This window comes from Cervus elaphus, chromosome 4, assembly GCF_910594005.1.
Source record: "Cervus elaphus chromosome 4, mCerEla1.1, whole genome shotgun sequence".
Classification (NCBI taxonomy): Eukaryota; Metazoa; Chordata; class Mammalia; order Artiodactyla; family Cervidae; genus Cervus; species Cervus elaphus.
In genome coordinates this window covers 47,611,456-47,674,204 of record NC_057818.1, presented here as the reverse complement: position 1 = coordinate 47,674,204, position 62,749 = coordinate 47,611,456, and the positions used below count along the sequence as shown (strand labels likewise).

At 37.5% G+C, this 62,749-nt stretch overlaps 2 protein-coding genes and 2 non-coding genes across 11 annotated transcripts; 1 reads left to right on the top strand and 3 right to left on the bottom strand.

Moving 5' to 3' along the window:
- Positions 1-4,832: 4,832 nt before the first annotated feature.
- Positions 4,833-26,431, bottom strand: ZNF570 (zinc finger protein 570). Of its 2 annotated transcripts, none has more exons than XM_043893103.1 (5): positions 26,142-26,431; positions 25,106-25,180; positions 19,444-19,570; positions 19,030-19,125; positions 4,833-7,245 (listed from the first exon to the last, which is right to left on the bottom strand). In XM_043893103.1, the coding sequence occupies exons 2-5, from the start codon at positions 25,136-25,138 to the stop codon at positions 5,891-5,893; spliced, it is 1,611 nt and encodes a 536-aa protein (XP_043749038.1). In that variant the 5' UTR covers positions 25,139-25,180; positions 26,142-26,431; the 3' UTR covers positions 4,833-5,890. The 2 variants fall into 2 exon arrangements, with proteins under 2 accessions (XP_043749038.1, XP_043749045.1); XM_043893110.1 differs by having other exon boundaries at positions 26,058-26,148.
- Positions 26,432-29,929: 3,498 nt separating this feature from the next.
- On the bottom strand, positions 29,930-30,036 carry LOC122693041. Its single transcript, XR_006340839.1, has one exon. It is a non-coding gene; the product is annotated as a U6 spliceosomal RNA (small nuclear RNA).
- Positions 30,037-33,682: 3,646 nt separating this feature from the next.
- On the top strand, positions 33,683-60,224 carry ZNF569 (zinc finger protein 569). 7 transcript variants are annotated; one of them, XM_043892351.1, is made up of 6 exons: positions 33,683-34,974; positions 36,877-36,898; positions 39,911-39,968; positions 49,423-49,507; positions 49,823-49,918; positions 56,993-60,224. In XM_043892351.1, the coding sequence occupies exons 3-6, from the start codon at positions 39,954-39,956 to the stop codon at positions 58,810-58,812; spliced, it is 2,016 nt and encodes a 671-aa protein (XP_043748286.1). In that variant the 5' UTR covers positions 33,683-34,974; positions 36,877-36,898; positions 39,911-39,953; the 3' UTR covers positions 58,813-60,224. The 7 variants fall into 7 exon arrangements, with proteins under 7 accessions (XP_043748286.1, XP_043748268.1, XP_043748247.1 ...); XM_043892333.1 differs by having other exon boundaries at positions 33,685-34,974; positions 36,890-36,898; positions 49,381-49,507; XM_043892312.1 differs by having other exon boundaries at positions 33,685-34,974; positions 36,890-37,048; positions 49,381-49,507.
- On the bottom strand, positions 40,383-40,454 carry TRNAK-CUU. Its single transcript has one exon. It is a non-coding gene; the product is annotated as a tRNA-Lys (tRNA).
- Positions 60,225-62,749: the final 2,525 nt, after the last annotated feature.

The window sequence follows — 62,749 nt, the reverse complement described above, 5'->3', positions numbered from 1 at the left end:
TCAAAACAGTACTGGCAATAATAATATGCTAATGAATTCATCAAGCTACTGAAAGGATTAACATTGTGGCCAAGTGGCATTTATCCAGGTCCTGTGAGGGTGTTTCAACATAGGAAACCAATGTAATGTACTACATTTATAAAATAAAGAAGAAAAATCTAAATAATCATATCAACTGATGCAGAAATATGTCTGAATTAGAACTATAAAACTCTTAGGACAAAATATAGGTGTAAATATTTGTGACCTTGGATTAATGGTTTCTTAGATACTATTCCAAAGGAAAGAAATAGACAATTTGGAATTCATCAAAATTAAACACTGTTTTGCTTCAAAGGGCACTGCCAAGAAAGTAAAGACAGAACCTACAAAAATGGAGTAATATGTTTATAAATAACATATCTGATAAGTGACTTGTCTGAGTCCTTTTGCTATAAGGAATACCATAGCTGAGTGGCTTATCCACAACAGAAATATGTCACAGTTCTTGAGGCTGGAAAGTTCAAGATGAAGGTGCTGGCAGATTCCATGTCTGGTGAGGGTCTACTTTCTGTTTCATAGGTGGCTAGCTTTTCACTGTGTGCTAACATGGCAGAAGGAGCAAGTGAGCTCTTGGGGCTCTTTTACAAGCGCACTACTCCCATTTGTGAGGGCTCTGCTCTTATGACATAATTGTCCTCTGAATGCCCCGCCTCCAAATACCTTTACATTTGTTATTAGGGTTTGACACGTGGATTTTTATTTGTGGGGGTGGGGGGACACAAACATTCAGACCATAGCAGAACTTGTATGTAGAGTACATGAAGCACTCTGATAGTTCAGCAATAAAAAGAACCACATTGTTAGGGACCAAGTATCCATATGTTGAAATCCTAACCCACAACTGGAAGGTGCAGCCTTTGGGAGGTAATCATTTCATAGTGTTTAAATATACCAAGTGGGCTTCTCTGGTGGTTCAGAGGGTAAAGCGTCTGCCTGCAATGCGGGAGACCTGGGTTCGAGTCCTGGGTCGGAAAGATCCCCTGGAGAAGGAAATAGCAACCCACTCCAGTACCCTTGCCTGGAAAATCCCATAGATGGAGAAGCCTGGTAGGCTACAGTCCATGGGGTTGCAGAGTCGGACACGACTGAGCGACTTCAGTTTCTCTTTTTTCTTTCTAAATATAGCAAAACATTACATTGTACATTTTAAGTATATATAATTTTAATTTGTCAATCATACCTCAGTAAAGCTGGGGGGGGGGGGCGGAAATGTGTAGTAAGTAGGCTATAAAACTCCCAGCATAAAAATACAGTCATGCTCAAAACACTGATCCCTAGAGGAAAAGTCACCAGATTAACAGTGATTGCATTTGGAAGTCGATTGTGTACAAACTTCTTTCTGAAGAAAATGGTGACTATGAGTTGAATAAATGGTGAATATGGCATGTCTGAGGTACAGTGAAGAAATAACTGACAAAAGCAAAATTAAATTTTTTAATTATGAAATTGTTTAAATATACAGAAAGATACAGAGAATAAAACCCACAACCAGCTTTATTATTTTAGAAGAATTGGCCATGATTGCTTATTTTTTCAACAAATGATTTCTCCTTTTTCTCCCTCTCCAGAGGTCATCACAACTTGATGATTATTTCCATGAATGTTATTACACAACTTTCATATGGTATTCAGCCATGAAAAAATACATAATTTTGATTTGCATGTTTTCAAACTTTATATAAATAAGTGGAACCATATCATACAAAATACCCCCTAGTTCAGTTTCAGTATTGTTTCTCAGATGTATCCATGTTGATAGAAATATCTCTAGTTCCTTCATTTCAACTTCAAGTCTAACATTTAAACCCCAATGATTTTTTTGATTGCCTAAAACTTTTCATTTCTACAAACACTGAAATGGGTCTTCATGTACATCTCCCTGAACACGAGAGGCTCTGTAGAGGTTTAAGTTGAATTTCTGGGTCAAAGAGTATCCATATCTTCAACTTTACTAGATATTGACAAATTCTTTTTTAAAAAAACTACAGTAAGTCCCCTACACAGGAATGAGTTCTGTTCCAAGAGAATGTTTGTAAGTCCAATTTTTCCAAGTCCGACTAAGTTAGCCTGGGTACCCAACTGACACAATTGGCTATATAGAACTCTACTGTAATAGCTTTCCCTGGAGAAGGGAATGAATGGCAACCCACTCCAGTATTCCTGCCTCGAGAATTCTGTGGACTTTTCACACAAATAATACATAAAAAGCAAAAAATAAGCACATTTTTAATCTTATAGTGCAGTACCTTGAAAAGTACAGTAGTACAGTAAAACAGCGGGCATACAGGGGCTGGCATCAAGGGAACAGGCAAGAATTACTGACTGGAGGAGGGAAATAGGATATGGTAGAGCTAAAGGATTGTCAGCAATAGAAGAGATCAGCTACATCACTGCCTGCTTTTGTGCTTGCTTCTGGACATCCTGGACTTGAAATAAAGACACTGTACTACTGCGCTCTATACTGTGAAGTACACAAAAGCACAGCTACTTATAGAGGGTGGACGCATGTCACAAGGTACGCCAGACATGTAAACTAACTTACATGACTAGACATGTGAATGCACATACACATCTTTGAAAGCTTGCAACTTGGTTTGTATGTAGTGGACTTACTGTATTTTCAACTGCATTATATCATTATTTCTATTGCTCCATATCTTTCCAGTAATTAGTACTGTGATGCTTTTGAAATAGTTCATTGTGATTTTGTTTCTCTCACTGCCATGATGTATACTGTCAGTTCGTTTACTACTCCCAAATCCATTCTTTCTCTACTGGTATTTAAATCATCTTTATCATATGCAAATTTTCTACAAATAGATTAGATTCAATAATTTTATTGGTGTTCTTTAGAATTCACACTTCATAGATTAAAAGTTTTAAGATTTGGTGTGAAATTAAAGGGCAAAAAGGCCTATTGAGGAATTTTGTTGGAATTGCAGTGAATTTGTTAATCAGAAATAATGGATCTTTATTATCTTGAGTCTCTCCAGCCTAGGTTACAAAATACCCTTTGATTTATTTTTCTTCAGTTTTCTGGACCTAGAAAATCTATTGTTTTAACTCCTTGAGGATCTGGTCTTTGTATCGATCATGTTGTCTCCTCCTGTCTAAATCAGTGTGTGGCAAACAGCAGCTACTCAACATTCACTGAATGAATGAAACTGTGTATATATATGTGTGTGTGTGTGTAGTTTGTAATTTTCTTCTCTCAATCCCCTTTTGATTTCAGTTTTATAATCACCTGATAAAATTTATAAACTTTGTATTTTTTTCTGTAGTATGAAACAATTTAGATAAAATCACCTAGATTAACCCATACTATTACTTGGGACTGATCTTTTTATGCTGTAGTATGAATTTCTTAAGGTTTTGGAGTTAACTGCAATACTCTCTGTGCTTGGTCTAAATAGAAGTTCTGTATTTTTCTCAGTGAACCTTCATTTTCTTTAATTAATCTAATTCTTTCTCTTTAGAAACCTCCTAAAACCAGCTGTGTTATATAGTTCTACTTCTATTACTTGCCTATAGTAAAAACACTCCTACATATATTCTAAAGTTTTTAGGTTGTCCCAGCTGTGACCTGCTGCTTTTCATGGATGTTCTTCTTTATCTACTAAGGAATCTTGTTTTAGTTGTAAGGATTAAATGAGTTAATATATGTTGAGTATGTAGAATAGTGCCTGGTGCATAGTAGGCATGTGATAATGTTAGCTATTATTATTTAATTGAAGATCTGCTATATTTGATACACTAGGTGAAATACTTTGCATGCAAATTTCTTACTTAATATGCACCAATCTACAACAATTTCATTTAATACTCACATTTCTACACTACAGTATCCTTTATTATCTGTATTTTAAGAATTAAAGAAAACCCTGAGTTGCAGATAAGTCAAGCAAATTACTCAAATTCACACGAAGCCAGAATAGTAGGAGAGCTATGATTTTCCAGAATCTAAGCTCTTAGTCCTGGTAAGTGCCTAGATCTGAGAGAGAAACAAATAAAATAAGGCTGAAAGGTATATAGGAACTAGGTAATGAAGCTCCTCATAGACAGTTTTAAAGACTGTAGATGTTAAAGAACAACAGCAAGGCAGTGATGTATTATTAAACTTGAAAATGATCATTTTGCGTGCATGTTGGGAAATGAATTTAAGGGGACCAAAAGTTAATACAGGAAGATCTGTTAGAAAGCTATAGAGTGGTCCTCATGATTGGTCAACAGAAACTAATAGAATTCTATAGCTGAAACTACCATTTAGTAATCACTTTTGAAAATCCAGATGCACATTAGAAATATCTTGGAAATTTTTAAAAAACACAAATGCCCAGGTATTACTTTTTTCCCCAAAACTCCAGATGTGATTCTAATGAGCAGCCATGTTTAAGAACAACTGGACTATATGATGATCTTTTATATCTAGTTTTACTGTTTCTATTTCATATTCAGTTCTCCCATTTCATTTACTTGGTTTTCCAATCTTGTCTCATTTTTTGTTGTTCTTTCTCAAGCCTTTATCAAGTGTAGTAGAAAAGCTTTTGTAAACATACATACATATATATATATATATGTATAATATATATTTTAGAAAATATGAATTTTTGCTTAGCTAAAAAATTTATGACATTTTGGCTCCACTTGTTTGACTAAGTATGAACAGAATGCTAGATTTCTAATTTATATTCACTCAAAACTTTGATATAGTCCCATTTATTCTGGCATCTAGTATTACTGCTAAAAGTCTAGAAAGCTTATTATTTTAGTGATTTTTTTAATAGTTTTTTGAATGCTTGAAACTCTGAGAATATAAAGAAATACTATGTTGTTAAAAAAAACAAACAACCAAAAAGAAATTAACATGTGATACAGTAACTATAGATTTGGTTCAAATTTCACAAAATTTTATGCTAGAGTCCATTATTAGTCTTCATATCTTACTCAAGATTCCACATTGTATTTAGTTGCATTGAGCATGAAACAAATTCTGATAAATTCTTTTCATTTTTATTGTTACAAATATTTTCTAATTTTCCTTATTATGGTTTCTTAGATACACCCATCATTTAAAAGTCATCATTTAATTTCCAAATACATGGGTTTTTTAAAGTATCCTTGATATTAATTTCTAATTTTGATATTCTCATTTACATGCTTTCTTCTCTGCAATCACCCTCTGTGTTTTTCTAATCTTTTAACTTCATTGAGGCTTTTGATGGCTAAGTCAAAGATCTCTCTTTGTAAATATCACATTACACTTGAAAATGTATAGGTTATTTTTTCTTTTTTGTGTAGGTTATTTTCAAATATCTTCTGATATTGATTCCTAACATAATTCCACAGTGATAAGAGAACAGACTCTGTATGATTTCAAAACTTTTAGACCACGAAACTTTTGCACCTCATTTTACATCCCTGGATATGTTACAGAGTCTCTTGGTTTATAGTCTATGGGAACTTCAATAGAACTTGTATCCTACTGTTGTGTGAAAATTATATGAATCTTAATTATGTTGAATTGGTTCACAGTGCTTTTCTATTCTACTATATCCTTCTACTTTTCTGCCTATTCACTCTATTAATTTTTGAGAGTTTGATATTGAAACTCCAACTAAAAATCTTAATTTATCTACTTAAAAAAATAATTGTAATATATAGTGGGACTATATAACTTTGTTTTGTATTTTCCAAGTCTCCTGTAAATGTGTTATCATACTTTCATAATTTAAAAAATTAAAAAAAAAAGAGAGAGCTATAGAGTGATCCATATGAGACGAGTCTTAAACTAGGATGGCAATATTAGAGATGGAGAGAGTATAAATTCCAAAAGTATTTATGAAATAGTCTACAGGACTTGGTGATTGACTGGATTGGGTGGTGAGAGTGACTCCCCAAGATGGATTCTCTGATGATGAGCAAGATGTGCATGCTGCCTGAAAGTTTTCTTGCACTCCTTACATTCATAGGGTCTCTCTCCAGTATGAATTCTCTGGTGTTGGGCAAGGGATCCACAGTAACTAAAAGCCTTTCCACAAACATTACATTCATAAGGCTTCTCTCCAGTATGAACTCTCTGATGTTGAGTAAGGGATGAATCATTGCTAAAAGCCTTCCCACATTTAATACATTCGTAGGGTTTCTCTCCAGTATGAACTCTCTGATGTTGAGCAAGGTAGGCAATCTGGCTGAATGCTTTCCTACATTGCTGACATTTATAAGGTTTTTCTCCAGTATGAATTCTCTGATGTTGAGCAAGGTGTGAATTCTGGCTGAAAGCCTTCCCACATTCCTTACATTCATAGGGTCTCTCTCCAGTATGTATTCTCTGATGTACAGTAAGGTATGCACGAAGGCTAAATGCTTTCCCGCAGACATTACATTCATAAGGTTTCTCACCAGTATGAACTCTCTGGTGTTGAGCAATAGATGATCTATTGCTAAATGCTTTCCCACATTCAATACATTCATAGGGTTTCTCTCCAGTATGGACTCTCTGATGTTGAGCAAGGTAAGCAAACTGGCTGAAGGCTTTCCTACACACTTTGCATTCATAAGGTTTTTCTCCAGTATGAACTCTCAGGTGTTGAACGAGGTGTGCATTCTGACTGAAGGCTTTCCTACATTCCTTACACTCATAAGGTTTTTCTCCAGTATGAATCCTCTGATGTTGAACAAGATTTGATCTCTGGCTGAATGCTTTCCCACATTCTACACATTTATAGGGTTTCTCTCCAGTATGAATTCTTTGATGAAGAGTAAGGGATGAGCTCTGGCTGAAAACTTTTTCACAGTCATTACATTTCAAAAGTTTCTTCTCTGTGTAGATACTCTTGGGCTTAATGCCAACTAATTTTTTTTTAAAGCTTTTATGTGTGTTATGTTTATGTATTTTCTCCTCTTTGGGGATTATCTGATGTGTATGAAATAGTGTGTTGGAATGGAAACTTCTCCAAGTTTTGTTATATTCTTGTACTTTTTCATCAACAGGGACTTCTTCATGAGTGATTGTCTCTTCCTTGAAACATGCTTTCTGATTCATTGGTTGCCCTTCAAGATGGCCCTCACATTTCCATTCTTCTTTCAAACTGGAGTACTCAAGGCCATAGCTTGTAAGTTTTTCTATTACCTTCTGAGATGATTGTGGTTCATAAATGTCCTGCTTTGGGGTTAATTCTTCAGTCTCACACATAGATTCCCAATCTGAAAAATAATAATAATAAAAAATTCTCCTCTGTTAAGTACAAGAAAGTACATTTATAAAAGTGCATCCTAAAGTATGTGAATTTAACAGCAAATAAGACCCACAAGGACACTGGTTTTTGTAGTTCTGAAGAGTGCAAAAACAATAACTGAAAGTAAGTCATGGAGTAACTGGAGGAGGAGAGTGGAGAAGACTCTTGAGAGTCCCTTGGACTGCAAAGAGGTCAAACCAGTCAGTCCTAAAGGAAATCAACCCTGAATATTCATTGAAAAGACTGATACTGAAGCTCCAATATGTTGGCCATCTGATGTGAGAGCCGACTCACTGGAAAAGACCCTGATACTGGGAAAGATTGAGGGCATGAGAAGGGGGCAACAGAGGATGAGATGGTTGGATGGCATCACTGACTCAATGGACATGAGTTTGAGCAAACTCCAGGAGATGATGAAGGACAGGGAAGTCTGATGTGCTGTTGTCCACGGTGTCACAAAGAGTTGGACACGACTGGGTGGCTGAACCACAACAACAAACTCGAGGAGGAATGATTAGAATTATAAGGAAATCAATACAGTAAATCATAGGTCAAGAAGGATTTGTGTAGGTGGTTGGAGCTGGTTATAATTTTATGCATGTATGAATAATACAGGAACTGAAATAATCTCTACTCTTACAGTTACTTCTTTCAAGAACATTCATTGATCCTTGTGCCAGGTACAAGTTTTGAAAGAAATGAAGATCCTTACCTTCATGGATCTTACATTCTTACATTCTTGGGGAGACCAGAAATAAATGCTAAATAAGTAAATTTTATTGTATGTTAGAAGGTACTAAGTGCTATGGAAAAAGAAAAGCACGATAAGAGAGATCAGGAGTGATGGTGAAGTCAAAGGAGGGGATCATTAATAAGTTAACACTGAAGCAAAGAATTGAAGGAAATGAAAGTGTTAGTCACTTAGATAGTCAGAGAAAGAACATTCTGGACAGAAGTAACAGCCTAAAAGCAAAGGCATGTTTGGTTTTTTTGAGGAATAACAAGAAGGTCAATGTGGCTAGAGAGGGCTGAGATGAAGTCAGAGGTAAAGGATAATTAGATTATTTAAGCTTTATAGGCTTCCTAAGGAACTTGGCTTTTACTCTGAGTGAGATGGAGAGCCACTGAAGTGGTATGAGTACAGAAGTGACATCTAGTTACAGTTTAATGAAATTACTGGAAGGTGGAGAGCAAGAGGAGAAGAAAAGGGACCTACTATTGTAGCAATCAATGTGAGAAATAATAATTATTTAGACCAGAGAGGAATCAATGAAGATATAAAGAGGTGGTCAGATTCTATTTAATTTTTCCTCTTGGAAAGGCCAAGAAGATATCCTGACAGATTGGATATAGAACGTAACAGAAAGAGATAAGACAAACATGCCTTCCAAGTTTATGGTTTGAACAGTGGAAGGATGGAACAGCCATCAACATTGGCCAGTGAACCCTCCCACACCGTTGACAGAGAACAAACTAGTAAGGAGAGGGACACAGGGGGAGGCAAGATAGGGGCAGAGGATTTAGAGGTACGAACTGCCTTGCATAGAACAAGCTACAAGGATATATTGTATAAAGCAGAGAATATAGACAGTATTTTATAATTACTATAAATGGAGTATAACTTATAAAACTATGTTGTATACCTTAAACTAATATAATACACTAAATCATCAACTATGAGTGCATGCTCAGTTGCAAAGTTGTGTCCAACTTTTTGCAGCTCCATGAACTGTAGCCTGCTAGGCTCCTGTGTCCATGGGATTTCCCAGGCAAGAATACTGGAGTGGGTTGCCATTTCCTTTTCCAGGGGATGTTCCCAACCCAGGGATCAAAACCGTGTCTCTTGCATTGGCAAGCAGATTCTTTATCCTGGAACCACCAGGGAAGCCCACACTAAATCAACTATACCTCAAAAAAAGAAAAAAGAAGTCGACTCGAGATTTTTAAATTGGGAGTTGCTAGCATATAGATGGTATTTAACAAGACTATATTATCAAGAGAATGAGCATATATAGAAGAAAAAGGAGCAAAGGAATAAACCCCAGAGCACTCCAACATAAAGATATTCAGGAAAAGAGGAGAAACCAAAAGATATTAAGAAGGGCAAATGTAAGCAAGAAAAAATCAGAGGTGATAACATTAATACCACATGATATTAAAGGTTATAATAAAAATCAACTTGCTCAATGATTTATACTGAAAAAGAATAAAATACACTTTCACAATAACATACACAGTTTGGAATATATTATTAAGAAATGACACAAAGGGAATACTCTGGCTGTCTAGGGGTTAGGATTCCATGCTTTCACTGTGAAGGGTCAGGTTCAATCCCTGGCCAGGGAACTACAATCTTGGAAACCACACACAGCAGATAAAAATAAGAAAGAAATGTCATGAAAATAATTAATAAAACAATGGCTAATAACAGTAACCATTAATAAGAATTATCTTTCTTTATATATAAAGTATACATTAGGACAAGCAAAACACCACATAGATAAATAAAAGGCACATAATAGAATATAGAAGCTATATGGGAAAGTATTATACTATTTATACTTCTTTTTCAAATAAGAATATTATCTTGCAATTTTAGAATCAATTTTAAAAAGCAACAGAAGAAAGCATAAGGAAAAAACTTTACAATTCTAATAAGGGACCACCCCCTAAAAACTGAATAAATGGAGAAGATGCACACCTTGCTTTTTATATATGAGAAACCAACATGGTAAAGCTACAAAATCTCATTAAATTTACTTATTATGTTCATTCAATTACAGTCAGAGCCTACTGTAATTTCTTAAAAGAACTGTGCAATAATGAATGTGGCAGGCCTTTGTCCCTGTTTCCCAAGAGGTAACCTTTAAGTCATCTGAACTCCTGGAAGGAGGTCTTTGTTATTCATGGTGAGCCTCTTGGACCGCACCTGATAGTTAACACTAACAAGGTGACTCATGATGACTCCTTAGGTAGTTCTTGCTAAGGAGATAACTCAGGCTGGAGGCAAACCATGTTGGAAAGACCAACCATATGATCAGAGGGTTGGAGCTTTGAGCCACCATATCAGTCTGACTTTTGGGAAAGGAAGAAAGGCTTGGAGATTGAGTCACCTTGGGTAATGATTCACTCAGTCATGCCTCCATACTGAAACAAAACAAAACCAACCTCCCCCTGCCACCCCACCCCCGCCAAAACACAAAACACTCTGGATACTGAAGCTCAAGAGAGTTTCCCTGGCTGGTAATATTCTTTTGAATACTGAGATGCCTGATGGGCCCTTATGACAACTGAAACCTTACATTTGCAACTCTCCCAGCCTTCCACCTTTGGTGCCTCTCCTTTTGGCTAATTCTGATCTGCAGTCTTTGTTACAGTAAAAGTGTAATCATAATAATATGCTTGAGTTCTGTGAGTCATTCTAGTGAATTATCAAACCTGAGGGTGACTGTAGGCATTCTCAAATGTGCAGCCAGCTGGTCAGAAATGAGGGTGGCCCCAAGGATGCCCCAACTTGCAGCTGGTGTCTGAAATAAGCACAGTCTTATGGAATGCTGTTCTTTCAGATTTTTACAGTTTGGCAAACTCATTGCAAGAATTTTTTTCTTTTTTTGAGGAAATTCCCTGGTGGTCCAGAGGTAGCACTTAACACTTTCTCTAACATGGGCCTAGGTTCAATCCCTGGTCGGGGAACTAAGATGCTGTGAGCCAAACAGTATGGCCAAAACAAAAATATTGTGACTTAAAAAAAAAAAATTCTTTTTAATTCTAAAGTACACCAAAAAATATACATGAATCTAGGATAGACTATATGTTAGCCCATAAAACAATCTTAATAAATTTTCAAAGATTTAAATAATACTAAGTATCTTTTTTAATCATAATGGACTGAAACTATAAATCAATAGCAACATAAAAACTGGAAAATCCACAAATACATGGAAATTAAACAGCACACATTTATACAACCAGTGGGTCAAAGAAGAAATCACAGAGGAATTTTAAAATATCTTACAACAAATGAAAATAAAAATGCAACATACCAAAATTTATGGGATGCATCAGAAATAGTTAAAGCTGTGAAATTTTACATCACAAAAGAAGAAAAATATCAAATAAATATTAACAAACTAGAAAAAGAGCAAACTAAACCAAATGTAGAAGAAGAAAAAGTAACAAAGATTCAAGCAGAGATAAACCAAACAGAAAATTTAAAAAGCAATAGAAAGAATCAATTAAACCAAGAGTTTGTTTTTCAGTAAGATCAACAAAACTGATGAACCTTTAGACTGACTAACTAAAAAGAGCAATTCAACTGAAGTCAGAAATTACTCCAGTCAGAGCAATTAGGCAAGAAAAGCAAATAAAAAGCACTGAAATTAGAAAAGAGGAAATAAAATTATTTCCGTTTGTAGACAACATGATCTTACACATAGACATTCTTAAGACTCCACAAAAGAAAAACAAACACTTTTTATAACAAACCCAGCACAGAATCAGAATACAAAGTCAACACACACTAGTCAGTTGCATTTCTATACATTAACAATGAATAATCTGAAAAGAAAATTAAGAAAACAACTCCATTTACCACAGCAACAGAAAGAATAAAATACTTCAGAATTAATCAAGGTGAAAGACTTATACAATGAAAACTATAAAACATTGGTGAAAGAAATTAAAAGGTAACTGTAAATAAATGGAGACATCCTGTGTTCATGGATTAGAAGTTAACACTGTTAAGATGTCCACACTACCCAAAGCTATCTACAGATTCAATGCAATACCTATCAAAATCCCAGTGATTTCTCCAGAAATAGAAAAATCAATCCTAAAATTCATATGTAATCTTAATGGACTCTGAATAGTCAAAAGAATCTTGAAAAAGAAAAAGGTAGTTGGAGGTGTCACACTTCTGATTTCAAAACATATTACAAAGCTACAGTACACAAAGCACTGTGATATGACATAAAGATATATAATATGTACATATATATACATACCCTAATGGAATAGCAAATAGAGAGCTCAGAAATAAATCCTTATATATAGTGTCAAATGATTTTTGATGAGTGTGCCAAGACCTTTCCATGGGGAAAAGGACAGGCTTTTCAATAAATGATGCTAGAAAAATTAAATATCCACATGCAAAACAAAGAAGTTGTTACACCACACATAAAAATTAACTCAAAATGGATAAAAGACTTAACCTAGAACTTAAAACTAAAATACTCTTAGAAGGAAACACAGGGAAAAATCTTCATGACATTATATTTAGCAATGATTTATTGGTTATGATACCAAAAGCATAGGTAATAAAAGAAAAAATAGACAAATTGAACTTCATGAAAATTAAAGACTTGCTGTGCATAAAGGACACAATTAACAGAGTGAAAGGCAACCCACAGAGATTACGGGAGAAAATATTTGCCAATTATGTATCTGAAAAGAGGTTAATATTCAGAATACATAAAGAACTGCTAAACTCAACAATAACACAATTAGATTATGAGACTGGACAAAAAAATGTTTAGCTATATACTGTTCACAAAAGAAACACATAGAAAGTAAGAGAGTAAAGGAGTGAAGAAAACTACACTAAAGAAATAGTAACAAAAGCAGGCATTTATAAAGTTCTATCAAGCTAAATAGTTAAGGGAAGAACCATCACTAAAGAGTAATAATAACAGAAGAATTCACCAAAAGATAATCTTTCTGGGATTACCAGAAAGATAATCCCCAAAACATATTATAAAACACTTTCATAATACTGCTCAAGGAGACTTTTTAAAAAAATCAGTAGACTCAGAATTGACCAGCACAATTAAATAAGCTTCATTCAATGAATATATATCAAATGCTGTACTACACAAGCAGCAGACATTTTCCAGAACACACAATTTATCAAAATTTACTCCCTAGACATAAAATAGGCTTCAAAGTACTTCAAAGCATGCATATTAAACAGACCGTATCCTCCACCTGCAATGTAGTTAAAACAAAAACTTAAATTTGGAACTCAAAGCTTCTAAATAATTCATGGTCAAGAAAAAAAAAATCAGTGAAAATTAGAAAATGCTAAGATATACCTGATAACAAAAATACTACGTATCAAAACATGTGGACTATATTCCTAACATAGTCTTAAATGCTTAGAAAAGAGAAAGCCTCAAAAACACTGAATTATCTAAATTTAAAAGCTAAAAAAAAAAAAAAAAAAAGACTTCCCTGGTAGTATAGTGGATTTGAATCTCCCTGCCAATACAGAGGACATGGGTTTGATCCCTGGTCCAGAAAGATTCCACATGCCTTGGAGCAACTAAGCCTGTGTGCCACAACTACTAAGCCAGTGCTCTAGAGCCTGTGAGCTGCAACTACCGAGCCCACAAACCACAACTACTGAAGCCAGTGCGTTCTAAGGCCCACAAGCCCCAGCACTGAGCCCACATACTCCGACTACTGAGCCTGTGTGCCTAGAGCCTGTGCTCCGCAAGAAGAGAAGCCACTACAACAAGGAGCCTATACACAAAAATGAAGAGAAGCCCCACTCACCCCAATCAGAAAAAGGCTGCACGCAGCAACAAAGGCCGAGCACAACCAAAAATAAAATAAACAAAATTTTTATAAATATTTTAAAAGAAAGAAAATAGCATAAAAATGTAGGAGGAATAAAACAGAACTACCTGACAAAAATCTAAAGATAAATTAGAGATAATCAGTGAGGTAAAAAATGTCTGAAAACATGGAGAAGGAAATGGCAACCCACTCCAGTACTCTTGCCTGGAAAATCCCATGGACCAAGGAGCCTAGTAGGCTACAGTCCATGGGGTCGCAAAGAGTCGGACACGACTGAGGAACTTCACTTCATGGCAAAATGTCTTGTGTGAAACATGTTTTTCTTAATTTCCATGAAACAACATTCTGCAGTCTAATAAAACTTTTATCTACTGTACAGAGAAAACACACACACACACACACAAAAGTCTGAAAACATTAATAAGTTTAAAGATTTGTTTCTCTCTTTTTAGAAGGAAAAATAGGTCATGATTACATATACCGCTGCTGCTGCTGCTAAGTCACTTCAGTCGTGTCTGACTTGTGCAACCCCATAGACGGCACTGGAATGGGTTGCCATTTCCTTCTCCAAGGCATGAAAGTGAAAAGTGAAAGTGAAGTAGCTCAGTCGTGTCCAACTCAGCGACCCCACGACCCCATGGACTGCAGCCTACCAGGCTCCTCCATCCATAGCATTTTCCAGGCAAGAGTACTGGAGCGGGGTGCCATTGCCTTCTCCGATGATTACATATACTACCAACTTTAGATAAGAGAAAATAATAACTTTAATAAATTTGAAAACTTACATGAGAAGTATAAATCTCTAGAAAAATACCATAACTCCACAACTATAGGAGAAATAAAAAATAGATTCTTATAACAGAAATTGAATTATTAAATTCTTTTCATACATTAAAAATACCAGGCCAACATGAACAAAGTTCTACCAGACATCCAAACACAAACATTTATTTTACCCAAAATCTTCTAAGGAAGAAAAAGATTTTATGATATTAGGACAACTTTGATTCTAAGATCTGACAAGGAGTACACAAAAGGAAAATTGAAGGCCAACCTCACTGACAAACACAGATGCAAAAAACCTAAAGAAAATATTGGTGGATAGCAACTAGCTATGAATGGAAAAGATAAAGATAGGTCTGTCTCAGGAATACAAGATGGGTTCAACATTAAAAATATAATTCACTACATAAAAAAGAAAACATCATCTAATCACCTACAGATATAGAAAAACATTTACTGAAATTCAAAAGCTTTCTATAATCAAAACTCTTAACAAATGGTAATGAAAGGGTATCTACCAGAAACCTTTAAACATCAGAATTATTAATAACAAAATATTACAGCACTTCCTAGGTGGCGCAGTGGTAAAGAACCTGTCTGCCAATGCAGGAGATGTGGGTTCAATCCCTGGGTCGGGAAGATCCCCTGGAGGACAGCATGGCAACCTACTCCAGTATTCTTGCCTGGAGAATCCCCATGGACAGAGGAGCCTCTTGGGCTTACAATTCATAAGGTCGCAAAGAGTCGGACACGACTGAAGTGACTTAGCATATACAAAGCACTTCAGTTGAGACTGGAAATTGATAAAAATACCTGCCATCACTACTTTGATTCATACTGTATTGGCGATCTAAGGATAATAGAAAAAAGAAATTAAGGATTAAGAATTTAAAGTGAAGAAACTGCCATTATTCACAGACATACCCACCCACAAAAAAAGAAAAGGAAATCTAAAAATTACTAATAGTAATGTGAGTTTTCCAATGTTGCTAGATATAAGGTCAAAATATAAAAGTCAACTTTATTTCTGTGTATGAGCAACAAACTGAAAACACAGAGAACGTTTAACATAGAAACAAAATTTAAATGTCTAGAAATTAATCTAATAGGAGATGTGTGTAGCCTTTATAGAGAAAATTATAAAACACATTGAAAGAATTTAAAAATCTAAGTAAATGGAAAAATAAACTATGTTTACAAATAGAAAAAAAAAAATCCAAAAGCAGTATGTAGAATAAATAAAATTTAAACCAAAAGCCAATAGCTTTTTGTTGTTTTCTGGTGGAAACTGACAAGCTGACCTAAACTTCAGTTAGATGTCCAAAGGGCAAATTCTGAAGAACAATAAAGAAGGTATAGGGACTTACTCTAACAAATATTCAGTTTTTACATTAAAATATTTTTTTAAGATAGTGTGGTACTTTCAAGAGAGAGGGGACATACGTATACCTGTGGCTGATTCACACTGATATATGGCAGAAACCAACACAATACTATAAAGCAATTATCCTCCAATTAAAAATAAATAAATTAAAAAAAAATAGTGTGTTACTGGCGAAAGGAAACAGAATCAATGGAATGCAACAGAGGTCAAAATCAGATTCATAAATATACTATTAGGTTGGCCAAAAAGTTCATTTGGGTTTTCTGTAGCATCTTACTAAAAATCCAAACAAAGATTTTGGCCAACCCAATATAACCTGATATATTAAGAGGTAACATTCAGGACAATAAGCAAAGAAAGCTCACTTCTTCAGTAAATGTCTAGGACACTTGATTTTCCATAAGGAGTAGAAATTAAATACTTCAATCTCAAACATCAATTTTTGGACTGTGGCACTAAATGTAAAGAAGATTCTTTAGAGGACAGTTTGAGAATACCCATATGACTTCAGAATACAAAAGGTTTCTTAAAATATCAAAAATCATAGGCTACACAAATCAAAACTACAATGAGATATCATCTCATACCTGTCAGAATGGTCATCATTAAAAAGACCAGAAATAACAAATGACGATGAGAATATGAAGAAAATGGAACCCTCCTACACTGTTGGTAGGGATGTAAATTGGTACAGCCACTATGGAAAACAGTACAGAGGTTCCTCAGAAAACTAAATGTGATCAGAAAACTACCATATGATCTAGTAATTCCATTCCTGGGTATATATCCAAAGAAAATGAAAACATTAATTCAAAAAGATACAAGCACCTCAGTGTTCATAGCAGCATTGTTTACAACAGCCTAACTGTTCATTAACAGATGAATGGATAAAGATATGACATACTGGGAGTGTAAGACTTGTGCTTTCACGACCATAGGCCCAGGTTTGAACCCTGATTAGGGAACTAAGATCCCACCAGTTGCACAGTGTGGCCAAATAAATAAATAAAAGCAACAAGGATATATTGTATAGCACAATACTGAATCACTGTGTCGTATACCTGAAATATATGTACATCAACAATACCTCATAAAAAAATATATATCTCTAAAACTGAACAAAGGACTGAGCAGGCACTTAACAGAAGAGGAAATCAAAATAGCCTTTTATAAATATAAAAACTCAATGAAAAATAGTGACTAAAATCAATATAGATGAATCGGAGAAAAATAATTTTGAGTTGAAAAAGTCAGAATTACCAGCACAATGTATTTCCATTTTCATATGAAGTTGAAAATATGCAAATATAAATATTTTGCTTAGGGATATATATGGCAAAACTACAAAGAAAAGTTAAGAAATGATAAGCAAATTTGTAGGATAATGGTTACCCTAGTGAGGGGTAGGGATGGGCCAAAGGTAGGGAGCGATACTAAGAAGGGACCCTCAAAGGCCTAAAATGGCACAGATAATCTTCTATTTCTTAAGTTAAGAAACAGTTTCATTTTTTGTTATATTATTACTTAAACTACATATTTAGGCTAATATATATTTATGTGTGTGTAATTTATATTTAATAATAATAATTAATAAAATTTAGCCATGTCTTCTTTGACACTACAGTTCCACATCAAAATTTTTTCTTAGAAATCTGAACAAGAACATAAAAGTTTGGGGAGAGGTAGTTGAGATGGGTGTGGAATGAGATGGGGAGTAGTATTGACAGAGATGTTTACAGGGACCCTAATTTTCTTCTGAACTTTAGTCTTCCATTTTACCTGAATGCATCCTAGGTCTGTATGAAAATCCTTCCTATACCACAAAGCTAAACTCTTAACCTCTTCTCTCTTAAATGTTTTCTAGCTTCTAACCTGTTTTTGTTAAAGACTATCTTCTCAATTAACCAGATTCCTCTCTCACCTCTCTGAGTTTCCTTTATATCAGCTTTCTTTTTATATATGCTGTTTACAGCTATATTGTATTTCTTCTACAAGCCTATCAATTATTTGATTTTTTACATTTTTGTATAACACCTTAGCATCTTGCAAGTACCCTGTTTAAAGTACAAATTCAATAATCTTGATTAAAAGAATGAATGAACTGACCACTAAGAGAAAAATGAGGCATTCAGAGATAAATTATGACTATTATAATACTAGTAGCTAACAGCTTTTGAGCTTATAATATGAGACAGGAACTGCTGAAAGCACTTTAAAAATATTATCCTAGTTTACAGATGAGAAAACAAAAGCACAGAGAAATTAAGTCAGTTGCTCAACTTTTCACTTCATGTAGGTGTCAGGGTTTGAACTTGTTACTTTAGTTACAGCTGTGCATAGAGCTCAAAAGGTCATCAGATTAGGAAAAGATTCTTTTTTTTTCCCTTTGGATGTTGAAAGCTTTATTTTGAAATTTCACGCAGACAGAAGATGGAGGGCCAGACACAGGGCTGAGGGAGGCTTGTGCACCTGAGCTTGGTAAAGACTGGAAGAGGGGACTTCCCTTGTGGTCCAGTGGTTAAGAATCTGCATTCCAATTCAATGGATGCAAAGATTCCATAGGCTGCGAAGCAGCTAAGCCCACACGCCACCACTACTGGGCCCCCAAGCTCTTGCGCCCAAGCTCTGAAACAAGAGAAACCCACATACCACAAGGAGAGGCCCGTGCACTGCAATAAGAGAAGCTCTTGAGCTGAAACTAGAGAAAGCATGTGTGCTGCAAAAGGACCCAGTTCAGCCAAAATTAAAACAAAACAGAACAAAAAGGCTGGAAGATGCTTATGAAACTAGAAAAGTAATGGGACTCAGAGAAGAGGGGGTAAAGTGGGCAAGGAGAGACAGTTCAGAATATCAGCTTTCGGAGAACCACCTCAAAGGACTCAAGTTTCTACTAAGACCTAGAACATTTGAGAGGAACATGCCAACAACAGAGTGAAGAGGTGCTACCTTTGAGTCAAGCTGGGCTGTACCCTGCAAAGGTTTTTGTCTGCCTATTTCCTCTTTACTCACCTGAGTACAAGTCTTTTGTCATCTCTCTCTTCGCCATCCAGGGCTCCTTCCCTTGTTCCAACAATAATATCACACTTGGTTTAGAAAAGCAAAGTCCTGCGTATATGAAAAGAAACCAAATTTGGTCATGCTGTAGATAACTGAGAACTCACATCCAATTATTTGATCACTGGGGAAGAGGGAGCTTAAAGTAAGCCAGAGAAAAATGTGATGAGGACATGCATACAATGGACAGGGAAGCTGAAACTTCCAACACAGATTAATAACAGACCCATTCACTGCCAACTCACAAATATTAACCTGTTACTTTGGCACAGGCAGCAGACATTCAACCAAGCACTACAGATGCTAACCCCCAAAATCACAATGATACCCTTATGAGTAGAAGCTCAGTTTTACAAAAGACATTCTTACCCAGTGATACCAAGATCCTGTAGTTCTCCAACATCACATTACTGTACAGATGCCTTTGAGAAGGATTTAGGCAATCCCACTCCTCTTGGGAGAAGTCTACAGCCACATCTCTGAAGGTCACCAACTCCTGAAATGAAATGAAATAACCTTATCTCTTCCCATACTCACCTCATTCATTCTGTCCCAGGCACACGGGGCCCGCAGATACACCTTCAGATGTGCAGAATGTTCCCCCCCAGGGCTTTTGTATTTCTCAGATCATTCTGTATAAAAATATCAATGTTCTTATCCCAGTTCCCTATTCCCCTAATCCTGCTTATTTTTAACCATGGTACTTAATTATTCTGTTATTTATTGTCTGCTCCCCACCTCCACTAAAATATAAAGTCCATGAGGGCAGAGTATGTTTTTGTTTTGGTCACTGCTATATCCCAGTTACAGAACAGTATCTGGCACACATGAGGCTTATTCAAATATTTGCTGAATAAACTGAATTAATGAATGAATGTTTTGCAAAAGTCAAGAAGCTATAAGAGGATTTAAAATGAGACCATAAAGTGCTTACTGTATCTCCCAAAATTGTATTATACCAAGCAAAACAAATCATCAATTCCATTAAAATGCAAATACTTTAATCCAGAATACTTAAAATTTTAAGTTGCCTGTTTTCTAATTGCATCACTTTACACACTGTTGTCTAATAATATGTGGTATTTAGAATGCCTTCTTAATTATTTTGAGCAGCCATTGCCTGCATTTTCTTAGCATCTCCTTGGTTTTCTTACATGAACTCATCTGACAGGGAAATGCAGTTTTTTTGTTTGCCCTCTCTGCATACTGGACCGTCTGAGTCAGTGTTCTAACTAATCCCTGATGGTCTCTGAGCTACTGTTCTACCAGACTCAGTAGTTATGTGCTTCAGGAATTTTTCGGTAGAATTGGTCCTATTAGGAGACTCTTGGTGTCACCTTTGTTATCTTAAAAGCTGGTCCCTTCGCTGAGGTTCTTAATTTTTTGAAAACTTGATGCTATTTCAGCTGAAAAAAATTGGCAAGACTATTTAAAAAATTGAGGGAAGCCATTTAAGAAATTGAAAAGTAATCACAAAACAACATTGGGTAGTTGTGACTTTCAGTTCTGTATCAGTTGAATTTTTGTGCTCTTTTCCCTGTGTACATGTGGTTCTATTTTTCTCCAATAAAACTTTTTATTTAAAAAAAAAGAAGAAAAGAAATGAGTCTTCCATTTATAATACTATTTTGGCCTACATGGGCTAAGTAAAGTTCTTAAAAACTTGGAGTTATGCTATGATTCAGCTGGATTCCAGGTTTCCATAATGTGACCATCTAATGAAAACTAATATACATACTGTGTTTGTGTGTGGGGATACATATACACATGTAAATTATTTTCTGGGTTTTTTTTACAAAATTAAAAGAGGTGAATCTGTCAAACCAAGAAGATTATTTTATTGGGCATTTTATTCAATTTTGTCATAGTTAAAAAAACTATCTACAAAATAAAGTTTGAACAAACGCTGGGAGATAGTGAAGGACAGAGAAGCTTGGTGTGCTGCAGCCCGTGGGGTCACAAAAAGTTGGACACAACTTAGAGACTGAGCAAGAAAATTAAGTATTCTTAAAGTGTTTTTCAACACTCAGTAACTTTTTTTAATGAAGTAGTTTGTGAATTTCTCCCTCTTTGACCTAGCAATAATATCCCTAATATATTGCAGAAATGTTCCTGTTTGGTTTGGTCATATAACATGCTTCCAAAAATGTTTTCCTTAGCTTACATAGATATGTATAATAAGCACATAAATTTTTTATATATGATATACATATTCTTCACTGAGTCCTTCATTTATACAGTCAATGAAAATAATTAGTGTCAATACAACAAGCTTAAATTCTAACCTTCAAATATCTGACCACTAACAAAGAACCTCTGAAAATATTTGACCTCTAACCAAATACTTGGTTTCAAAATCTATTCATAATTATAATCAAACCCGTCTAAAGAAACAGTTCCCTTGACCTTTTTGCCTTATAGACACATCATTCTCAGCAGAGAAGACAACTTCCCCCGAGGCCTTGTCATGTACTGACTGATTTATTTCTCACATCCCTTGTACTATAGCACGTGGAGCTGAGTTAAGTGACCCCTTAGCTCCTTATACCTGCTTTCAGACCACTGTCCACCCTCTTCCCTAAAATATACCTAGTTTTCCATCTCATGAAATCAGGCTGTAGCTGTGTATGATCCCTTCTTCTTTTAATTATCTGCCAGTTTCTGGTAGATACCAATTCTCTGTCATTCCTTGAACACTTTAGTATCCTGTCTCATTGTCACTTTCTCCAATGCTACTCCCATTACACATAATCTTTGCTCACTTCAATATTCATATAAATAACCCTTCCAACAACCTGGCCTCTCAGTTCTCTGACCCCACCTTCTCCAATAAGCTTGTCTTCCATACTTCTACAGTCACTTTCATGATCATGCCCTAGACCTTGTCATTATCAGTTAGTACCAACCCCCCATGATCTCAATTCTCCTACTCTCACTTTTACCTCCTATATTGCAATTTTTTTCCCCCTGGTACCCTAATCAGGATGGGCTTCCCAGTGGCGCTAGTGGTAAAGAACCCACCTGCCAATGCAGGAGACATAAGAGACATAGGTTCAAGCCCTGGGTTGGGAAGATCCCTTGGAGGAAGGCATGGTAATCCATTCCAGTATTCTTGCTGGGAGAATCCCATGGACAGAGTGAGAGGGTAACAGGCAGGAAGGCCAGGGGTCTCCAAATGGAGAAAATAGGCTGCAAGTGCCAGCCATTTTTATCTCTCTTAAGAGGCAGGAGGAAGCAAACTGGTGGTATTTTTTTTCCTTCTCTATACAAATTTAAAATGAGGTTTCCCTTAAAATGCTGTGTTGCCATGACACCTGGTTTCACCTGAAGCTAACTATTCTCAAACCTTGAGTTAACCAATACATTTTTTCTTATGGAAATGTTTGTCTTAAGCTATGTTAATGTACCCCAGACTCTGTCTGCAAGTTCAAATGGCTCAGAACCTACATGACAAACCTGTATGTTATACTCAGATATTGTTCCCCTAATCTATGTAAACGAAACTATTTGTGTGGTAATCTGCCCTTCTACAAGATTCAAGTCAATCGTTTTATGCCCTGGGATGAATTATCTGAGTTTTAAGACATTCCTTTCTTTTCATTAACAGACTACTAGTGACTATACAGGGATGGGGTCGCACAGAGTCGGACATGACTAAAGTGACTTAGCAGTAGCAGTAGTGACTATATAACATCCAGCTGAAGACTAGCAGGGGGGTACTCTTTCTGCCCCCTTCTGATGCCTGTGTCAGAAGCTTTCTCTATCTCCTTTATACTTTAATAAAACTTTATTACACAAAAGCTCTGAGCGATCCAGCCTCGTCTCTGGCCCTGGATTGAATTCGTCTTCTCCGGAGGCCAAGAATCCCGGCGTCTTATTGTTCAGCAACAACCTTTCAAGAGGAGCCTGGTGGGCTATAGTCTATGGGGTCGCAAAGAGTAGGACAGGACTGAAGTGACTTAGCATGCATACCCTTTGACCGCACTAGAACCTACAAATAATTAATCTTACATTTTCACTGCTCTTCATTCCCACATACCCTCACATCCTAGAACAACCATTTGTTATAATCATACCCAGGCATATACCCTCAACTTCTCTGCCCCCTTTTCACTTAACTATACTCATCTGGGCCACAGCCATCACTGAGCATACTTGGTTTCTGTACCCTGCACACCTTAATTTTTTTAGAGAAATCATTCTAATTGGTCTCATTTTAAATTCATGATCACTAACTTCAAGTGAACCACAATAATACATTTCTATCTACCTACATGATACAATTCTCTAGTCCATTCATTTCCCCCACCCTCCCAAATGACCATTTAATACTTTCTTCCCTCTCCTCACATCATCAATCCCTCCATCCTTACTCTCAGCTAAAAATCTTGCTTTGTTTCACTGGAAAAAAAACAAAAGCCATTTTAAGAGGATTTCCACAAATTCCCACAACATCTACACATTTACTTGCATGTGGGCCATATACTCTCTCTCTTTTTTAAATCTCTCTCTCTCTTTTTAATCTTTATTGCATTTGTTACAATACTACTTCTGTTTAATGTGTTGGTTTTTTGGCTGCAAGGCATGTGGGATCTTAGCTCCCCAATCAGGGATGCAATCCATACCCCCGGCATTGGAAGGTAAAGTCTTAACCACTGGACTGCCAGGGAAGTTCCTGGTCCATATACTCTAACTTGATCCTATTACTGTAAATGAACAGCCCTCTTACCTAGTAAAGGTCAACCTTCCATTTGTATCCTAGACCTCAAATTCTCTCAGCCCCTCAAGCAGTCTTCCAGCAATTCCTTCCTCTTTCCTCTTCATCTTCAATTTCCCTTTCTGCTGCATCTTTAAATCAGCCCAGACACATACCTGCCCTTAAAAAACCTTTTTGACTATAGTTTTTCCTCCAGTTACCACCTATTTCTCTTCTTTCCTTACAGCTAAACTACGTGAAAGAGTTGTCTATACTTTTCATCACTTCTCTCCCTGTCCTGAAGAGGAATGACATAATGTGATGTGTAACAGGAACACTGTGGCTGCTCTGTTGAGAACAGACTAAAGACAGCATGGGTGGAAGTAGAGGGACAAGTTAAGAGAGCACAGCAATAATCCAGGTGAGGAATGATAGTTTACATCAGAATGGAAACTGGTGGTAGTAAAAAGAGTTCAGGTTCTGGATATATTTTGAAGGTAGGACAACAATTTCCTGAGGGAAGACTTTTAGCTTGAACATCTTAGATGGGAAGTGTGTAAGAAATTTCTAATTGGTTTTCCTGTTTCTATCCTTGTCCCATTCAGTTTTTTTTCAATAGCAGCCAGAGTGATCCTATTAAATGGGAATCAGATCATGCCATTCCTATGCTCCAAAACTTCCAATGGCTCATTTCACTCAGTTTGAGAAATCTGAATTTGAGGTATCCATTCCACAATCAAATGAAGATGCTGAGTGGATAGCTGGATACATGAGTCTGGATTTCTGGAGAGAGTTCTGGGCTGTATACAGTTTGGTAGTTGTTGGCATATAGATGGTATGTAAAGCCATAAGACAGGGTGCAATCAACAAAGGAGTGAGTGCAGATAGAGCAGCAAAGAAGCCCTCTTAGTTAACAGGTACTTAGTAAAAAGTTTGTTGAATGAATGAACATCTGGATGGAGACTAGAATGAAGAAATTATTCTGTTGCTAGGGGAACAGCATTTTAGGCAGAGGGAACAGTAAGTGCAAGGCCATGAGTCCAGAATGTACTCAGTTCACTGCAAAGAAGTTAGCGTGGCTGCAACTGAGTGAAATACAGACAGAGTCAGAAAAATTATATGAGGTCACAGGGATAGCCAGGGACCAGATTATGTAGGGCCTTGTAGGTCAAGGCAAAGACTTCAGCATTTGTCCAGAATGAGGTGGGAATCCACTGGAGAGTTTTAAGAAGTGACATGATTGGTCACCCAGAAGTTTCAGCAGAAGGAAAATTAATGTCTGCCTGTTTTGAAAAAGGAGGAAAACACTTCAGGAAAGAGAAAACACCAACTCACCTGGTACATGGCTTTAAGAAGTCCAACAGCCATTCTTTAGTCCCCTTGACTCTTCTCCTGGGGAATGGCAGTGTCCTTAGATGAGTGAGATGGGGAAGAGAACATGAGAAACTAGGCTTTCCTTGCAGCATCCACAATCAGCAGCTGAGCATTTTTCTGCTTTTCATTCCTCTGTTGCACCCTTCCCTCCACTAGAAAGCATAATGGAGACCTAGGAATCTGCTTGCAAAGAATTTAACCTGTGCCCAAATCACTTCCTAATTCATTATTTTAACAAGAAATGTTCCAGATTTTACAATTAAAAACTCCAAGTGATGCAACCATTTGCATAAAGACACAGCTAATAAATAACAGTATCAAGATCAAATAAAGGTCTTTCTGACTCCACTTTCCTTCTCCTCTCCAGTAGGTAAGTGATTCTGTCTCCCCACCACTGCGCGGTTTGGGAGATCTTAGTTCCCTGACCAGGGATTGAACCCTGGCCAAGGCAGTGAAAGCATGTAGTCCTAACCACAAGACCGACAGGGAATTCCTAGGTCAGCGGGTTCTGAAACCGGGTGGCACACTGGCATCACCTGGCCAGCTTTAATAGATATTGGTGGCAGAAGAGTCTCATTCGGTCCCCCTGTTCCTAAACACACACACACACATACACTCACAGATTCTTAAAAACTACAGCGCCAACCACCATCTTGCACAGATCACAGTAGCCATGGGTACCGGCAGTTTCACCGTCACCCTCACCCATAGCCCCTAGTCGCAAATACTATGATGGTCTCACTCACACACTCCAGTCACAAAGAAGCCGAGGGCAGAGTAAAAAGAGAGGCAGAAACTATCCTTCTTCCTCAACTCAGTCTCACTCTCTGTGGCACCAACCATCGCTCACTCGCACACACATAGTCACATAGATATGATGTGTACAGGCACCGCGGGTGACAGGCTCACACACCGTAAGGTAACAACCACCGTCTCACACGAAGAGTCACACAGAAAGCCAGGGGGCCAACGTCCGGGTGACCCGCTTCCTTCCTACCTGCAGAACCGAACTGCCGGAAGACCAGGTCCCAGCCCGGAAGGCTCGCGTAACCTCTCCTCGGGCCCACCTCCCGGCCTGAATCGATGGAACCCAGCCTCCGCGGGCCCGGAAAGAGGCGACTCGGCCTCCGGAGGACACAAAGGGGCAACGGGCCCAGTGCTCGCGGGGGCCACTGGGAAATGTAGTCCTGACCAGAGGAAGCCTCGGCGCCCTGGAGTTCAACTGCCCTGGGAGTTTGTACCACCACCTCCTCTGTCCCAGCTTTTGCCAAGCGGACCTCTCCCTGGACTTGAAGGAGGAGCCTGGACGTCTCGATCGATTCCTCTCAGCTCTGAGGCTGGGTCCTCCACAGAGACTGCGTCGAGCGTCACCCTAAACGGTCGTGATTGAAGGGCGCAGGCATATGGAATCGGTCCACCTTCCTTAGCAACGCGTCAGAGAATTACAAACCGTTTGTTAGCCTCAGGGGCCGGGGCGGGGCGGGGGGAGCGAAGTGGGCGCGCTCTAGTGCACGCGCGCCTACACAAAATGCATGAGGAGTGAGTTCCTCTATTTGAGCTGGGGGACCCGAAGAAAGTGTGTATGGGGCAGTTGGGAATGGAATGCGCAGGTACGTTGTGCTTCACCCAGTCCCTCCTTCCCCAGGGCGTTCTTTCTCAGGGAATGGTTTACCTTGAAGACAGGAGGGGAGAGGTCAGGGTAGAGTGTCATCTTTTGTATATGATTCCTGAATTTGTGATTTAGTGATGGTGGATGTGAATGTGTCCCCTCTTCCTAAAACGGCTCCTCTGTCGGGTATCTTCAAAGTTTCTTTACTCCCTACTCCCTACATTCAGATACAAATGTTATCTCAAGAGGACTTACCTGATTACACTTCTTCCCACCCCATACCTGCCCCCCCGCTCCCCCCCCACCCGCCCCGACACTTCATGGCTCCTTTGTTGTTGTTGTTGTTGTTGTGTTAGTCGCTCAGTCGTGTCCCACTCTTTGAGACCCAATGGACTGTAGCCTGCCAAGTTCCTCTGTCCATGGAATTCTGGAGGCAAGAATACTGGAGTGGGTTGCCATTCCCTTCTCCAGGGGATCTTCCCAACCCAGGGGTTGAACCTGGGTCTCCTGCATTTCAGGCAGATTCTTACAGAATTGCAGTCAGAGCCACCAGGGCTCCTTAAACTGACTCTGTACCTGCTTAGAACAACAGTATTTGTATTTTAAGGTTTTTGCTTTTTTTGGTCCTTCTAGGTCTTTGCTGCAGCAAGGGCTCAGCAGCTGCAGTTCAGGGGCCCCATTGCCCTGCGGATGTGGGATCCCAGTTCCCTTCAGTTCAGTTCAGTTCAGTTGTGTCCTACTCTTTGCGACCCCATGGACTGCAGCAAGCCAGGCCTCCCTGTCCATCACCAGCTCAAACTCAAACTCATGTCTATTGCGTCGGTGATGCCATCCAACTATCTCATCCTCTGTCGTCCCCTTCTCCTCCCGCCTTCAATCTATCCCAGCATCAGGGTCTTTTCCAATGGGTTGGTTCTCCCCATCAGGTGGCCAGAGTATTGGAGTTTCAGCTTCAGCATCAGTCCTTCCAATGAATATTCAGGACTGATTTCCTTTAGGATAGACTGGCTGGATCTCCTTGAAGTCCAAGGGACTCTCAAGAGTCTTCTCCAACACCACAGTTCAAAAGCATCAATTCTTTGGCACTAATCTTTCTTTATAGTCCAACTCTCACGTCCATACATGACTACTGGAAAAACAACAGCTTTGAGTAGTCGGACCTTTGTTGGTAAAGTAATGTCTCTACTTTTTAATATGCTGTCTAGGTTGGTCAAAACGTTTCTTCCAAGGAGCAAGCGTTTTTTAATTTCATGGCTGCAGTCACCATTTGCAGTGATTTTGGAGCCCCCCAAAATAAAGTTTCTCATTGTTTCCATTGTTTCCCCATCTATTTGCCATGAAGCAATGGGACCGGATGCCATGACCTTAGTTTTCTGAATGTTGAGTTTTAAGCCAACTTGTTCACTCTCCTCTTTCACTTTCATCAAGAGGCTCTTTAGTTCTTCCCTTTCTGCCATAAGGGTGGTGTCAACTGTGTATCTGAGGTTATTGATATTTCTCCCAGCAATCTTGATTCCAGCTTGTGCTTCATCCAGCCCAGCATTTCACATGATGTACTCTGCATATAAATTAAATAAGCAGAATACAATATACAGCCTTGACATACTCCTTTCCTGATTTGGAACCAGTCTGTCGTTCCGTGTCCAGTTCTAACTGTTGCTTCTTGACCTTCATACAGATGTCTTAGGAGGCAGGTCAGGTGGTCTGGTATTCCCATCTCTTTAAGAATTTTCAACATTTTGTCGTGATCCACACAGTCAAAGGCTTTGGCATAGTCAACAAAGCAAAAATAGATGTTTTTCTGTAACTCTCTTGCTTTTTCAATGATCCAACCTGTGGCCCCTTCATTGGAAGGCAGATTCTTAACCACTGGCCCACCAGGGAAGTCCCTATATTTTAAGTTTCTGTCAACTGACTGTGACTTTGTGGGTGCACTACCCTTCTTTCTGTCATTGTGTGTGTCTGTGTGTTTCATAGTAAGAGTCAGTCAGTTCAGTCGCTCAGTTGTGTCTGACTCTTTGCGACCCCATGAACCACAGCACTCCAGGCCTCCCTGTCCATCACCAACTGCTGGAGTCTACCCAAACCCATGTCCATTGAGTCGGTGATGCCATCCTCTGTCGTCCCCTTCTCTTCCTGCCCTCAGTCTTTCCCAGCATCAGGGTCTTTTCAAATGAGTCAGCTCTTCGCATCAGGTGGCCAAAGTATTGGAGTTTCAGCTTCAACATCAGTCCTTCCAGTGAACACCCAGGACCGATCTCCTTTAGGATGGACTGGTTGGATCTCCTTGCAGTAGAAGGGACTCTCAAGAGCCTTTTCCAACACCGCAGTTCAAAAGCATCAATTCTTCAGGGCTCATCTTTCTTTATAGTCCAACTCTCACATCCATATATACTGGAAAAACTATAGCCTTGACTAGACAGACCTTTGTTGACAAAAATGCAAAACTCTGTGTGTCAGGGAGGGGGGTGAACATGGTGCATTTCTGTGACCATGTGTGTGATTGTGTTATTGTGTGTGACATTTGTGATGCTATGAGAATGTGCTATAATAGAAAGTGACTGGTGGAGAGTGGAGGAAGAGTGTGGTATGATAGTACAAGAGAAATGGTGAGGACTAGGCTAATGGATGTGGGTTTGTGCAAGGAATTCTGCTTGGTGGTATGTGATTAGAAAGCACCTACTGTGTGCCAGATGCTGTTGCTGTTTGTTGTGCTGGGATAGACCCAGAAGAAAAATTAACTTTAAAAATGGAAAATCAAAAATCAGAGTAGAAGGGCAAATTCAAGAGACCTATTATATGTGTATTTGGATAACAAAGAGATATCTGGATCAACCCAAAGCAGTGAAGAGTACCAAAGATGGAAACTACAGGGTTAACACATAATACTATTTTCTTTTTTATTATTTATTTATTTATTTAAGCTGCCCCATGTTTTTGTTGTGGCATGTGGGATCTAGTTCCCTGACCGGGAATTGAACCCTTGCCCCTGCATTGGGAGTTCAGAGCCTTAGCCACTGGACTACCAGAGAAGTCCCAGTATTTTATTATTTAATTCTTGCCAAAATACAAAGTACTATTTAAGCAAAAATAAAAACAATGTAGTCACGGTTTTATATATATATATATATATATATATTTTTTTTTTTATGGAGCAAAGGTGTTTTAATCAATATAAAAATATGGAATGCTTCAGGAATTTGCGTGTCATCCTTGCGCAGGGGCCATGCTAATCTTCTCTGTATTGTTCCAATTTTAGTATATGTGCTGCCACAGCGAGCACTTATATATTCTTAATACATAAATTAACAGATATAGAAGCGAATTGTATGACAACAATGGCACAAAGGCCAGGAGAAGAGAAGTAAATAGAAATAAACTATTGTAAAGGTTACAGTATTCTGTGGGAAGTAATGTAAAATCCCCTATCCAATATCCATTTGGTGTCAATCAAAACATACCATTGGCCATGATTTAGTTTTTAAAAAAGTGATATATTTATGCATATACCAGTTACTGTATATACAATAAAGAAATGGGGAAGAGGAAAATGAAAGACTAGATAAAACTAGTACTACAGTAGTCAGGATATAGTAGAGCCAAATTGCATTTTTCTAATTGAGAATGTCCTCTTGGTAGGTAGGAACAGAATTTTGGAGTAAAGTAGCAGGATTCTGTTTTAGTAGACACCTCTCTGTTGCTGGAACATACCAATTGTATCTTCATCCTTCATTTCCAACTGTGTAGGTGAGTGTGACTCATTGATTGGCTGCCCATCAAATCATATTCTGATCTGCCTTATTGACAAACTCAGTCATTCACTATAGACTTTCATTAGTTTACTAAATGGTCGTATGCCTCTTAGTCCTTTAAAAAAAATACTTCTCTGTTTATCTGGCTGCATCAAGATTTAGTTGTGGGCAAATGAACTTTTTAGTTGTGGCTGGCGGGCTTAGTTGCTCCACAGCATGTGGGATCTTAGTTCCCTAACCAGGGATCAAACCTTCATCCTTCCCATTGCAAGGCGGATTCTTAATCACTGGACCACCGAGGACGTCCCTATGCTTCTTAAAGTGCACCACCTGCCACCTTCAAATTAATCTGATCATTGTTCTCAGCCTTGGCTCCCCACTCGGCCTTTTTGTCAGCCATGGCGAGAATGAGAGTCTCCTCAGCTGCTGCTTCACTGGATCCACACCAAACACACACACAGGCGGCAACAGGAGCAGCAGCAGAAGCTGCTCGTAGCTTTGAGCTTCACTCCTTCTTTTTCTTATATCCCCAAGCTGGGCAAACTCAGGTGCTCTCTCCTTTGACACTAGTAGGAGATTTAAACCACACAAGCCTCTGCCATAAACACTCCACGCCAGTTTCCTTTCCTTGCTTTCACAAGCCATTTGCAGACTTTCTTGGGATGCCTGCTTTGCATTTCCTAGAAAGCTTCATTGTGTGAGTGAGAAAATGTTCATATCTTTTTGGTGTGTGCGTGCGGCCTCATCCGTCTCAACATCCTAACCAAATTTGGGGTTGGGGTCCATTCTGTATTTGCCAATTTTAATAGGAATAGACACCAATGTCTTTTTTCACAGGTGACATAATCATCTCTGTAGAAAATTCAATGGAACCTCTAAATACTCTAGTAGAAATACTAAGTGAGTTTAGCAAGGTGTCAAGCTACAAGATACAAAAATCAATTGTATTTCTTACATACAGTTGGAAATTGAAATTTTAAAAAATACCAATTAAAATGCATCAAAAACTCTGAAATACTTAGGGGTAGACCTGACAAAAGATTTTGTTACCTATATCTTAAAAATACAAAACATTACTGACAGGAATTTAAGAAGAGCGATATTATGTTCATATTGTGTTGCATAGTTATGAGATTCACCACTATAAAGATGTCAATTCTCCCCAATTTATCTATACATTGAATATAATCTCAGTGAAAATGCCAGATAGATTTTTTAGCAAATGAACAAATTCCTTCTAAAACTCTTCTTGGTGTTTGAAATGAAAAAAAATTGTATATGAATGTATATAGCAGCTTTAGTTGTAACAGACAAAAGTTGGAAAAGCCATATGTCCTTCCATGAGTGAATGGCTAAACAAACTATAGTATGTTCACATGGAATTCTACTCAGCGATAAAAAGGAATGAATTACACATGTAACATGTATGAATCTCCAGGGAATCATGCCGAGTGAAAAAGTCAGTACTCCAATACATACTTTATAATTTCATTTATGTAACATTCTTGAAAGGTAAAATTACAGAAATGGAGAACAGATTAAGGTTGCCAGGTCTTAAGGAGAGGGTTTCGGGAAAGAGAGAAGTGGGTGTGGCTATAGAAGGACAACATGAAAGATTCTTATGATGATGGAAGTATGTTGAGAGTATCAATGTCAGTGTTCTGATTCTGTGTATAGTATTGCAAGATGTTACCACTGGGGGAAATTGGATAAAAGGTATATGGGATCTCCCTGAATTATTTTTTAAAACTACATGAGAATCCAGAATACTGGAGTGGGTTGTCATATCCTCCTCCAGGGGATCTTCCTGACCCAGGGATCTAACTCTAACAAACTCTTGCATTGGCAGGTGGATTCTTTACCACTGTGCCACCTGGGAAATATTCTTGCCTGAAGAATCCCATGGAGAGAGGAGCCCGGCGGGCTATACTCCATGGGGTCACAAAAGAGTTGGACACAACTGAGCGCGTGCGTGCATGTGCACACACACACACACACACACACACACACACACACACACACGAGAATCCAGAATTACTTCCAAACAAAAAGTTAAAATTTAAGAAAGCTAGGCCAAAAGAAAACAAATTCTAAGGTGGTATAACAAAACCCAACTGCTTTATAAATGTAAATTTACTAAATATGTCAAAGAGTAAGACTATCATTTATTTTAAAAATAAATATTATTTAATGAGACATACTTTAAAAATAAAACAGTTAAAAGTAAAAGCATAGAAAAAGATAATGCACTAGCCAAAAGAAGCATGGTGAAGCTATAGTAATATCAAAACAGACTAAGACAAAAACCAATATTATAAATAAAGAGTAAACTGCATAATTTCTTTTTAAAAAGTATTTATATTTATTTGGCTATGCCCGATCTTTGTTGTGGCATGTAGGATCTAGTTCTCTGACCAGGGATCGAACCCAGGTGCCCTGCATTGGGAGCACAGTGTCCTACCCACTGGACCATCAGGGAAGTCACAAATTACATAATTTCTTATTGGATCAATTTAACAGGAAGCTAGTACAACTCTAAATATGTATCATCAACAAGAGACCTTTAAAATATATAAAGCAAAGCTTTACAGAAATAAAAGGAGAAATAGACAAATCTACAAGTATAAAAAATGAAATCAGAAAAAAAAAATAAAATCAGGAAGCTAAATGGACATAGAACCAACTCTGTTCTCTTCTCATCTTTTAATTATTTATTAGCAAAAAATAACTCTTAACAGGTGACAGAAGAAATGTACTGCTGGTAAACACACATGAGACAAATAAGTAACACTTATTTAGAGGACATGTTCTCTCTATGCAGTGTTTGGGAGTCTCTTTACCCTTTCCAGAAAGAGATTCACACTATTCTGAGACAGTGCCGTTTATCATCTAGTGAATGGAAGGCTGTGAAAGGAAGACTATTTTTTTCTGTTTCCTAGAGCTAACATAGTTCTTTAGTTTTGTGGTTTTGTATAGCTTTACGTAAGCTTATGAGCTGGAAGCCTCTCTGATACCTTCAACAACTTCAAGTTCCTGATATTTAGCATGCTGTCGTCCTCAGTATTCTGTTCTCTTTGCCAACATACTATTGCACAAAAGCATAGTGTTTTCATAGAGATTTTCTCCATTTTAGTCTCTACGGTAAAATTATTGTAGTGAGTCTTCAACTTTCATTGAAAACTGTTTTTTAATTCTTAAATCAGAGTGGAACTCAAATGAAATGTTGAAAAAAAAAAATCAGGTCTTTATGGCAGGAGTGACGTTAAAGTCTGGTTTGCTAGATTCTTAGGTTTTTGCACCTGGTTACTTCTCTGCTTTTCCACCTACCCTTTTCACTCCTCATGTCGAGGCTACTTTGAATTGTTCACATGCTCTTTCATTTGATGTCTCAATGTCTTTGCCTTCTTCAACAGCATCTTTCTAAATTACCTGTATCACCTTTGTCCATAAAACACATATGGATGTGGAATAACACAGTGTAAAAAAAGTAAGGGAGTTTCTAGCAATACACATTCACAAAACTATGATTTTTTTCCATTTAATATTTTGGTGACTGTGGGGTGTTGACTTAATCACGTAAGTTTAAATATTTTACCAGGTGCCCGTCAGAAAAACAGAAACACAATGAACACAAGCACACTGTCTCTCAAAAACTGCAGGGTCAGAATCAAGAGGTCCCTAGAACAGACGACACGACGATGGTCACACGAATGTTTTCAAATTCGCACTACTCCAAAGTCACTAGACCTCAGAGTCTCTCGACCCGCTAGACTCCCTACCCCAAATTCCACCGCAGAAATCTTCCACACTCGATCACCCAAGGGCACTTCTTCTTCTCTGACTGCCGCCAGGAGCTTCAGGCTCAGGCTGGCCCATCTCTTCTCGTCACGGTGCCCAGATCTTTTCCCAACTTCATCCCACTGAAGCCCAGTCCCAGGTGGGGCCGGGATCAGACGGAACTAAACGGACTCAGCGGTGCTTCCTTCACGGACCATACACCATAACGCCGAGAACCCGAATATACAGCCAACTGCACGCAGCAAGCGAATTTTTGCAGAAAATAGATTTGGACCGAGGAGGCCTCTGGGAAATGTAGTTCTGGGCAGCAAAACCGCAGACCTTTTCAGATTCTCCTCAGCACCAAGTAAGCACTCCCAGGCTCCGAGTGTCAGACTCATGGGAGGCAGCTGCTGCAAAACTCTCAGCTGAGGTCCCTCGGCAGATCTGAGAGCCCCTCCACGGTGCGGTGGGTCATTCCGGTTACCCCGACAACGGGAGGGCCAGTCCCTCCTCGGCGAGCCGCGGGGGCCTCTGGGAAGAGTTAGCTGCGTCTAACGGACCTGGGCTGGTGCTGCCCACCGCCACAGTCGGCGCTGACCTGAGCGGCACCCCTCACTCGGGCCGCACCGGCTGTGCCTTTCGGGCGGTGTTGAGGTGTGGAACTGGGGCCTGTGTCTGCGGGATCGTTGGTGAGTCTTCGGGAAGCCACGAGCTCAGAGTCCGGGACTCTTTGTGCTGGGTGGAGCAGGGGCCTGCGGCCCACCGGGTGCCTGTGTTGTTGGAGGAGGACGCCTGGCAGGGGCGGCGGGTTCCCTGAGGCCGTGGGAGTGGAGGGTGAAAAACTGAGCGTGTGACTCGATAGCACTTTATTTTCCAGACATTTGTCCGTGACTCATGTGGCCGTGGAGTCGAGTGTGTAGGCGGATTTTGTGGATGTGTTTTTTCCTTTTCTATTTCCATATAAATGTGGCTTCGAACTACGAAGCCTGTTTGTGATTTGTAAGACTGTACCAGTGCTTCGTTTCTTTGGTTATGGTCATCGTAAATATGTTTTTCTCTTAGACGTCAGTAGCCCCAACACGTTGTTTTAGTATTTGTTTCAAATTTTATTTTCGTGTATTCGCCACATTTTGTGTGCTTAGTAATAACTTCATGCTCCTTGCCCCCCACTCCCAGCCCCAATTCACAAAATAAAGAAAAGCTCCAAGAAAACAAGAATCATTCATACTTCTGCCAGCCACTATCAAACTTTATTTCCCATCTTTTCATTCCCTGTGAATATATTATATATATATGCACAGTAGCTTGAAAGTTGGAATCACACTGTACATACAATTGTGTAGTCTACCTATGGCGTTTAACAATGTGCAATTAATACTTTTACATTTAAACAATTACACATCTATGTCATCATTTAACAGGTTTTTTATGGTATACATATTAATGCATTTACTCTTGTTGATGGGTACTTTGGTTCTTTTCAACTTCTTGCCATTGTAAAGAATGTGTTTATTAGCAACTGTTTGGCACATGTTATGATGCACTTTATTAATTTTCGGGGGGCAGGGGGCAGGTTCTTAGAAGTGGAACTGATCAGTTGAAGTGTATGTGCTTATTAAAAACTACCTGTGTTTGTGCTAAGTCACTTCAGTCATTTCATGACTCTGTGCAATCCTTTGGACTGCAGCCTGCCAGGCTCCTCTGCCCATGGATTCTCCAGGCAAGAATTACTGGAGTGGGTTACCATGCCCTCCTCCCCCTGTGGGTCTTCCCGACCTAGGGATCGAACCTGTGTCTCTTAGTTCTACCTGCACTGGCTGGTGGATTCTTTACCACTAGCACCACCTGGGAAGTCCAAAGACTCCCTAATTCTATCCAATATTCTCTGGTAAGGTTCCATCTGGTCAAGGCTATGGTTTTTCCAGTGGTCATGTATGGATGTGAGAGTTGGACTGTGAAGAAAGCTGAGCGCCCAAAAATTGATGCTTTTGAACTGTGGTGTTGGAGAAGAGTCTTGAGAGTCCCTTGGACTGCAAGGAGATCCAACCAGTCCATCCTGAAGGAGATAAGTCCTGGGTGTTCACTGGAAGGACTGATGCTGAAGCTGAAACTCCAATACTTTGGCCACCTCATGCGAAGAGTTGACTCATTGGAAAAGACCCTGATGCTGGGAGGGATTGGGGGCAGGAGGAGAAGAGGACGACAGAGGATGAGATGGCTGGATGACATCACCGACTCCATGGGCATGAGTTTGAGTGGACTCCAGGAGTTTGTGATGGACAGGGAGGCCTGGCGTGCTGCGATTCATGGGGTCACAAAGAGTCGGACACGACGGAGCAACTGAACTGAACTGAAGGTTCCATCTAACCTACAGTATTATTGGCATAGTATTAGATTGCCTGTATTTATACACCCTTGATAACAGTGTTTATCATTAATATTAGTAATCTTTGTTAACCTCATAGATGTAAAATAATTCCTTTAATTTGCAGTTATTTGACTACTATTGAAGTCAAACATTTTAAAAATAATTTTTTGTGTGAATTATGTGTTTTCTAAGTTATTTTCCTAAAGCAGTGTTCTATTTTCAAATTTCTTTTCCAGGTTCTTCAGGTATTATGGATTTATTCATTCATCTACTCACCATTTATTGAATGCTGCATGTGACAGGAGTTAAAAGATGCTTGAGATACAGCATTGAACAAAGTAGACAGACTCTGCTATCATGGTACTTAAATTGTTGTGGGTCAGATAATAAGTGAGGTAAGTAAATTTAATATAACATACATTACATAGTGAAAAATTCTAAGAAGTAAAGAAGGAGAATATATAGAATCAGGGATAGGACTTGGAGTTTTAGGTGGGGTAGCTAGAAATGCATCCTGAAAATGTAATAATAAAGATATGAAGGAAATTAGGAGCTAATTATGCACAGCACATGCATATAATTAAGGGAAGAGGGACCACCAGTTAGAAAAGCCCAGGTGGAAATATGCCTATTACCAAGAGGCTAGGGTGGCTGAAATAGAGCAGATAAGAGGGAGAGTAGTGAGAGATTAGAGAAAAAAGATAATTGAAGGGCTGGAGGCCAGATCAGGTTGGTCCTTGTGGGCCATGTTAATAATCTTGACTTTTACTCAGAATGAGGTGGGAAGCTGTGGGAGAGTTTTGAACATGTGTGTGATATTATCTGCTTATGATTTAAGAGGATTGCTTTGGTTGGTCTGAGGAGAGGATTAGGGGAAGAGGGCAAGGACAAGGGAAGAAGTAGAAAGACCAATTAGGAAACTATTGCATTAATCTAGGGGAGAGATGTTGGTGACCTGGACAAGAGTAGTAAAATGGTGAGAAGTAGTCATGTATGGCAATTTGCTGATAGAACTGATGCGGTGTATAAGTGTGACAGGATGACACAGTATTTTTTAATCTGAGCAATTTGAAGATTGGAGTTATTACCTGAGAAAGGAAAGAGGGTAGGAAAAACCTGGGGCATAGGGAAATAATGAGATTTCAGTTTGGAATATTATATGTGAAGTATGAGGTGCCCATTGGGTATTTAGTTGGAAATATTAAGTTGGCAGTGGGATATACAAGTCTACAGTTCTAAAGAAAGGTCTCAGATTGGAGACATACACTTGGCAGTTATTAGCATGTAGGTGATACACACGTGCATGCATGTGTGCTCAGTCATCTCCAATTCTTTGTGACCCCGTGGACTGTAACCCGCCAGGCTCCTTTGTTCATGGAATTTTCCAGGCAAGAATACTGAAGTGGGTTGCCATTTCCTACTTCAGGGGCTATTCCTGACCCAGGGATCGAACTCCTGCTGCTCCTGCATTGGCAGGCAGATTCCCAGGCACGATACCACCTGGGAAGCCCCTTTTAGGTGACATTTACAACCAGACTGGATGAGATCACTTGGTAGAGTAGATGGAAAATGATACAGGTAAAGGACTAATCTTTGGGTCACTTCAACATGACAAAGTCTGGGAAATGAGGAGGAATCAGCAAAAGAGACTGAAAGGGACCAGCTAGAATGATTGAGAGAGATCTCAGTGATATCCTGGAAACCGAGGGAAGAATGTGTTTTAATAAAAATTATGTCAGATGCAGCTGATAGCCCAAGCAAAAGAGGACTGAGGAAGTAACATTGAATTTAGCAACATGAAAATTGTTGGTCACCCTGCAAAGCAGTTTCAGTGAAGTAAGGACCTATAGAGAAAACTGGACAAGAAAAATTGGTGATAACAAGTGTAAACAACACTTTAAGTTTTTTCCCTTAATGGAAGGAGTGAAATGGAGTGGTAGGTGGAGTTAAGAGGTAAATAATAACCCTGTTAAGACATGTCCTTAAATGGAAGAACAAATGTTAGGGTTTGAGGATAAAGGAAAAGAATAAAATAATCACTTAGGAGAGTGGGACAGAGAATAGAGTAGAGAAATATGATTTCCAGACAGCATTGAAGACCCACTTGCTGTTAGTTTTCGTGAATTTAAATTGAGCCTATTCCGCGGGGTTGTTTGATTTTTTCCTCCTGCACTGTTCATATGCATGGTTGTCACCACAGATAGGGGAGGGGAGAGTAAAATTTAACCAGAGTTGTTGGTTTCATGAAGTAAGAAAGAATGATGTGTGAGAAAGGGGCAAGGGAGTCTAAGTTAGCAAGAATTAATTATACTAATTGACCGTGGGTTCAAGGCCAGGTAAGTAGAAAAGTGGTGGGAAGAGGGTGAGGGAAAATGAAAAATTGTGTAATGAAGGAATGGAAGTTCCTGATGGTGGTGAAAAGTGGTTGAGTTGAAATGCGAGAGAAAGTAAGGTGGAAAGACAAGGATATTTTTCCCTTTAGTTGCCAAATGTTCAAAATAGGACAATCCCTCTTTTAATCACCATACTTGTTTTAGAAAATGTGGAATATTGTTAGCTATATTTCAGTAGGGATTACAAAATGCTGATATTCAAATCCTATCATTCTTTCTTCATTTACTAGCTGAAATATTTTCCTAAGGAAAAATGTCTGTCATCAATTCTGATTAAGATACAGTTTGCATTTATAAGAATTTGTTGTTTTCTGTGTAAATATTAAAGTCAATAATTGTAGTAGCTGATATAAAGTATGCTTGTGTAGGTATGCATGCATGCCTGCTAAGTTGCTTCAGTCATGTCCAACTCTTTGCGACCCTGTGGACCATAGGCCGCCGGCCTCCTCTGTCCATGAGATTCTCCAGGCAAGAACATTGGAGTACATTGCCATGCCCTCCTCCAGGGGACTGTCCTGATCCAGGGATCGAACCTGAGTCTCTTACATCTCTTGGATTGGCAGGCAGGTTCTTTACCACTAGTGCCGCCTGGGAACCCCTTCTCTGATACAGCACTATTGATAAGTTCATGGGGCATCTCCTACATACGCACCTCGGTTCTTGTTCACCGAATGTGCTTAAGCTCTCCATGATATTGTAGTCATCTTTATACCTATCAGCATCTTTGGGGAATGTATATTCTTGGCCTTTCTGATGGCTCCAAGTATCGTTTTGCTATAGAGTGACCTTTAATCTACCTTGTGGGTACAGGTTTCTCAAACCACAAAGCAAACCTTGTCTCATGGCTTTTATTCTCTTTTTCAGCTCTGCCTTCTCAGGCCCAGTCCATTCCCAGAAAGAAGAGGAAATGAATGAATTCCAGGTAAATTTTAAATAGCATATTTGTTCCCTGCCTTATTTTACAGAGCAGTTTATGGGAATTGTAGTAATCCATACACTAAACTGGAAAATCCTATACAGATAAAACGTATTTTCAGAAGAAACAGAGTTGGAAGATTAAGACCAGGAAAGTTAAAATATGATTATGCAGAATTGTATTCATTTAGAGAGATTAAAGTTGGGCTTCAGTTTTGAATTTCATTACTATAGGTAAACAAGAGCAGAAATTCATTATATATTTAAGTAAGTTTTTCATTGGCACCTAGGTCAAACAATATATTATAATATATATAGGGAGACTTTCTGTAGTCGGTGAAACAGCTTTTCTGATAGTCCGGGGTTTTCTTTATAATTAAAAAAAAATCTTGGCTGTGCTGCATGGCTTGCAGGATCTCAGTTCCCTGACCAGGGATTGAACCCAGGCCACAGCAGTAAGAGTGCTGAATCCTAACCACTAGACCACCAGGGAGGTGGTCTGTTTTGATCAAGGATAAAGCAAAGAATATATGTTAAAATATCCCAGCATTGGAAATAACACAAATCAACATCAACAGAAAAAGAGATAGTATTTCATGCAGTGGGATAGTACACACACACACACATTCTCTCTCTCTCTTCATGCAGTGGGATAGTGTGCACACACACACCAAAACAGATTACTGCAATTTACAACAATATGGATAATCTCACAAACATGTGACATGAAAGAAGCCAGATGAGAGTACATTCTGTGTGGTACCATTTATATGAAGTTTGAAAACTGAGAAAACTAGTCTCAGTGTTAGGGAATAGTGGTTACTGAGCAGGTATTTCCTGGGACAGGATATGAGGGAATCTTCTAGTATGTTGAAAATGTTCTATATTTTGACCTGAGTGATGGGTACACAAATACGTAAATGTATAAAAATGTCTCAGTTTGTACATTTAAGATTAGTGCATTTTACCACATTATTTTGTGTATGTCATACCTCATTTAAAAATAAAAAACAGACTATCTGAAGAAATAGATGGGATGTGCCTTTCAAATGACCCTATATAATTATCTTTTTCCATGTATGTTTGCTGTGATTTGGCCACAATCTAAAGTAACCATTTATGGTAAATTCTTATACTTTCAATCCACTAGAATGTGAACAGAGTATAAATTTTACTTGGTTTACTGCTGTATCTACAGTCCCTAGAACAATGCCTGGTATACCTGGTTTTTGTGAATGTGGTTGTAATGAATCCATGGTTCCTTATTTCTTCATTTTACTCTTAAAGTAGTGTCTGTTTCCTCTTCAAGGACATTTCCTCAGAACTTCATCCTTTTTCTTCAAACTTCCTTTGGAATCTTTCTCTTTCAGATTTTCCTGTACTCTTAGCTACTAAACATATTTCAATTTACTGCCTTTTCACTCTCAGCTCAAAGCTTTGCTTTACTGCAACATACCTTTCTTTGACCAGGTGCCCCTATCTCACAGCTTCTCTGTATGTCTAGTTTTTCCCTCAGTTAATTTTCAAAGTGAACACACATGTGTAGCCAGCATAAGCACTGGATCAAGAAATATAATATTACCCTAACACTCACTGAATTCCTGCATCTTTCAAAGTTATTACCCCTACTCCAGGGGTAACTACTGTTTAGCTTATATCACTATAGATTATTTCTGCATATTTTTAAACTGTATGTAACCTGTGTACTTGGTGTCTGACTTCTTTTTTTTAATATTTTGTCAGATTTATGTTGAATTGCTGCATGTAAGCTGTAGTTCACTAAACTTTATTACTGTATATTATTCAATTATATGAATAAACCATAATTTTATATATCCATTCTATTATTGATTGGCTTTAGGTAATTTTTATTTGGGAACAATTAAAATATTCTTCCTGTAAACTTTCTATTAGATTTTTTTGCACATATGTACATATCTCTTTCTACCAAAGTAGAATTGCTGAGTCATAAGTTATGTGTAAGATTACCTTTTAATGATACTGCCAAACAGTTTTCCAAAGTGGTTGTCCAAAATTATACTCTTAACAGTGTATGAGAGTTCTCAGTTACTCCAAGACAACAACATCTTGAGTGTATTTTCTATGGTCACTAGCTTGTTTTTTGATATAATATCAAACTCATAGATAATAAAACAGAAGCTCAACTAAATTTGAGTACATAAAAATTACATTCTTCTGTTGATACAATCACCATAAATAAAGTAAATTTGCAAAACCTAACAACAATTTTAGTAATATATATGGCAGACCAAATCTGGTATTTAAATATTTACAAACTAAATTAAAATCCAATAGAAAATTGCATATAAGACATGAAAAAAAATCCACAATTGAAAAGAACAAATGCCCAATATAAACTGTAAATAATAATATCTATTGTTAATCAAAGTTTTACATGGATTACCTTATATGGTCTTCATAAAGAGTCTCTCTTTCCAAAAAAAAAAAAAAAAAAGTCTCTCTTTCCTATTTGTTTATGTTTTCATTTATTTCCCTCAACTAGTATGTAAGTTCCAGGAGGACGAGAACTTATGTCTATCTTCCAGCTATATCCTTGGACTCTAAACCAGTGCTGGGCATATCTAGTAACTCAGTAACTTACTGAATAAAAACCTATAACTCTAGGGCTCAAATGTGAATTATTTTCTCATTCTCTTTAGTGGCAGTTAATATTCATAACGAAAACCTCAACTACTATGAAGCCCTCAAATCGTCTCTGAGCTATCAAAAAACAAACAAAAAAAAGGTTCAGTTATTTAATTCTCTGGTTCTACTACTTTAACATATAGAAGAAATAGAAGAGCTGAGATTTCAGTGGTATTGCAGAGACTGAATCAAATGAACTTGTTGATACATTGTACCTAGGTGTTGTAGAAGAGTTATGAATCAAAACATATGCTACAGTTCCATTTTTGGAAAAAGAGGGTTAGTGTTGTTATTAAGAAAGGTAAGAAAGTTAGTGGCAAAAACTGCTGAGTATTATGTTACTTCTCACAAACCTAATACGGAATAGGTATATGTTACCTGAAATAATGTATATGTTACCTAAAATAGTGAACTATTTCACTACTAACTGGACTCTAAGTAGTAAATAAACATGATAATGAGAAAAGCAAAATTTTCTGTTAAAAAAGATTATTTTTACAGTCTGTCATAAAATCCAGGATACATGAAAGAATCTCATCATTTTCCTAACTGTTCCTTTTTCTATTGAGAATGATTAACTCTTAAAAGAGAAAAAATATCTATTCCAACATTTTCATTTTATAGATGGGAGGCTTTTGATCCAGAGAAATTTTAAATATTGTTTAAGGAAAGCCATATCATGCAGTTTTGTTTTTTTTTTTTTAAGATAAAGGCTATTTTTTAATGTCAGGTAATACAATATTCAAGATGTAAGGTTTATTTTTTTAATTGAAGTATAGTTGATTTAGTGTGCTTATTTATGCTGTAGACTCAGTTATACACATATATACATCCTTTTTTTAAATGTTCTTATTTTCTTAATGAGTTTTTGGAACTCCAAGTCCTAGGTTCTCTTTGGATGAAAACTCCATACGTGAGACACTGTGTGTGCATGCTCAGTCGTGTCTGACTCTGCGACCCCATGGACACTATAGCCCTCTAGGCTCCTCTGTCCACGGAATTTTCCAGGCAAGAATACTGGATTGGGTTGCCATTTCCTTCTTCATATACATTATTTTTTAAATATTCTTTTCCATTATGGTTTATTGCAGGAGATTGGATATAGTTTCCTGTGCTGTGTATACTAGGACCTTGTTGTTTATCCATTCTAAGTGTAATAGTTTGCATCTGCTATCCCCAAACTCTTTGTCCATCCCTCTTCCTCCCCTGCTACCCCTTGACAACCACTGGTCTGTTCTCTGTGTGTCTGTTTCTGTTTTGTAGATAAGTTCATTTATGCCATATTTTAGATTCCATGTATAAATGACATCATATGGTATTTGTCTTTCTCTTTCTGCCTTAGTATGATAATCTCTAGTTGCATCCATGGGTGGTGCAAGTGGCATTATTTTATTATTTTTTATGGATGAGTAGTATTCCATTGACTATGTACCATATCTTCTATCCATTCATCCAAGACAGTAAGCTTTAAACAAACAAAAAGAATGTTACTTTAAAATGCCAGTTAGAAAAAAATAAAATAAAATAAAATGCCAGTTAGTGCATTAGATAATAAAGATAAATGGTTAGGACTACTCCTGCATCAAACTGCAGAAAATTTTTTATAAGGAATACTGTGAAAAATAAGAAATATATTAGTAGGAAACTTTTATTGATCTGTCTTAGCTCATGATAGACACATAGACAACAAAATGAACATAACTTCCAATAATAATTTGATAGAGCTAATTGATTGTCATAGCTTATAGCCTGGAAACAATTAATATCCCCTTTTTAGATATGGAAAAAATAAAAGACTGACCATATATTAGGCCCAAATAAAATTCAATAAATTTCAAAGTACACACTCTATATATTCCACAATGCAATTACATAGGAAGTTAATAATAAAACTTCAGAAAGAAAACATTTACACATGGAAATTTTAAAATTAGCATAAGGAACTTAGATCAAGAAAAACAGAATTTAAGATCATGGTTCAGGCCCTAATACCCTAACCATACTTAATCTTTTTTTTTTTTTTCATACTTAAGCTGGAAAAATAGCCAGTAGTGGCTTGAGAATAGGATGGTCTCAGCATGAATGCAGTAGTAGAACTAAAGATAGAACAGCTGGAGATTGTTTATCGATGACGCTTCTCATAGCTGGTTCTCCTGAAGGGGATCTAGGAGCATATTTTCATGGCTGCCACAAAAATAGCACTTTGAAAAGTTCTCTTTCTGGCATGAGCATTTATCTGTCTTAATAGATTTACCTAGTGTTATTGACTGTCTGACAAAAATCTTACATAACAGTTGCTTAAACAGGACAGAACTTTGTCTTTGTAGGAATTAGGTACCTTAAACAAAACAAAACAAAACGAAAACACTTGTCCTGTATCTCTAAGGCACAGGGAACCAGGATTCCTCTATTTCATTTTTCTATGTGTTGACCAGCATCTTCCCATTACCCCCACTTCTCAGCCCCTGGCAACCACCATTCTATTCTCTACTTCTATAATTTTGACTTTTCAAGATTCTACATATAAGGGATATCATGGTATTTTCTTTCTTCATCTGACATGCCCTGACATGTCTATCCATGGGGTTGCCAATTGCAGGATCCCATCTTTCTCATGGCAGAGTAATATTCCATTGTATATGTATGTATTACCTCTTCTGTATGCATTAATCTGCTTTTTGGTCTCTGCTTTTTAATACACTCTCTAGGTTGGTCAATAGCTTTTCTCCCAAGTAGCAAGCATCTTTTAATTTCATGGCTGCCAGTCACTGTCTGCAGTGATTTTGGAGCCCAAGAAAATAAAGTCTGTCACTGTTTCCACTGTTTTCCCATCTATTGGCATGTAGTGATGGGATCAGATGCCATGAGCTTCATTTTTTGAATGTTGAGTTTTAAGCCAGCTTTTTCACTCTCCTCTTTCACTTTTCATCAAGAGGCTCTTTAGTGCCTGTTTACTTTCTACCGTAAAGGTGGTGTCATTTGCATATCTGAGGTTATTGATATTTCTCCCGGCAATCTCGATTCTAGCTTGAGCTTCATCCACCCCAGCATTTCACATGATGTACTCTTCATATAAGTTAAATACGCAGGGTGACAATATACAGCCTTGATGTACTCCTTCCCCAATTTTTAAACAGTTCATTGTTACATGTCTGATTCTAACTGTTGCTTTTTGACCTGCATACAGGTTTCTCAGGAGGCAGGTAAGGTGGTCAGTATTTATTCTTTTATTTTTTTTTTTAATAATTTCTGAAACTAATTTTTGGCTGTGCTGGGTCTTCATTGCTGCATGGACTTTGGGGGCTACTGTCTAGTTGCAGTGTGTGGGCTTCTCATTGCAGTGGTTTCTCTTGTTGCAGAGCACAGGCTCTAGAGTGTGCAGGCTTCATTAGTTGTGGCACATGGGCTCAATAGTTGCAGCTCCTGGACTCTAGAGCACAGGCTTAATAGTTGTGGCACATGGGTTTAGTTACTATGAGGCATGGCCTGTGGGGTCTTCCTGGATCAGGAACGGAACCCATGTCTCCTGTATTGGCAGGCGGATTCTTGACGACGGAGCCACCAGGGGAGCTCCAACAATATTAATTCTTTTGATCCACGAACGTGGAATATCATCTCACTTATTTGTATTCTCTTCAGTTTCCTTCATCTCCTTGGTTAAATTTATTGCTAAGTATTTTTGCTGTTTCTGATACTTTGGTGAATGTATGCATCATGTTTGACTCTTTTCTGACCCCATGGACTGTAGCCTATCAGGCTCCTCTGTCCATGGGATTCTCCAGGCAAGAATACTGGAATGGGTTGGCATTTCCTCCTCCCAGGGGATCTTCCTGACCCAGGGATTGAACTCGCATCTCTTATGTCTCCTGCTCACTATTGTGAATGGGATGGTTTTATTTCTTATTCAGATATTTTCTTGTTAGCGTATACAAACAGAGCTGATTTCTGTCTGTTGATTTTGTATCCTGCAACTTTACTGAATTTTTTGGTTTGTTCTAACAGTTTTTTGTTGGTGATTTTAGGATTTTCTGTATATAAGATCATATCATCTTAAAAAGACTTTTCTTCTTTCTTTCCTATTTGGTTGTATTTTTTTTTCCTTGTCCTGAGTGCTCTGGTTAGGACTACTCATACTACATTGAATAGGATTGATGAGAGTACCTTGGTCTTGTTCTGGTCTTAAAGGAAAAGTTTTCAACCTTTTACCATTGGGTATGATGTTAGTTATTGGCTTATCATATATTGCCTGATTTATGTTGAGCTACATGCCTTCTATACTCAATTTGTTGAGAGTTTGTATCACAAAAGGATATTGTATTTTGTCAAATGCTTTTTCTGCCTCTGTTGAAATGATCACATAATTTCTGTCTTTCTATTAATGTATCACATGTATAGATTTGCATGTGTTGAACTATCCTTGCATCCCAGGATTAAATCCTTCTCGATCATGGTGTTTTAACGTGCTGTTGAATTTACTTTGCCTATATTTTGTTGAAAATTTCTGCATCTACATTCATTAGAGACACTGGCCTATAGTTTTCTTTTCTTTGCAGTGTCCTGTCTCCCTTTGGTATCAGGGTAATGTTGGTCTTGTAAAATGAGCTTGAGCGTGTTCCCTTCAGTGCAACTTATTTTTTTGTGTGAAAGATTGAGAAAGATTGGCATCTATTCATCTATAAATGATTGGTAAAACTCATCAGGGAAGCCATCTAGTTTTTGGCTTTTCTTTTTTGGAGGGAGAGGAGGATTTTCTTTATTGAAAGATTTTAATTACTAATTCAGCTCCGTACTCATATCTGTTCTGATCTATTTCATGGTTCAATCTTGGTAGGTTGTATGTTTCTAGGAATTTATCCATTTGTTCTAGGTTATCCACTTTGCTACCATATAACTGTTCATAATAGTCTCTCATGGTCATTGTATCTGTGGTATCTTTCAGATATCACATGCCCCCACTTTCATTTTATTTATTAGACTCCTCTTTTTCTTCTTGATGGTGTCCTTAACACAGTTAGTACATCTGCTTCTCTGTAATGTCCTCTGAGAATGTTATCTGCTGCTCTCTCAGACTTTTCAAAAGCTCAAAATTCAGTATGCTGGATATGATGAGAGAAAAATGACCCTCTTTGGCACCATCCCATACAGCTGAGAAAGCAGGGTACTCACACATTTTTACTTTCCTTCGTGAATGAAATCATGGGCCAGGATTTCTCTTGGCCCTAAGCTATGTTGCCTTAATGGAGGAGTGATGTAGATAAAAGTCAAACTGTTCCTCTTACCCTTTCTGATGAGTCCAGACTTGTATTTTTTGCTTCATTGGTGCACTAGAAATTCTCTGCTGGAGACCTGCACTTTCACAAAGTCTGTCTTTTGTTGAGTGCTTGTCTCAGACAGTCATTTTCTGGGGGCTCCTGAACAGGCCAAAAGAGGCTAGAGTCAGTTCACATGCCTCTCAGGGATCTACAGCAAGAACTGAGGTCTTTATGCTTATTTTTCAACATTTGGGTAGGCAAGACTCCTTCTGTGTCCCTTGCATATGGTGCTGGATCCCACCGTTCCCACAAGGGCACTTTCATCCATGGATGGATGCCAAAGTATTGTTTTTGCAGCAGGGACTGAATGAGGGATGTCTTATTTAGCCATGATTGCCTTTGGTTTCTTAAGCCTGATTATTTACAAGTCCTTGCTCTTCAGTAGGAAGGGCTCCAAAACAGGAGTTTCCATTATTCTCACAGCATACTCTGAAGCTTAGTGAATGTTCATGTTCATAGAGTCCTTTTAGGACCTAGAAATTAATAATCAGAAACATTTTTTGTGAGTTTGCTCCTGGTGATTTCCTTTTATCTTACCCCCTCTGCCACAGAAATTCCTGAAAGTGTAGGAAATATGGACAGCTCCCTTTGTTCCAGTGCTGTTTTTCTTACGTTTATATTTTTGGGGTATTTTGGTTTTTAACTAGGAAAAGTGCATTTGATTTCTATGTCTAAATCACACTGCTTTGAAGAAATTTGTCACCTCAGAAATTCCTCATTTCTGACACTTTAAATCTTTCTTGGTACTATTTTCTCATAGTTCTGGTTGTAATTCAGATTTAGAATTTTTAAATTCTAAAATTTAAATCCATTTTAAAAAACTTCATTAACAAATCTTTTTTTCTATATCTTTTGGTATTTGTAGGATTCTGTTTGTGGCACTCTTTTTTCAGTATATGTGAACTCTGCAATTTTCATGGCTGCAGACACGTAGGCTTGTGAACAATAAATATGCGTTTTCAATTTAGATTTCTTCTGACCTAATGAACAATATGTGCAACTGCTAAATCAATGAATATCTCCAGTTGGATGTCTTTACTATGCTTCAAAGTTTGTATACCATTCTCTCCCCTTTTCTGCTTCTATCCAAAACCTATTTTCATGTGTTAGTGAATCACAGGGATCTAGTGAGTTCCCAAACCAGTTAACTTTGAGTGAAGTTTTATATTCCCCCAGTTTTTACAGTCAGTATAAATCAGTACCCAAGATCTCTTTAACCCAAAGTAGTTATTAAAGATATGTGCTTGCTGAATCAATGAATGAACATAAACTGACAGGATATTGCTAAAATGATTTTTTTCTTTCAGACAGTAACAAAAACAGATAAAATTTATTTTATAATCTCTTACCTTTGTGTATTACCTGAACAAGTTTCAATATATTTTGTCCACAACATATAAGGTGGATGACTTCAGATTGAGTGGGAGTATGTTGTTACAGGACACGGTGACATTCAAAGATGTGGCTATTGATTTCACTCAGGAAGAGTGGCAGCAATTGGATCCAGCTCAAAGGAACCTGTACCGGAATGTGATGCTAGAAAACTATAACAACTTAATCACAGTGGGTAAGGGTATTTTCCTATAAAACTCAAATTCTGGGAGTAAAGTTCCTTTTTTCCCTGCCACAGTGTTTCTGAAATGTGTGGAATCTTCAAATGTTAGACTGAGTTTGGTCTTTAGATGCCTTTGCTCACATGCACATGCATGCTGCAGCTTTCAAAGCAAAATGGCGTGTCATCTATGGTTATGTTTCAGGGGGCAGCATCCATAGAAACAGTGCTTTTCTTATCCTTCAGAAAACCTTCAGCTAGCCTCACTTCTTGAATGATTCTTTTTTCCTACTATTTATGCCCAAATCTTACATCCCTTCCCTTTGACAGGATGTCCATTCACCAAACCTGATGTGATTTTCAAGTTGGAGCAAGAAGAAGAACCATGGGTCATGGAGGAAGAAGTGTTAAAGAAACACTGTCCAGGTTAGTGAGAGGGAACCATACAGGTGAGGAAGGGCCAAGGCCCCTTAATAGCTAACATGTAAGTTCTTGATCCCTCTGAAATATTCCACAAAGGTATTTTTTTTTAAGGCCATAGAATTCCGTACTGACGATTGGTGTGAATTTTTTATATATGTAAGATGTCATTTTTGAAACTTTTTTTTTTAAATTCACATTTTTGCTTTGAACTTAAATATCCTAACTCTGTCAAGCTTTGAAGTCAGTGGTACACTGCTTTCATAAGGTTTAGAAGCTTTCCTTCACATTCTTCACAATCTGTATAAAATTACTCATTGTGTTATCTTCTTATTTATGTCTTCCATTAATTCTGCAGCATTCTCAGCATCATCAAATATTAGCTCTCATTCATTGTCTTAACACTCTACTACTGAAACTCAGATAGATCCTAGACCTTTTTATTTTTTCCTCCATATGTTTAAATCTCCTATTTTCTTCCTTTGTAGCTCTCTGTTGCCTTCTCAGTAATTACTTTAAATATATCTTCCAGTTTACTAATTCTCTCTTCAATTGTGTTTATTTTTAACTCATCCACCTTTTTAAAAAAATTATTTATTTTTGGCTTTGCTGGTTCTTTGTTGCTATGCATGGGCTTTCTCTATTTGCAGCGAGCAGGGGCTACTTTCTAGTTGTGGTGCACAGGTTTCTTATTGCAGTGGCTTCTCTTGTTGCAGAGAACAGGTTCTAAGTGCACAGGCTTAAGTAGTTGAGGCACGCGGGCTCAGTAGTTGTGGCTCTGGTGCTCTAGAGCTTGGGCTTATTAGTATTGTGCCACACAGCTTTATTTGCTCTGCAGCATATGGGATCTTCCTGGACCAGGGATTGAATCCATGTCTCCTACACTGGCAGGTGGATTCTTTACCACTGAGCCACCAGAGAAGCTTAACTCATCCACCTTTGAAAAGAACTTTTAGTATAAGTATTTTGTATTTTTAGAAATTTCTTTTGTTTTTGCAAAAATTTCTCACATCTTTCTGATTCTTCCTAATAATTTCTGTGGCTTCTTCAGATTTGTGTTTTAATTTTTGCTTCTTTAAAAATACTGTACATAGCTCTTTTGTATTCTGTCCCTTACAGTTCCAGTATTTTAAGTCCTCAGGTTTAAATGTCCTGTTTTGAGGACTCAGTGTGTTTTGATTCTTCATGTGCTTGATGGTAGCTGATTCCAATTTGAGTTTTTTAAAATCTTAATTTATGATAATCTTCTTGTCCTAAATTGGGTTGCTTTCTTCTGAAGATGATTTACATGTGCTTCTGGTGGGCACCAAGAGGCGTCTCCAAGTGAGGATCAGTTCTTTGAAGGTCCTAGCTTTTGGTAGGAACCTCAGTTGTACTTCTTTATTGATAGCCCAAGAGCCTTATACTTTACGTAATAAGGCTTTGCATAGGTACTCAAGTCAGATCCATCTTCAGGCTGCTTTCAGTTCTGCTATCTCTCAGTTGTGGTTTTGGCTAATACTTGTTTTGTTTTGTTCATTTTGTGTGTGTGTATAGTGCTCAGGTTGTTGGAGAATACTGCAGTGTTCTTGGAGATTTAGGCTACTTCCTGTAAGCCCAGTAATGCTTCAAAATTTCAGTTTTATCCACTGTCTAGTTTTGCAAATGAGGTTACCCCATTGTAATTTCAATGTTAAAAATCCTTATGTAGTCTGTCTCTTTTATTCCCCCGACTTGCATGGTGTTTTTTGTTTTGGGTGGTTTTATTTTTCTCTTTCTTTCTTTCTTGGTTCTGCTGGTTAATCTTTTTTTAGCCCTTTTTGTTTTCTCATTGTTTCTTCCTCATGCACTTATATTTCTATAAATATCTTTCTATATTTCTAGCTCTTGATTTATACCTGGTATTTTCACTAAGTTTTTTCATTGATGGCAATACTCAGTCAAGATTTTCATTCTGTATGTCATAATTGCTTTAGCTTGAATTTTTGTCTGCTTTCTTTATAGCATGTTTCTTTTTTTCTTTCCTCTTACATTTTTTAAGAGATCTGATTTCAATATCTTCTTATTTTTGAGTGAGAATAGTTCTTTCTTGACCTGATTTTTAAAGAAGTATACTGTTAGGGAAGGAAAGACAGTTCTCAGATCTAGAGCACAAATCTGCAAACTAAACTGCAAACAAAACTGCAAACTTTCTTTTCTGAGGTAGAAAGTTCTCAGATTTAGAGCACAAACCTGTTGACCAGCCACTTGTTTTTGTAAGTAAAGTTTTATTGGAATAAATTCATACCAAGTCATTTATATCTTGACTGTTAATACTTTCCTATTACAGAAGCAAGGTTGAATAGTCATGTCAAAGACTATATGACCCATGAAAGTGAAAGAAAGAAAGAAAGAAAGAAAGAAAGTGAAGTCACTTGGTCATGTCTGACTCTTTGCAACCCCATGGACTGTAGCCTGCCAGGCTCCTCCTACATCTGTGGGATTTTCCAGGCAGGAATACTGAAGTGGGTTACCATTTCCTTCTCTAGGGGATCTTCCTGACCCAGGGATCAAACCCCAGTCTCCCACACTGAAGGCAGACTCTACCATCTGAGCTACCAGGGAAGCCCACATGACCCATGAAGCCTAAAATATTTGCAATCTAACCTTATTTAAGAAAAAGTTTGCCAACTCTTGATGTATAGGAATATATCTGTGCTTCATACTAAAGCCTTTTATTCTGCATGGTTGTGTGAATATAAGTATGTTTAGGCTTTATTTCTTCTCATCCAAAAAGGAACTGTGGCTACAAGTCTCATAACTCTGAATCTTATACTCTCACTCCAAGACTTCTTGCTAAAAAGATAGTATTTCACAGTGTTTCCTTGCTCAGTCCTGATTTCCTTGACATAGTTAGGGATGTCAAGTCTCCTGTAATCAGTCTGCACTCCCAAATTTTCATGTTGTAAACATGGGTTAATTAATTCTTCCCTTCAAGATGGGATGTCCATTTTGACAGTGTCAGCTGTTTGTGCTGCCCTCAGTTGGCATGAACAGTTGTCTTCTCTTAGAATCCTTTTTCCCCTGTCCCACCCTTCACTGTATTTGTCAACATTAACTCATTATAATTAGGGTTATAGCCACCACCTAGGATCACTGAGGCATCGACGTTTCAATTCTTGTTTGTGTACAGGAAAAATGATCAGATAGTTTTTCATTCTGCCATCTTAAAACGGAGTCTTTTCTGTCACATTTGGTTTTTTTTTTTTTTTTTCCACATTTGGTATTTTGATCTTGCTCCTGGACTTCGTCACTTAAAAGACCTGATCTTGCCTTCTCCCTCAACCCCTTTTGTTTAGTTGAGCTTTTCTGTTTCCCTAAACTGAGGTGACTCAAAAGCTTGAGCTCAGTATACTGTTTTCTACCAAGTCTCTTAACTACCTGCTTTCACGTGAATCTTTCATTTCCTTTATTCTCAGTCTGGCAGAGAGGAAAATGGAGATTATTTTTTCCTCCCTATTTTTGAGCTAAGCAGCCACTGAGGACTGGAAATCTTACCCTTTGGTATGTAGATTTTCATTTATTCTGTTTGAGTCAGTTCCTTATCTCTGAATTCCTCTGCCTGGTGTGTTGGGGTCCTTTAATGGACCGGAACCTGCTAGTCCGGAGTCGATAAGAAAGTGAAAGAGAGAGCCAGAGGGAGGGGGAGAGAGAGAAAGAAAGAAAAAGAAAGAAAGACACAGGGACCTGTGTGAAAAGAGTCACTGAAGGGAGTTACTGAAAGGAATCCAAGCAGATACCGTTTCTCATGATCTCAGTCCTGAGAGCTGCGTGCAGCTCTACTCGTTCCCGGAATAGGAACTGATAAGGAACAGAGAATCCTTGAGAAATGGCACACAAAGGAAGAAAAATGCAACATATTGGATTCCTTAAAGTTAAACATCCCGTAACATCCTTGATGTAGAGCTCTTCTGCTTATCTTTCTCATGAGAGTAACCTCACATATTCTCTAGGATGGAAGAGTAGTCTTTGTCTTTGTTAGTTTATACCTTTTTTATTCTTTGCCTCATTTTCATGTGGTTTTGGGTAGGATCAGAGACAAATTCATGTATCAATTAGGCCATATTTAATTTCTCATTATTTGTTTTCCCTTTTGTTCAATTGTTTAATTGCTAAGTCATGTCTGACTCTGTTGCAACCCCATGTACTATAGCCTGCTAGGCTCCTCTGTCCATGGGATTTCCCAGGCAAGAATGCTGGAGTGGGTTGCCATTTCCTTCTCCAGGGGATCTTCATGACCCAGGGATCTAATCTGTGTCTCTTGCACTGGCAGGCAGATTCTTTACCACTCAGCCACCTGGGAAAGCCCCCTTTTGCTCAGTACTTACTCCCTTTTCAGTCATGCTAGGTAGGCTTTTCTGCTTTTATATTCTGATTCTTTCATCCTATTTTAACCTTCCTGTTGTTTACTCTCATTTTATTAATTACTGTAGTGTTCAGGTGAATTTTTTAAAAATATGTAGTACATGCTTACAATACAGATTTTTTAAAATACAAAAGGATACATATTGAAAACTAATTTTTCTTCTCTTACCCATGCCTTCCTCTATGCTGGCAACCTGTAGTATCATTTTCCTTTGAGCTATTACTTATTTGTATTTTCAAGCATTTTTATTGAAACCACTTTAAGTTGATAGGTTAACTTGTGAATAACTATCATCTCTGCTGTTGAATGTTCTTTTCCAAGAATGTGATATGCCTTTTGTCTTAGTTTCCTAGGGCTGCTGTAACAAAGTAGAGGCTAGAAATACAAAATCAGGGTGTAAGTAGGGCTCATGTTCCTACTGAAACCTACAGAAGATTCCTTGCATCTTTCAGCTTCTTTTATCCCCAGATGTTCCTTGGCTTGTGACAGCATAACTCCAATCTTTGTCTTTAACGTCACATAGTGTTTCCCTGTGTTTCTGTCTCTTCATGTGGCAATCTTCTTTTAAGAAAACCAATCAGATTAGGGGCTTACCCTACTCCAGTGTGACCTCACCTTAACTAATTACATCTGCAGTGACCTTATTTTCAAATAATTTCATGTTCTGAGGTAGTGGGCATAGGACTTAAACATATTTTATTTTATTTTATTTTTTTTTTACAAAAGTTTATTCTTAAATGTACAATAGGTTCCAAGATAACACTTCATTCTAGCTATAGGCGGCAACAGATATCATGGCAGGGAATCCAGGTGTTTAAACAGGAATGGAACTAGGGGTCATCATTGCCTCAGGCACAAAGAACAGCTTACTTTTTTGCCAGATTTTTTAATTCCACCAGTGGCCAGGGGGCCTTTCCCCCAGGCCTTTGCTTTTAGCACCTCGAGTTTCTTCTGCTCTACCTTCTTTTTTTTTTTTTTTTTAGTTCTACCACTTTATTGCTACCAACCCATTTCCCTCCACCCTCGTGCACACATGCTCAGTCATGTAACCCCATGGACTTCAGCCCGCCAGACTCCTCTGTCCATGGACTTTTCCAGGCAAGAATACTGGAGTGGGTTGCCATTTCCTTCTCCATGCTCTTCCTTCTGCTTCTGTTGAATGCCTTATCTTCCTCGTCCATCTCCCTGGCTTGCTTCTTGGGCTGCTTCAGGGGCTTCTTCTTGCCACCTTCACGGCCCAACATGGTGCCTGCTGCCCCTTCCCCCGGACTTAAACATATTTTAAAGGTGGGACACACAATTCAACCCATAACACTGTTTCATGTGTTCATGTGTGTGCATTTAAAGTTTTACAATTTTTTGAACTTTCTAATTAAATATATTCCCAAATTTTTTGTATTTTTATTATAAATGTAGTCCTTTGTTATCTTTTCTAAATAGCTTTTTGTATATAGGAAAGTTACTAAAACTGAGTATTAATTTGCTATAGTGAATTTAGTGAACTTTCTATAATTTTTCAGGTAACTCTTGATTTTGCAAAGAAAGAGTTTTAATATTGACAAATAATGTGAATTTTTCCTTTCTAAGTTGTTTGTGTGTGTGCAGGAGGGTGATCCATGCTGTGAAGCACATGGGTCCCTAGTTCCCCAACCAGGGATCAAACCCATGCCCCCTTCACTGGGAGAGCAGTCTCAACCACTGAACTGCTAGGAAAGTCACCTTTTCCAAGTTTTTTATACCTCATTTCTTTCTCTTATTTAATGCTCTACCCTGAACTATAATAATATTTGTGATAGTACTCATCTTTTTCTTTTTCCTGACTTTAATGTGACTGCTTTGGGATTTTTCCCGTTAGGAATGGTACCAAGGTTTAAGTTGTATTGTGATTTTTCTCTAGTTAAATATGTTTCCATTTTATAAAGTTATTTTTATGGAAAAATGGGTGTTGAATTTTTAACATGTTTTTCATATCTTTGAAAATGATTACTTGACTTTTCACTTTTGACCTATTTACTATTACTATTATTTATTTATAGATTTCTCTAATATTGAAACATACTTCTATTCATGGAAAACAGCAACATATGTATGCCTTATATTTAATATGCTTCCGAGTCACTTTCTTTTTCTTCTAGGTCATTTTGAATACAGAGTTTCGCACTGATATTCAAAAATGAAATTGATGTATAGTTTGCTTTTTGGGTTGTTACCTTTATCTGGTATTGCTATTATATTTGTCTCATACACAAACATTATGAAATATTTTTCTTTCATAATATTTTGTATAGCACATGCTTAACAGCTGTCCTTTAGATAGTTGTTTAAATTCCCATGTAAACATCTATGGGCCTTGTCTATTTGTTTTGTTTGGGGGGATTTCTTTTCATAAATTTATTTGTGGAAATTGGTCTTTTTTTTTTTCTACATCTTAATTTATCCAACAGTTTTATATTTTTTATTTCAGATCCCTTTAAGCAATCAAAGCTATTTCTATTTCATAAATACCTGCCTCTACTCATATTTCCTTTCTTGGGATTTACTGAAGCTTAGGAAATAGGAGCTATATATAAACCTAGAATTTGCTTAATAGGAAATGAGGCTATAAGCTAAGAATCCCATACATGTATTTTTTTGTTTTTAATTAGGTATAATTTTGGGAAATTTTACAAGTGACATTTATTTGCAATTTCTTTTAGGAGAAATATGGGGGATGGATGAGCAGCTGAAAATTCAGGACAGGCTTTTGACACAACTTGAAGATAAATTCACAAAAACACTGACTGAAGAAAAAGTCAGTGAATGTCATAAGAAATTTGCAAATGCATTCCCTCTGAACTCAGACTTTTTTCCTTCCAGTCACAGTGTCTATGAATATGACTTATTTGGAAAGTGTTTAGAACATAATAATTTCAACTATTATGAGAGAATCTTTATAGGAAGAGAAGACTGTGAATATAAGGAGCCTATGAAATCATTTGGCAATAGCTTATCCCATCTTGTAGTAACCCCCTTTAAGTGTAATCATTGTGGAAAAGGTTTTGATCAAACTTTGGACCTCATCAGACACTTGAGAATTCATACCGGAGAGAAGCCCTATGAATGTAAAAAATGTAGAAAAGCCTTCAGTCACAAGGAAAAACTGATTAAACATCATAAAATTCACAGTAGGGAGCAGTCTTATGAATGTAATGAATGTGGGAAAGCTTTCATTAAAATGTCAAATCTCATTAGACATCAACGAATCCATACTGGAGAGAAACCCTATGCATGTAAGGAGTGTGGGAAATCCTTCAGCCAGAAATCAAATCTAATTGATCATGAAAAAATTCATACTGGAGAGAAGCCTTATGAATGTCATGAGTGTGGAAAAGCATTCAGCCAGAAGCAAAGCCTCATTGCACATCAGAAAGTTCATACTGGGGAGAAACCTTATGCATGTAATGAATGTGGTAAAGCCTTCCCACGAATAGCATCTCTTGCTCTTCATATGAGAAGTCATACAGGAGAGAAACCTTATAAATGTGATAAATGTGGAAAAGCCTTCTCTCAGTTTTCCATGCTTATTATACATGTGAGAATTCATACAGGTGAGAAACCCTATGAATGTAATGAATGTGGAAAATCTTTCTCTCAAAGCTCAGCCCTTACTGTACATATGAGAAGTCATACTGGTGAGAAACCTTATGAATGTAAGGAATGTAGAAAAGCCTTCAGCCACAAGAAGAACTTCATTACACACCAAAAGATTCATACTAGAGAGAAACCTTATGAATGTAATGAATGTGGGAAAGCTTTCATTCAGATGTCAAATCTTGTTAGACACCAGAGAATTCACACTGGAGAAAAACCCTATATATGTAAGGAATGTGGCAAAGCCTTTAGCCAGAAATCAAATCTCATTGCTCATGAAAAAATTCATTCTGGAGAGAAACCCTATGAATGTAATGAATGTGGGAAAGCCTTCAGCCAAAAGCAAAACTTTATTACACATCAAAAAGTTCACACTGGAGAGAAACCTTATGACTGTAATGAATGTGGTAAAGCCTTCTCTCAAATTGCTTCCCTTACTCTTCATCTGAGAAGTCACACAGGGGAAAAGCCTTATGAATGTGATAAATGTGGGAAAGCCTTCTCTCAGTGCTCACTACTTAATTTACATATGAGAAGTCATACAGGTGAGAAACCCTATGTATGTAATGAATGTGGAAAAGCTTTCTCTCAAAGAACTTCCCTTATTGTACACATGAGAGGTCATACAGGTGAGAAACCTTATGAATGTAACAAATGTGGAAAAGCCTTCTCCCAAAGTTCCTCCCTTACAATACATATACGAGGTCATACAGGTGAGAAACCCTTTGACTGTAGTAAATGTGGAAAAGCCTTTTCCCAAATCTCATCTCTTACACTTCACATGAGAAAACATACAGGTGAGAAGCCTTATCATTGTAATGAGTGTGGTAAGGCCTTCAGCCAAAAGTCACACCTTGTTAGACACCAGAGAATTCATACTTATTAGAAATAGAAACTATAAATCTTGTGAATATGGAAAAAGACTTCAGAAGGAATTCGCATTTCCTTGCACATTATATAATGGGATCTAGAGCAGAAAACTGTGAATGTGGGAAAGCCTTTTTAAGAAGCCACACATTTGTGATACAGAATTCTTACCAAGGGGACAAAATGTATGAGAAAGCTGATCATAAAAAACCTTCAGCAGACATCTTACCTAATGATATTTATTCAGCATTCTCACTAAAATCTGAAACAAGATATTTGCTATCAGCTTATCAACATGATAGTTGAGCTCCTAGCCATTGCAGAAAAAAGAAATACTTTTAAAATAACCTTTTTATACTAGAATAGTTAATTAGAAGATATGTTGATATAAAATATTTATGAATAAACATAATAGTGAATTACAACACATATATATGTAGTTAAACATTTTGAAGGTTACAAAAGAACACCTGAAATTTTGAGAAAAATAACATTGTCTAAAAAGACATAGTTATATATATATAATTTCTCACAAATCTCTAAAGTACTTCCACTCAAAAAAAATTTTTTTTTACCAGTTACGTTTTTAAGAATTTTACAAACTGATTGAAATTTTATATAGGAATATAAAGGGCCACAAATAGGTGAAATATGTAAAAAAAAAAACAAAAAACGAGAGAGAAGATACACCATTAGATATCACATTTATTTAAAGCTGGTATCATTGTTTTTAAACTATGTTCTTAATGAGTATATCAGTGAAACAAGTTGAAGATTGGAGGAAGGAGATATGGAAATTTTGTGTATTATAGTGCTATTCAAATCACTGGAGAGAAAATGACCTATTCAATAAATGGAAGATTCATATTAACAAAAAATGTTAGCTCTCTACTTTTTATCATATACAAAAATAAAATCCAAACAAACTGAAGACTAGAACATAAAAAGCAAAATTCTATATGATGAAAATAAAATAGACTATATTTCCTACTTTAGAGTAACAGGATTTCTTTAAACATACATAAATATGGAACATTCAGTTCTCTTTTGGTGCATTGGCTTCAGAGGCACCCACATATGTCACAGAGATACTTATATCTTTATGTTAAATGGTCATGGTTTGTATTCCTCTAAATAGAATACATACATTTCCATTAAGAGAGGGATAGAGTGATACAATATGGTTTTCTATGATAGAACATAATATTTAAAAATACAAATTTGACATATAATTACATGGATAGACTACATAATATTGACAGAAAAAGCAAAATGTACCGTGAACATTTCTATAATAATGCAAAGAACAGTACTGTGTGTTGATCATGGATACATATATGACATTGACTGCCTTTTAGGAAGTGAAGGCAGTTGTTAGATTTATCTGCAATATTTCTTTAATAAAAGACAAAGCAAATATGACAGTAATAATGAATCCGGTTGTCAAAATTATGTTGTAGTTTTTTTAATAATTATTTCTTGTCTGTATTTTCCTGTTTCTCTAAAATAAGAATCAAGTGGCTAGAGAAAACCTGGACCTATATGGATTCTTATTTTTATCAGCTATAACATTTATAGAAAGTTATCTTTAATAATAATACATAAGCCAAACCTGAATTAAGATATTTTGCTTACCACCTGTTAATTAGCATATACAAATCAGAAGTATATAGCATCTGTTTGAAGAGAGCTTTAAAATTTTTCATTTTTTATCTTAAACATGAGTTCCTATTTGAAACCAGTGAAGAAACAAATATTCAGTAGTTGGGATACATTTGGGGAAAAAAGATCACCTGCATTTGGGTTGGTTTCAAACTAAGGGGGAAAGACCACTCATGCATAATGTAAAATGTTAATGTCATAACATATCAAGATAAGGATAGTTAACTCATATTGGGACAGAAGAAGTTTCAAAGTATTTCAACAAATCTTTCTTTGGCTTCTGAATTTTTAAATGGGAATTCAGATGCTGGTTATGTGTCAGGTAAGAGCTCAGTGAATGTGAAAGTTCACTTCTTCCTATACCACACCTGTTTTATATTAATGCCTTTCAATTTTTTTCTAATTTTTTATTGGAGGATAATTGCTTTACAATATTGTGCTGGCTTCTGCCACAAATGAACTCAAATATTTATAGTACTGAAACTTCTTTCCTCTGAATCAGTTCAGTTCACTCAGTCATGTCCGACTCTATGACCCCATGGACTGCAGCACACCAGGCTTCCCTGTCCATCACCAACTCCCGGACCTTGCTCAAACTCATGTCCATCAAGTTGGTGATGCCATCCAACCATCTCATCCTCTGTCATCCCCTTCTCCTGCCTTCAATCTTTCCCAGTGTCAGGGTCTTTTCCAGTGAGTCAGTTCTTCACATCGGGTGGACAAAGTATTGGTAGCTTTAGCATCAGTCCTTCAAATGAATATTTAGGATTGATTTCCTTTAGGATTGACTGGTTTGATCTTGCAGTCCAAGGGACTCTCAAGATTCTTCTCCAACACCACAATTCAAAAGCATCAATTCTTCAGTACGCAGCTTTCTTTATAGTCCAACTCGCATCCATACATGACTACTGGAAAAACCACAGCTTTGGCTAGACGGGCCTTTGTTGGCAGAGTAAATGTCTTTGCTTTTTAATATGCCATCTCGGTTGGTCATAGCTTTTTCCCAAGAAGAAGAAATTTCATGGCTTTTAATTTCATGACTCCAGTCACCATCTGCAGTGACTTTGGAGCCCAAAATAATGTCTCTGAATAGTTCATATATTTTGTCTTTTTCTCCTGGAACTTCCGAAAATACTTTTATTTAGAAATTATTACAGATTTACATAAGTTGAAGAAATTATACCCTAAAGCAGGGGTCCCCAACCTTTGGGATCTAATACCTGATGATCTAAGGTGGAGAGGATACAATAATAATAATAGAAATAAAGTGCATGATAAATGTAATGTGTTTGAATCATCCCCAAACCATCTTCTTTCCCCACCACCCACCCTCTGGCCCATGGAAAAATCGTCTTCCGTGAAACTAGTCTCTGGTATCAAAAAGGTTGGGGACCACTGCCCTAGAGGACTTTTAGTGTGTACCCTATATCTGCATTCCCCTAATGTTAACATTTTACATGACCTATAGCCATATATATATATATGGTTATATATCAAATTTGACACTAATTTGATTCATAGACCTTATCAGATTTCACTGATTTTGTGTGCATTTGTGTGTCTCTTGTTACATACAATTTTATCTAGTGTAAATTTTTGTAATGACCACTACAATGAAAATATAGAACTTGAAACACCACAAATATCACTTATTCTATCCCTTTGTAGTCATACCTTCTTTCCTCCCCTTGCACCCCACTCCTAATCCCTGCCAAACACTATTCTCCATAATTTCACTATACCAGGAGTGTTCTATAAGTGAAATCACTGTATTACCTTTAATATTTATATTTACCTACCTAATTACTATGAAACCTTTTAAGGTTGGCTTTTTTCACTCAACATAATTCTTTTTAGATCAATTCCACTTGTTGCAGGTACAATAATTCGCTCTACTTTGGTCTACAGAGTTCTTAAGTACATTTCTTTTTGTTAACTTTTTAGTAGTTTAGAATTTCTAGGTATTAATTTATACATACATGACTTATCACAGTCTAGTTTCATTAACACTGAACCAGTTCAAAACCTTATTTCCCCCCTTTCATTGTGTGTTATCATGACTCTATATGCCTTAAGAACTACATAAAATAGTGTAGCCATTTTTTATTGAACCATCTAACATAATTGGGAACTCAACCTTAAATGTACGCTTATGTATACTTTCTGTCCTTTCCTCACTCCTGATATTAAAGAACTTCTTAGACCTCCTGACAAATTCTCAGTTTTCCGTCATCTGAGCATGTCTTCCTTCATTTCATTCATGAATATTTTTTGCCAGTACAGAGTTCTGGGTT

Excerpts from the sequence above, each read along its gene's own strand:
- ZNF570 (XM_043893103.1), bottom strand. The coding sequence starts at position 25,138 with ATGGCTGTTGGACTTCTTAAAGCCATGTACCAG. Across the intron at positions 19,571-25,105 it reads TTCTTAAAGCCATGTACCAG|GAGTTGGTGACCTTCAGAGA; the intron begins GTGAGTTGGTGT and ends ATTTCATTTCAG. Across the intron at positions 19,126-19,443 it reads CAGGATCTTGGTATCACTGG|GACTTTGCTTTTCTAAACCA; the intron begins GTAAGAATGTCT and ends TCATATACGCAG.
- ZNF569 (XM_043892333.1), top strand. Across the intron at positions 49,508-49,822 it reads TAACAACTTAATCACAGTGG|GATGTCCATTCACCAAACCT; the intron begins GTAAGGGTATTT and ends TCCCTTTGACAG. Across the intron at positions 49,919-56,992 it reads GTTAAAGAAACACTGTCCAG|GAGAAATATGGGGGATGGAT; the intron begins GTTAGTGAGAGG and ends AATTTCTTTTAG.